Source organism: Pelmatolapia mariae, linkage group LG23 (genome assembly GCF_036321145.2).
Source record: "Pelmatolapia mariae isolate MD_Pm_ZW linkage group LG23, Pm_UMD_F_2, whole genome shotgun sequence".
Taxonomy (NCBI): Eukaryota; Metazoa; Chordata; class Actinopteri; order Cichliformes; family Cichlidae; genus Pelmatolapia; species Pelmatolapia mariae.
The window spans coordinates 16,520,835-16,592,121 of NC_086246.1; the positions used below are offsets into that span (position 1 = coordinate 16,520,835).

The 71,287-nt window shown below is 43.2% G+C and overlaps 4 protein-coding genes across 5 annotated transcripts in view; all 4 read left to right on the forward strand.

The window, feature by feature from the left end:
• Positions 1-2,631: 2,631 nt before the first annotated feature.
• LOC134620721 (A disintegrin and metalloproteinase with thrombospondin motifs 5) lies at positions 2,632-20,661 on the forward strand. The gene is made up of 8 exons (XM_063466993.1): positions 2,632-3,942; positions 11,955-12,087; positions 12,325-12,492; positions 13,010-13,293; positions 14,599-14,782; positions 14,880-15,055; positions 15,136-15,311; positions 16,188-20,661. The coding sequence occupies exons 1-8, from the start codon at positions 2,863-2,865 to the stop codon at positions 16,879-16,881; spliced, it is 2,895 nt and encodes a 964-aa protein (XP_063323063.1). The 5' UTR covers positions 2,632-2,862; the 3' UTR covers positions 16,882-20,661.
• A 3,232-nt stretch (positions 20,662-23,893) lies between these two features.
• On the forward strand, positions 23,894-29,896 carry adamts1 (ADAM metallopeptidase with thrombospondin type 1 motif, 1). Its single transcript, XM_063467004.1, has 8 exons — positions 23,894-24,902; positions 25,745-26,085; positions 26,186-26,318; positions 26,410-26,867; positions 26,962-27,148; positions 27,268-27,446; positions 27,676-27,851; positions 27,946-29,896. The coding sequence occupies exons 1-8, from the start codon at positions 24,278-24,280 to the stop codon at positions 28,688-28,690; spliced, it is 2,844 nt and encodes a 947-aa protein (XP_063323074.1). The 5' UTR covers positions 23,894-24,277; the 3' UTR covers positions 28,691-29,896.
• A 28,079-nt stretch (positions 29,897-57,975) lies between these two features.
• Positions 57,976-68,394, forward strand: cyyr1 (cysteine/tyrosine-rich 1). The gene is made up of 4 exons (XM_063467303.1): positions 57,976-58,295; positions 61,976-62,075; positions 64,054-64,217; positions 67,646-68,394. The coding sequence occupies exons 1-4, from the start codon at positions 58,220-58,222 to the stop codon at positions 67,777-67,779; spliced, it is 474 nt and encodes a 157-aa protein (XP_063323373.1). The 5' UTR covers positions 57,976-58,219; the 3' UTR covers positions 67,780-68,394.
• An 831-nt stretch (positions 68,395-69,225) lies between these two features.
• appa (amyloid beta (A4) precursor protein a) overlaps positions 69,226-71,287 on the forward strand; it is a 35,644-nt gene continuing 33,582 nt past the window's right edge. The window contains exon 1 of one of the 2 annotated variants that reach the window (XM_063467879.1): positions 69,226-69,440. In XM_063467879.1, the coding sequence (XP_063323949.1) occupies positions 69,381-69,440 (60 nt within the window). In that variant the 5' untranslated portion in view covers positions 69,226-69,380. The remainder of the gene's footprint in view (positions 69,441-71,287) is intronic. The other variant, XM_063467880.1, reaches the window with a different exon arrangement.

Below are 71,287 nucleotides of genomic sequence, written 5' to 3' on the forward strand. Positions count from 1 at the left end.
GGGGACCAAAATCTGACTTTTACTATCCTGGTGGGGACTTTCTGCACCGTGGGGACCAAAATCCAGGTCCCCTCGGGGTTGAAAGCAATTTTCACACTCAAAATGCGGTTTTACTGTCAGGGTTACAATTAGGTTATGGTTAGGTTTAGGGTAAGGGTTAGGGTTAGGCAGTCATTTTTAATGGTTAGGGTTAGGGTAAGGGGCTAGGGAAAGCATTATGTCAATGGGATGTCCCCACGAGGATAGCAAACCAGACATGTGTGTGTGTGTGTGTGTGCAGGGAGAACGGGGGAGGGTTTATGTCCATATGGTTGCTTTGGCATACGTCTCTGTTTCACATGATGTGGATTAAAAATGATCCAGTGGGCTGAGTGTGTGAGATTCAAAAGAGGAGAGAGGAAGAGGGAGGCAGGGAGGGAAGAAGAGAGGAGGACGCTGCAAGGATGCGAGCCAAAGCATGTGTCTGTGCGTTGTTTCACTGAATGCTTTGAAAGATGCTGGAGAAAAAGTTCGTTTCTGCTCAGGCTCACTGCCACCAGCTCACAGCTGCAGCACTTTTCCATCACACGTATTTAAAAAATTTAAACATTTTGGACACATTACTTCCCGGGACTAGATATCTGAAACCCTGCCCATGCACTTACAGGAAAAGTCACATCTCCGACACGTTGACTTGCAGATATACTGGAAATAGACAGCTCTCAGCCACACGAGCACTGAGGGTCCGACTTGTATCAAAGATCCTATAGTCATGCACACACTTTTTGCCGCAATACTCTTGACAGCTTGGTGTAAAGTAGAAGCACTTGAAGGGGGAATTGAGATGAAACTTGAGGACAGGGAGGAGAGAAAAGGGGGGGGGGGGGGGGGGGGTTGCATAACAGCTGGGTGATTTGGACTTGAAGTTGAGCTTGATATTGGATCCGCTGAGCAGTGGTGGTGCTGTCTTCAGGTCTGTTGGGACTCTATAGCACAGGCTTTAACACTCAGCAGCAGAGCCGTAACAAAGATATGAGGAGGTCACGAGCCCAAGTCCCCCACCCAGCCACCCCCACTAAACACACGACTTTGCACACTTTGTAACAATTTGTGATTATTCTCTAAATATTTAAGTTAGTCATTTACAAGTTTTAGAAAGTAAAGCGCTCCTCAGTGTGGGATGTTTGGTTCAAATGTGGATCGTACCATGGCAGGATTTGACAGGGGGTGTTCCAGGGTTTATGGTGGCGGCGCACTGTGTTCCCATTTTGGGCCGAGTTTCCGCTGTCCACCCACACGACCCCCACCCCCGTCACACAGCTGCGTGCCAGCCAGCACTGCCCACACCGCTCAGTTGTCCAGAAAGCTTTTGGATTATGGCTCTTTAGGAGGGCTGACATGCTCTCTCACCGTCCGACGCAGCAAAGTTGAAATGTAATATCTGTTCTCAAGTTCTGCACAGAGAAGGAAGAAGAGTAGGAGGGGGGGAGTGTATCCACGAAGAGAGGCCTTCCTCTTAGCACACAGACACACACTGACCTCCCCCTTCGCTGGTGTGTGAAGGTAATAGCTGTTAGGTGAGTCAGCGAATGAGCAGTGTCTTGGAAGACTTTTTTTTTCTTTTTTTTTTTAAAGAAAAGCCACTCTCCTGTTTGGCTGCCCTCTGAGAGCATGTTTGTTTGTGCATGAGTGAGACGTGGTGACTTCAGCCCCAGCAAGAGGCTAAATCCCTCTCAGCACACAAGTATGACATCCCGTTGGCAATACCACACACACACACACACACAAAAACACCAGGCCCCTGAAAAGGTACAATAAATAATCAAGACAGCTCCTGGGGCAGTATCGGGCACAGCCACACACCTGCAGAGTCACACACACACACACACTTTTTTTCCCCTCCCACTACCTTTACATTCTCAGAACCAGTTGGAGCAATACAGCACCTACTGTATGCACGCTCACAGATTTCCCTCCATTGCTTCCGTTTCCTCCTCAAACACACACACACAGCATTAAATGTTCTCACACGGGGAACAGTGAACTCCCAGAGTTCTTATTCAGAAGCAGCCATAAATTATCTATTCAGCTTTAAGTTTTCTGAAAGTCTCCTTTCAAATCCTGCCGGCCTTCAATTATTAAAGTAGTCAAAGTGGTAAAAGTGTTAAAAATAACAGGCTGGCGTTTAATGGAGGGGTGTCGGAGTTCACTTTAGGGGGGGGGGGGGGGGGGGAAGAAGCAACTTGTTTTTTTGTTTTTTGGGTGGCTTTTTTTATGTAAACTGAAAGTTGGTGTTGAAAACTTAAAACTGATGAATGCATAAGTTTTAGATTTTCATTATTTCTTCACAGCCACGAGTGACTTAAAGATAATAACAGCCTCCTCATTCCTTTGCTGAGGCAACAGAAAATCCTCCAGTGACAGCATTGTTACGGTTTCCCTCCTCTCCTCTCCTCCAGCACTTGACTTTACTCTGATTTGAGGAAGAGAGCGAGAGACAGAGAAAAGAGGAGGGGGGGGGGGGTGGAGGAATGATGATTGAGCGCAAAGGGGGCAGGACTTTTTCCTCTCCGGGTCCTATTAAGAGCAAACTTTGTGTTTTTGTTCTCCAAGTTCAGCTCGGTGCTCTCCAGCCTGCGCACAGTTCCTCTCTGCTGCTCTTTTTTTCTTCCCTTTTCTGTTTTTTTCTTTTTCTTGTTTTTTTTTTTCTTCCTTCATGGTTTTATTTGCCTGCTTGTTGGTGAATGCTGTGTGCTTTTGGATGGGAGCTCTGGACATCGAGAGGATGCGCATTTTGGAGGAACAAGCACTCAAAGTTGTCTTCTCCTCTGGTCCAGGTTTGTTTTAGTGGGTTCGTAGATGTTTGTCACGTTGGAATGAACAATGGTGCAGCTCCTGGGTGCTCTGACCGGGAGCATGCTCTGGTTTCGGCTACTGCTGCTGTGCGTCGTGGAGTTGGAACTGGAAGCCGGGCTTGCCACTTTCCAGGGTTTCTATCTTCCACCTGCGAGCGGCTCGCCTCTGACACCTGCCCGGAGGACAGACGGAGTTGTGCGGACTATTGACCGGATTTACCACGGGGGAGGGAGGGTTGGCTACCTGGTGTACCTGGATGAGAGCCGCTTTCAGCTGGACATGGAACGAGACGAGTCGGTGCTGTCTCATCACTTCAGCCCCCAGTATGTGCTCGCCATGATGGGACAGAGCCCCGCGCCTCTGCAGAGGGAGTGCGTGTACCGCGGGACCGTGAACTCCAACCCGGAGTCCCTGGCCGTGTTCAACCTCTGCGGAGGAGGTCTCGAGGGCTTCTTCGCAGTGAAGGACGCGCGCTACACCGTCACCCCCATCGTCAGGGCAAAAGGACACGAGCACGACGTGCGCGCCCTGCAGGACAAGGATGCGGAGAGCGCGCTCCACGTGTTCACGCGCGAAAGTTTCAGCTTCGAGGAGAAGAGCGAGGGCCGCGAGAGCTGCGGGACGCGCGACGGGCGCAGGAAACGCAAACGCCGGCGCAGAGGTCGCGGGAAGGGTAGAAGGGAACGCGAGGGGCTCGCTTTGGAAGCCGAAGATGAGCGCGGGCGGAGATGGTGGAGCCGGCTCGCCACGGCACCCTCCCCGGAGCCGGGCGCACGGCGCAGGAGGTCGGTGTCTCGCGCCAGGTACGTGGAGCTGCTCCTGGTGGCGGACGAGACCATGACTAAGAAGTACGGAAAGGACTTGAACCACTACTTGCTCACGTTGGCCTCCATCGCTTCTAAGCTGTACGGGCACGCCAGCATCGAGAACCCCATCCGGCTGTCGGTGGTCAAAGTGACCGCGGTGACCGACAAGGAGAAGGGATTGGAGGTGACCAAGAACGCGGCGGCGACGCTCAAGAGCTTCTGCAAGTGGCAGAACCAGCAGAACCCGCTGGACGACGACCACCAGCACCACCACGACGCCGCCATCCTCTTCACCAGGCAGGTAAACAGACAGCCCCCTCCCTTATTTATTGATGTTTCTCTTTTTTATTTTACGCGCCTCCACCTGCCGCTTCTCCGCTTGCGAGCTCGCTGAGAAGCAGCTGTTGGAGTGTGACGACACAGTTTGTTTTGATTTCGATGGCGCACGCGGGGGCAGCTGGTTCACTATAACCAAGGAGCTCACACACGTCACATATTCGTCTTTGAATATGAAGAAATGTCACGTTATTCTGTGTTTTAATCGATTTCCCTAAATATAGACCCCGAAGCTCGAAACAGCAACGACAGTTTGCCCGCGTGTCTCTGTGTTCACAACCCTGTAGTGTTTATTTTCCTGCTCCTTGTGTTTTCCTCCCATCTTCTGTTCTGCTGAAACTCGCGTGCGTAAATCGAGCGCAGTGTGTGTGAAAACGGCCATAAAAACTGTATTTCCTGCCCCTGGTGTTTTTCTGGGCAGGCCCTTCTGTCTCCATCCCACCCACAACCATCCTCTCATCCCGTAACCCTCCCAGTCCCCTGACAGCCCCAAAAAGCCTCGCAGTCTGTGTGATCTGCGCGCGCATTCGTCCCAGGGTTGGAGACTTGAAATCAGCTGCAGGGTGCAGAGCAGAACTATTCCTAAAAAAAATTCTAAATTCCCCCTGAAGCAGCATTTAATTAGGTAGCTATCCCAGATTTCACCCCTCCCCCCTTTTTTTCTTCTCTTTCTCTCATCACTCCTGCCTGCACATTTTTTTCCCCAGTTACTTTTCCAGTGTCTGTCAGCTGGAGCCTGGGAGCTGTCAGAAAAACAAACACATCCACCCTGTGAGAAGCCCTGCGCTTTACTGAGACCACACTCATCTATCCCTTCTTTCACCATCCTTTTCTCTCCTCCTACTCCTTCCCTAAATGTCTGGCCTGAAGCCGCAGGGCAGCAACAGCAGATCTGCATGCATTTTTCACCTCTCCGGGTGTGGCTTTGTGGTGGTTTTAGCTGCAGTGTCAGATGGCTTCGCCTTGGATTGCGGTGGGTTTAAGTCATGCAAGGTCTTGTCATGGCTTGGGCTAAAAAAAAAAAATAGCATTGGTATTACTTCGGATCTCCTGCACTTGTGCATAGTTGGCACCAGCATGCATTGGCAAGACAGCCAGTAGTGCATACCTGAGGTCAGCACAGCTGACAGAGTGGCACAGTTTCTGTGCGCCAGCCACCTCGTGGCTCCTCTGCCACTACACCTGCAGGGGTGTGACTGAGAGAGAGCTCAGGCAGGAGGAAGTGGCATCCTTGGGCGCTTGGGTTTGGCAGGCTGGACGGGCACTAATCCAGATACTCAGGCAGACTCGGGACAGACAGGCAGACTCAGAATGGACAGGAATTTTTTATGAAACATGACAGGCCGTGTACTGTGACTTCTTTCCAGCTGTTCTGCTGCTTTGATCTCATTAAAATACCCATGCTCACACTGGCATAACACATCCATCAGAGTGCCAGTGTACTGGTTAAAGTCGCCTTTTCATCTCCAGCATGCTATAGAAGAGAATACAGTCATGCACAGTTTGAAACTTCAGAGTTATATCATGTACATTCAGTCCACATGAATGCACCTCCCAGGACTAATTATCAGACTTCAAGACAACTAAATTTCCCTTTTCAAGGGACGGAAAGGCACATGTATGTTCCTAAAGAGCGAAAGGTCCATATTTCCACAGTTTGTTCTAGAATTTAAAGTGCAATATTAAGAGAGAAACACAAAAGAAAAGCATATATATGTATACATACATATATATATATGTGTGTGTGTGTGTGTGTGTGTGTGTGTGTGTGTGTGTGTGTGTGTGTGTACATATATATTTATTTGACTTTGAACCTTTATGTCACTCCATGTGATGTGAGATAAAGCTTTGAGTCAGTCTGTACTCCCTCCACTGTTCAAGTGACAAACCACTGTATACCTAAAGGTACAATAACATAGTTCCAATATGATCCTCACTATATCACTCAGCACAATATTTTAGTGTCACCTCTCGCGGCTCCTGCATTATTCACAAACCTGTCTCTGGGTTTCTTTCACACCCATCTCACCTTCACTGCTGAACCTGGAGGTCATACAGTGGATTCAGCCTCCCAGTGGTGCCTTTAATCATCCGTAACATACCGAAGTCCTCCGATGAACTTCATAAGGTGGGTTCTTGATTTCTATCTGTCTCACCTCTGCAGGACAAATGAGCCCAGTCGCTGCTAAATGCGGTTAATGTGTGCGGTGAGCATTAGCACAATCAGGTAATGCATGACCTAGCTTTTGGAGGGTCGTGATTTTAACAACCCAAAGAGAAGTTTCTGGCTATTAGAGGCAGAGTTGTTATGGGACAGGTCGACAAGCAGGGCCACACTGCTGCAGAGGTGCTGCAAAGAGTGAAAAGATGCTGACATCATGAAAAATGTCTGCTTCGTGAGAAAAGCACTCATATTTTGCTGTCAATTGTTGCATAAGAGTTGAGCTTAAGAGCAGCAAATTCTACACACAGAATGCAGCTATTAATGTTTCCACTAACTGAGGGGGTGCCAGCAAGAAAATAACTTGATTGGCCTCAAGTACTTCATACCTTGCTGCTTTTTGCCTTGAAAAAGAAGAACTATTTTCTCAGGAACATAACCTGTAGGCCAAATGGAAACGTGACGGGGAAAGACAAGCTCGAATGTGGCTTTGACTGAGCTCAAAGTTCCTTGTAAGCTCCATCTCACCGAATGTCAGAGGTGTCAAATAATAAGAGGACGCTGGTTTTCATGTGAAAATCTTTCATCTGTGTATTCAGAGTGAAACTGTGATGCAGAGCCCGATTATTGCCGTCCAACAAAGTAGAACCAAAGCTCACAGTGACCGCAGAGTCAGGCCGCTCCATTGTTCCCACACGAAAGGGCCAGATCGCACGGGGGCCCCTTTTGTGGTCGGGTCCAATTACTCCAACACCCAGTACCCGCAGTGTGCTGACCCGTGTGGCCGTGTCACCCAGTTCCACACATACCAGCACAAGAATAATACAACGGCTACATTGAACGGGACTTTGGACACTTTTGTGTGTGTTTGGCTGTGTTGTGTACAGTAGACAAAGCAGTACTATAAGGAAAGCATGAGCGCAAAACTGTGGATATACTGGCGTGCATACGTGTTCATGTTGCCATTTGGGGGGTGGGTTTCACTCGCTTCAAACATTTGTATCAATATTGCTCCCACCCTATGACCAACACTTGCCGACAGTGGGAAGGAAAAACTCTCTTTTCACAGGAAGAAACCTCCAGCAGAACCAGGATCAGGGAGGGGCAGTCGTCTGTCACGGCTATTGGGAGGGAGACAAGAAAAAAAAACACTGTGGAAGAGAGCCAGAGATTAATAACAACTAATGATTAAATGGAAAGTGGTGTATAAACAACAACAAGTTAGATAAATGCATATATTAGGGGAAAATACTGTATGATAAATGTCTTAACAGCATTAATCCTCATGTGCCAGTGAAAAAGCTCAATGTAGAGACACATTACACCATCCATTCCCTCCTCACAGTTGTAGTCATTTGCCCTCTGGCAGTATAAACACGTGTATAGTTTGGAGTCCCCCACCCCTTTCCTGTGCACTTGCCTCCACTCCTCTCCAGCGTCCATACATTGAAGTGTACATTTCCCAGCCCTCGCCCCCGTCACAGCCAGTTACTCTATTTGTTTTCAATGCTCTTGATATTTCACATGTGCTTTACTTCGTCTGGCATATGCTGACAACCTGCAGACAGCTTTTAGATTCCTAAAACTTTCGACCCCCTCGCAACCCCCCGCCCCCCATGTCTGTCTGTCGACATTACATAACTAGCCCAGGAGTTTGGTTTGTCCCGTGCCAACACACGAACCTCGCCCTCTTCACCCTCAAGATGCATCGGTGACTTTAAAACACACTCCTGTTTGCAGTCATTTCCTAAAGTTTCCTTTGATTCTGGACTAAAGGCCAATTCATGTGACACAACAAATTAAAAATAACTCCATTTATTCGCTCCACCAAACTATTTATTTTCTCATTAACTGATAAGCAGTTTTTCTTTTGAACTGCACCAAGTGCAACTTAATCCGTCATGTGTGTTTCTTAACTCTTATCTGCCTTGCTGTTGTGTGCCACCTTCAAAAGCAGGGACTATGGCATCCTCATACTGGTTATTTATTTCTTTAAAGTATAGAACTGAAGTGCTTCTGTTCTTTGATTAACTATGGCATTCCCCAAGGATCATTACTGGGACCATTGTTGTTCAGTGTGCACGTGCTGCCACATTGACAAATCCATCTACGCTGACATTTCTAATAGTTCTTCCTAGACTTTAAAAGTAGAGGTTTACTTGTAAGGACTCATTTGGGCGCATTTGAACATTCTTCAGTCAAAAGTTTTCAAGGATGTCTCCATTAATCTCAAGGTAAAGTTTCAGCCTAGGCTGGATCTAAAATCAGGTGAGAAAAATGTAGCAACCGTTGAGACTAGTCTGTTTCTGATGGGATGTAAGGATTTTGGATGCAAAGCCTTGCTAGATAGGTCATGCACATGTTTGGGGTAATTTTAGACATGCTAACAAGCTCATTACAAAATATCTCAACTGCTTAGTTGAAAGTCTTTAATGTGGTTGCAAATCTTTTGTACTTAGCGCAAAGAACCATCAGCTAAGGCCGGGGTGAATGTCAGTTTTCAAAGGTATTTGGTCATATGTTAAAGTGGACACTCCTTCCTTCTTATATTTTATCCTATTTTCAAGAAAATCTAAATACATAAGGACATTTTTGGACTAATCATCACCATTATGACTGTAAAATAGTCTCATTTTGAGCATATCAAAGACTATAAAGAACAAGAGCAACCATTTAAAAGTTTATTATTTACCTCTTGACGAATATGTGTCAGCTTTTGATCAGCGTTACTCACTGGCAGGCGAATCATTCGCAGTCAGTATGGTCAGTGTTTGTAATTAGGATTGCTGGAACTCAACCTGAAGCAGGTTTCACAGAGTGAGCTGAACTCTCTCTGCGAGAGGGACTGCTCTGTGTGTTTGGGTCTAGCCAACTGTTTGTTTAGCCTCGGCTTAGACTGCAAGTGGTCTTGTACCTCACACACACACAGACACATACACACTGACACACTGCTCTGATCGTCTCTTGACCTTTGCAACCAGCTTGCCACCTGTTCTCCTGTTATTTCTGCCAATATTGCCGTAACTCCTTGTCCTCTCAGTTCTTCTCCTTAATTTCCGGCAATCCTCCATCCTTTCCCAGCTGTGAGTGATTCTTGAACTTATTTTTCTTTACCCGCCCTGCTTTTCTTTTTCTCTGCATGTCTGCAGAGACCTTCGAATGAAAGCGAGTTTAGGAAGTCTTGGCAGAGGGAAGAAGTAGAAAATATGTTCAGTTTTGGGGGGAATTTCCTGTATTATTCACGCATCACTATTTATCAAACAGGAGATTCCAATTTTTCACCCGCTTGTTACACGGGGTTATATCAATGAAAGGCATGTACACAAAAAAACAGGAAGCGGAACAAAAACAGCTCTCACATTAATATCTGGGAGGGGATGAATGAATAAATAAATGAAATGGAAAAGGGGCGTAAAGCGCAGCGGGGTGAAAGAGTATGGGAAAAGGGGAGAAGAGAAAGCCAAAATATGAAGGCTAACTTCTCTATAAGTCCTCGGTTTCTGAGCAAAATAAACAAGCTTCCTTTTGTAGTTTTCAGGCCTTTCCACACACAGGCAGAAACTTCAGTTTGGCTCTAGTTAGCCATCCGTGCAGTCAGAATCAGCCTTTGTTTGCTTCCTCTTTCATCCAGCAGCTAATTGGCAAAAGCACATGCGGTCTTCCTGTATCTGTGTGCATTGTGAATTTCCAGTAAAATGCTATATATGTTCCATGTCCTTAATTGTATGCACTTACAGCTATCTGAGTGTGTGTTTCTGTGCGAGCAGGTCCCACCCAGTCAGTCATGTGTGTGAGTGCAGAACACAAGGCAGTTTGTTCCAAACCGATCGGCCCGGAACGGGTAAACACCCTCCCCACAGAGCCTCTCACACACGACCCAGCAGGCCTGTCAGCACCATTTAACATGACAGTTCATCCTCTCCATGGGACATGTGTGTGTCTGCGCGTGTGTGGAAATGCATGAATCTCAGTCTCCATATATGTATGTGCAACTATGTGCCGAACTCATATTTTTTTAAGCATGTCCCGTTGGACTGTACAGGCTCATGTGCAGGCCTGCGTGTACTGATGGGACGGTACGATTTGCCGATTGATTTTAGCACTCAGTGCAACCAGGCGGCGCCGCCTGAGGCATCATCTGCATGGACATGTGTGGGAATCAAAACAAAGATCAATACTGTGTACTCTGGCGAGGCAGACAGACAGATGGCGGAGGAGAGAGTGAGCAGAGAGAGCAAAAAAAGTGCGTGTTAAAATCATTTTAGCTTGAAGAAAGGTGCCAAAGAACAATGACAGGCACATCTTTAATCTGGATCAGTCAGCACACTGGATTTAACAACAGCTTTTGAGAAATTAACATATTGTGTTGTGGTTAAAGACATTAGAAGTAAATTGTGAACAGCTGGGACTTACTGAAACTTTTGTGTATTGTGTTGCAGAGACATCCACCATAATTGGAAGTCACTTTGTACACTTGCACAATAATACCTTGACTATCCCATCTAGAGGTACAACCAGTATAGCTGCCCTCTATCCAAGATGAGAAGAAGAAGTTCTTCTATACAGCCTTTGGTTCAAACAGGTAGCTGGTGACTGAAATGGGAAACGCAACGACACCTGTAGCTCTTGCCATAGACTGTAGATAAAAGATGGGAGTAGCAACTGGTATCTGAGCTTCTCATTTTGAAACCTTCAGCATTTTGCCTCCCGTCATGTTGGTGTAATGACTCACAATATTTGGACAAGAGGACAAAAGACTTCATAAACGGCCTACACCAAACAGCAATCCATATTATTTGTCAAATAATTCCAGTGAAAGCAAAATGGGAAACGCAACAACACCATAAACCAGGCCCAGCTCAGTGGCTAGCGGGCGCGAGGCCTTGCAGGTGACGTTGGCCTGTGTCGGCACACCTGTCAAAGCAGATGAACAAGTTCATAAAAAATAGTTCAACCACGATACAGTTGTAGAGTTGGAAACTATCCACGATGAACAAAATCAAGCTGTAAATATCCTTTTATAGTCTGTATAGTTGGGTATTTTAACATGCCTGTCAATCAGAATTGACTTTCGTTTGCAGGTACTCACAGTTGGCTTCATTCTGTAGCCCCATAGGTAGCGTGTTGGTTTTGCAAAGTGAAGAAGAATGACGTAAAACCAAACAATCATATGACCTCCTATGAGCAAGCACTTTGGCGACAGTGGGAAGGAAAAACTCCCTTTTAACAGGAAGAAACCTCCGGCAGAACCAGGCTCAGGGAGGGGCGGGGCCATCTGCCGCAACCAGTTGGGGTGAGAGAAGGAAGACAAGATAAAAGACATGCCTTCTCTAAAATCTGAGCAATAAACTGTGATTCTGAGATGGGTTTGTTACTGGCAAGAGGAGAGAAGGGTCAACCTTGGGTTTTTTTGTTTTTTTGTAAAAGTGGTCGGAGGACAGCATTCCTAAAATAAGCAGGGACTTTGCTAGACACTGGTGAAGCGCTGATTATGGCGAGTACACGGGGACCAGTAGATTAAAAGGCATTTTTCAACTCGTGGAGCTTCCTCCTACATCACTCGTAACTTCTCCTCCCCCAGCATGAGAGGACTGGTCCCTGCAACAAGCCGACCGTTTAGCTTCTTCAGCAAGTGGATGATTTCTATGCTGGAGCAGACTCGAGATCCAGAGTTTCGAAGTAGCTTTACCTATATTTCATTTAATTGTGATGAACTACAGATTATCTTGGACCTCATATCTTGAGATTGAGCATGAAGTCCATTCTTTATTTGTTATTAGCTTTTGATTTAAATGTGCAGTATTTTCTTTGTCCAGGACCTCTGTGGCCATCACTCCTGTGACACGCTGGGCATGGCAGACGTCGGCACCATCTGCTCTCCAGAGAGGAGCTGCGCTGTCATCGAGGACGACGGGCTTCACGCCGCATTTACCGTCGCCCATGAGATAGGTAGGCATAGATACACACACACAGCAACACAAAGATGTAAACAAGCCAGGGCTTGCACATGCACATCTGTCAGCACTCTGTCTTCCTCTCGCTGATTAATCTCACACCAGTGTTCCCTGATGTCATACCACTGATAACATTAGGTGTGTTTTCTTTTCTCATTCTTGCTGCGTGTGCAAATCTGAGACAAGTCCTTCAGGGGGAAAAACAAAAATGTCCTCTCTCGTTGTGACCCAGGTCACCTGCTTGGTTTGTCCCACGACGACTCCAAGTTCTGCGAAGAGCGCTTCGGAGTGAACAGCGACAAGCGGCTCATGTCCTCCATTCTCACCTCCATCGATGCCTCCAAACCCTGGAGCCGCTGCACCTCAGCAACCATCACCGACTTCTTCGACGACGGCAACGGTGAGCGTGGGAGAAGATGCATGACAGCAATGCTTGTAATTTCTTTCTAAAAGTGAGAACTTTTCCCAGGCTGCCACCTCCAAATTGCATCCATGTGAATTTGACTGGTGATAGCTATCACTGAGAGCTGTTTACTACCAAGCAAAGCAATAATCTCTATTAATAGAGGCTTATTTACAATCCTATTAAGTTCTTTAAAGAGCAGAGTTGCAGTGCAGCCAAAGATCAGGATGAGTCATGCTTTGCATTCCAGTTTGATCAGGCAATTTTATTCATGACGACCATAAAGCACCACAGTTTGCTGACTTTTTGCTCAGCGTTTCCATGGCTTTCGGCGTATTTCATGTACCAACAGCATGATTTAAGGCTTGACGGCATGTGCTGCTGCTCCAGCACTTTTATTGAGTGATAGGTCATAATGGCCTAGTTTATCTGTCAACTGAAAGAAGCATTCGTACACCAGTGCACAAACAGTATGCACGGCACAGATCTTTAAAAACACCTCCTTCCTCCACAGCCGAATGCCTCCTCGACTCGCCCCGCCAGGCCCTCCTCGGCCCCGAGGAGCTCCCGGGGCAGAGCTACGACGCCGTACGCCAGTGTCGCCTGGCCTTCGGCCCTGAGTACACGGTGTGCCCGGGCATGGACGTATGTTCGCGGCTGTGGTGCGCAGTGATTCGCCAGGGACAGATGGTGTGCCTGACCAAGAAGCTGCCGGCGGTGGAGGGAACGCCCTGTGGGAAGGGTCGCATCTGCCTGCAGGGAAAGTGCGTGGACAAGACCCGCAAGAAGCACTACTCGGTAAGAGGGATGGATGGATGGTGTTGGAGTGGAAGGTAAAAGACACAGAGACCGAAGGAATTTGTCAGGAGAGACAAAAGGGAGTCGATAGAAATAGAGTTCTTTTTATAGCTTGCAAGCTGATATTTTAGGATCTCATTTCCACATTGGACAAACTTGTTTGTAGGAGACAAAGAGAAAAAGAATACACTTCATATGTAGAGCACACAGGGGTGCTTTTGAGAGAGCATGGAAGTAGAAAGTCAGTAAAAAAAAATGAAAGCGAGCAAAAGATCAAATTCATTCTGTGGTTTCATTGTGTGGTCTGCTGTATTCAAGACACTGCTGATCTGTGCTATTTGTTCCGTCGGCCTTACTCAAACAGGCCCAAATTGAATTTGGCCTTAATGAGTTAAAGGATCCAATCTGTTCTTGGCAGACTGTCGACCCCGTGTGTGTGTGTGCATCAGGGGAGGAAAAGAGAGGGAATGTCCAAAAAAGAAAGATTGGGAGCAAGGAGAATATTTTCTCCTTTTGTGTTTGTTTGTCACAAGACATTTGACGAGAGCGACTGGATCCTTGGCAGACGGCTGCACGGCTAGATGTGGCTCAAGTTCTGAGTCATTTCATTTTCACTGCTTGTATGACGAGCAGTTTCCTGCTCAGAGCAAGCTTAAACCCACTCTCTGTATTTTAGACTTTGGGATCTTTTAACCTCTCCGTATTTCTTGAAGTATGATTGCAGATTGCATAGCTTTTACTGTGGAAAGAATTGGTTCAAGTGCCATAAAAACTCTGCAGTGGAATTAAATGGAAAGCTATTTCCAAAGAAATAGGGGGATTACAAGATCAAGTTTGTCTCATAAAATGCAAAGAGCTACTTATCCAGTTGTTTTTATCGCCAATGAATCATGTAAGGCTGGTTGGAAAAACACAAAAATAGTCATGTTACCTGAAGAATTTCATTCAGGCTGCTCCTCCGGGGAAGCATGTGAGCTCTGACCGCAGATAGAGCCTCCTCTGCTGCACTAACGAGTGGCTTTTAAAAAGAGTTATTATCACATGACCATAGTCTCCAATCTTTTTCCGTCTCTTTTCCAAAGTGAACGTCGCATTTTCCTTTATCGCAGATCTCTCTCCAAACAGCTTTTCCTATGACACGTGATTTGGCCGACTCCGGCTTCTAGCATGTTTGATAAGCACTAATTGTTCTCTCTCATCTCCTTTTTTTTCCTTCATCTTTTATACCCTCTGATCTTTCCTCTGCTGTCATTTTTGCCTCTTTCATCTTCCCTCTCCTCTCCACTCCTTTCGCTCCTCTGCCAGGCGTCCAATCACGGTAGCTGGAGTTCTTGGGGTCCTTGGGGTCCGTGCTCCAGAACTTGTGGGGGTGGGGTGCAGTTTGCCCAGCGCCTTTGCAACAACCCACCACCACGGAACAACGGGCGCTACTGCACAGGAAAGAGGGCCATCTATCGGTCTTGCAGTGTAACACCGTGCCCAGCATCAAGTGAGCGTGACAGCTTAAGAATGCATAAGCTATTAGTGCACATCTATTAGTACGTAGTCGTTAATTTCAAACCTCTTGTTACTGCACTTTTCTGCAGACAAGAGTTTCCGCCAGGAGCAGTGTGAGGTGCGCAACGGTCCCCAGACAGATCCCAAAGGGGTGAAGACCTTCGTTGAGTGGGTGCCTAAGTACGCAGGAGTTCTGCCTAAAGATGTGTGCAAGCTAACTTGCAGAGCAAAAGGAACTGGATACTATGTGGTGTTCTCTCAAAGGGTGAGTTACTTAGATGACAGTGTATTTAATGAAGGGCGAGATGTACAAGATTGATCACGATAGCGACTTTGTGTTTTCAGGTGGTAGATGGGACAGAGTGCCGTCCGTACAGCAGTTCGGTGTGCGTGAAAGGGAAATGTGTGCGGACAGGATGCGATGGAATCATTGGCTCCAAGCTTCAGTTTGACAAGTGTGGTATATGTGGAGGTGATGGCACAGGATGCATACGTGTGGTGGGAAACTTCACCAAGAAGAGGTAAGGCAAAAGCATTGTATGCATTGTAGCTCCATTGCATACATGCATGAGCAGGACTGTTAGTTTAAAGCTGGTAAGTTTGTACATGGAAGATATCAACAACTATGTCATATTGCTTCTTGTCATGATACGCTCTTGTCAGTATTTACCTAACAGCATCACTACTTTATAACTGCTGATGGTGGCGCTGCAGGTAGAGCAAATCGATGTTAATTTGTAGTGAAGCAGAAACTCACAAAGTCAAATATTAGACATTCAATTGATTATCTAATTCAATGGACGAATTACAACTTCATAATTCTATTCACTAGTACTAACACCACAATACAATAAAAAAATCCTGATTTTTGGATTTTTTTGTATTGTTTTTCTTTAGGTACACAGATATTGTGATCGATAGATGACTGCCTTGCAGGTTATCAGTCTTGCAGAATCACTACATCGTGATACCTTTGGTGTATTGTTATAATATCGTACCGTGAATAACTATGCGATACCCAGGCCTAAATGTTAACTCTGATTATATCTAATTATCAGTTGGCTTAAGACTTTATTTTGTGTTGTGCTATTCCTACTATAGGCCGGCGTACTTGTAACAGTATCTAGCGTGAAAAAAGCTCACAGACTTAGCTACAGTCATAGTACAAACAAAAATTTATCTGCACATGATTATTTCGGCAGATATCCGTTGACTGTTGCTCTTTAACTCCCTCTATTTGCATTTGTTATTAGTGTTGCTAAACAAGCCTAAATTTATTCTGATTCTATAGCATGTGACAGCAGATCTAAACGCTGAAAACGGCTTTTAGTTTTATAAGGACAAGGTCATGTGTTATTTACTGAACTGACCCCTCTACTTTCTCTCATGCCAAACAGTAAGGGCTACACTGACGTAGTGAAGATCCCTGCAGGCTCTACTCATATCAAGGTTCGTCAGCACAAGGCCAAGGACCAGACCCGGTACACTGCCTACCTAGCTCTTCGACGGCCCAATGGAGACTACCTTCTAAATGGCAAGTTCATGATCTCCACCTCTGAGACAATCATCCCACTCAACGGTTCTGTGCTCAACTACAGCGGTTGGAGCCAGAGGGATGAATGGCTTCACAGTATGGGCCCCGGGGCTCTTCAAGAACCCTTGGTGGTTCAGATTCTAGCTACAGATGCCAAAAAGCCTCTGGATGTCCATTATAGCTTTTTCATGTCCCGTCGGACAAATCCACAGCCACGGTCACTTCCTCTCATCCCCAATCCAAAGTTGACTACAACACTGTTAACTACGACAAGAACCACCACCATGTCCACCACCACTACCACTAGCAGTACCACTTTGTCTTCCTACACTCCTCCTCTTCATGTTCCAGGGCCATCCACAGCTCCAGGTCCCTCAACCCTGGCTCCAGGGCCGCAGTGGGTAACAGGGCCGTGGATGACCTGCTCCAGGACTTGTGACACTGGCTGGCAGAGCCGGACAGTGCAGTGTAAGGACCGGGATGGGAAACTGTCTAAAGGATGTGTGCTGGGTGCCCGCCCCTCAGCCTTCAGACACTGTCTGGTGAAGAAATGCTGAGGCGGCAAGAGAAAAGTGTAAATTGATTAAAGTCTCAAGTGCTGGATGTAGAACTACGAACCAATGAATTAAAAATGTCGAACCTTAAACAGGACAGTGAATGTTGTCAGATAGCACCCAGAATAGACTCAAAGAGACTCTGAGGCAGATTGGCATGGATGTACCTGACCATATGGCAGAGGAATTACCTGGAATAACAATAGCTATGCAGAATCGAAGACAGTTTTGATATGATAGTGATGACTGTTTCCCTGCCATGGCTAAGTTGCATGCCACATGGACAAATAACTAACTGTCTTTACTTCAGTCTCCAAATTCTGGAGGCCTAGTGTGTGTTGCCCTGTAATGGCATGCGTGTCGTGTCTTCTTATGATTCCATGTGTTCATCTCACTGTGGGAACTTGGAAATTGTCTTTTGTCCTAAGACAAGAGCCCCAACCAAGGGCCTTCGTTACTCATCTCATCATCAGTCGCACAACTTTCACACCACATGTCATGAACCTAGATTGTCATCTCCTGTACCTTCGACATTTTAGTGTCTCTCACTCTAAATTTCCGGGAAATTTAGGACAGAAGCAACCCTGACCGACAAAAAGGTCTCTTCCATTAAACAGGCTTCCATTCTGTTAAATAGTGGTCCATAGTCTTCCAATCAAAGGTTCTTTGCTTATAAAAATGTGACTGAAATGTCCATATTACTGTAGCTGCAGACAGATCACAGCTACCCATATATTTTGACTTCAGGCATTTGCTTCTTTCTTTGATAGATCCAACTGACAACCAAAATAAGACTGAGACTAAACATAAACAATTTTCCATTGTGAGGAGTAAATTAAGAGTCAAACACAAACAGATAGCTCATGAATACAGTTTCCAGCTGAAGGTACATGGAGAGATTGGCTCGATGACCAAGAACGAACGTGAAAACCCAGACATCCATGATACATTGTGTTAAAGCTCTATATTTAATCAAATGTACCAAGGTCAAGACAACTTTTGAGTGATCACTTCACTCAGAATGAGCATAGGAAGAAAGTTTATCCTAAAGACACCAGTATTGATTCTACTGACTTTTACAACTACCCATTCACTGTAACAGCAGCATAGCATCTTAAAAAAGAAGTTGACTAAGAGGCAAAGTGACCATGACACTCCTTAATATTTATGGAGAGTGATAGTGACTCACAGGTCTGGGACAATGCTTGGTTTTAATGCCTGTGCAGTGTGTAAGTGTGTGCATGTTATGTGCCACTACCCAGTCCTGTGTTTTAAGCACATTGAGTATATACCGTGAACATGTTTTACTACGTCTTGAAACTTCTTCACTCTCAGCTCCACATATGTCAGTCATTATACTGGTGCTGAAAGGGTATTTTTTGTGTTAGTTAATGCCTGTTTGTCTGTTTATCTGTTTAGGAAATTATGCTAATATGACATTGTGTGCCCTGGATACTCGCAACGACAGCAAGAGAAATAGTAATGCAGTCATTATTGTCCTTTTGCAATTCAATTCTTTTTTTCATCACATTTTACTCTTTTGCTCATTTTACATGCTGTCCAAGTCATTTTTTCAGGACTGATGGGTGAAGTTGGCCATCATACAAAAATATATTGATGTCATAAAAAGGTCCTTTGGAACAAGGATGAAATTGTTCAATCTGATTGGTGGTTTTTAAAAGCTAATGTCTGACCTTTCGTCAGTAACCTTTTGCTCTTTGCACAACTCTAAAGACCAGTCGGAGACTATCTGGCAACCACCAGTTGCCAGTGAATAATATGTATTGTGTATGTACAGCTGGTGAGTGGTTGTTGAAGGTTGCTAACAGTTGCTGTGAAATCAATTGCTAAAGCCCCTGTCAACCAGTCGCTGACTTGTTTGCAAACACTTGCAAACTATTTGCCAAGTAGTGAAACTGTGCAATGCAAAGCAAAAACAAAGACTGTTCACCTTCAAAGTCAAATTTGTGTTAGTTGTAGTGGTAAGGCACAACGTTTACTATAAAAGGCAAACGTTCTACCTTTTTGGTTTGTACTGGTGTTTTTCTAAGCTTCACGACAGCTCGGACAGTATATAAATTGACATTTTCCACAAAAACTACAGGCAAGTGCAGCAATTTGCTAGCGCCCAAACAACGACAAGTGCCCTGTACAGTGCCCTCTTTGTGACCAACAGCCAGCAACCTCCAGCATCCACTTGCCAATACATTTGCGCATCTTTCCTCTGTGCCCAGTGGTTGCCAAGTGGCTACTGACCAGTTTATAGGTCTATGTGTCTGAGGTCTTAGCTTGTCTGGTGTTTCCACCAAAAAAATAAGTATAGTTTGTTGACAGATTCTTTTAAATTCAGCAAATGGTAGCATTTTATATGGAATCTAAGGAGCTTGTAAAGAAAAGCGACTGGACTTCTTTAAGTTCTAAAAGATGTTTTATCTCTCATCCGAGAGGCTTCTTCAGTTCTTAGATCAAATGTTGGAGAGTTCCAGGTATTTAAGCCCTAGTGCGAGTAGTACCTTAAGAGGGTCGTCGACCAATTATTGATCATAAGTGGACGTTAAGGCGCCTGGGAATTTTTTTTTAAAATTTTATATGGACTCCAGGTTCAGCTGTCATTAATGTTATTGGAACTATTTTAACTAACTACCGTAGCAATTGTTATATGTTAGCTAGTAAACACTGATTGTACAAAAAGAAGTTGCCATTGAATTGTAAAAAGAAAACAAAGACAAAACACTTGTCTTTTGTGAAATTACACACATAGGCATCTTTTAAACAGAGTAGCGCACAAAACTAGCATGGCTTGCTTTATGCTAATTGTAGATCAAAAATACACTCAAGAAAGATTAAAAATACACACACCAGCATCTCTAAAGTTAAAAAATATGTCATTATACCGTTCTTATTCATGTTTCACATAAACTGGAGTGTAAAGTTATACTCAAATTTGCCTATGTTTGCTGTCTAAATCCTAAGCTAAGCTAACTAGCTGTTCCAAGACGACTAATGCTTAGCACCTGGCAAATAGATATTAAAACGATTCATTTAGGCAAAACCTTGCTAGTTAATACTTAATCTACTGTAAGCTTTTGTTTAATTTAAATAGACCAACTCCTTAAAATCTTCATTTTGGGGTTTTCTTTAGCAACACTATATGAACAGCATTAATAATAATCCCTAGTATAACAAAGTAAAGTTAATTACATATCTAATGGGCTTAAAAAATACCTTCCTGTAATTGTATTAAAGTATCTGGCACCTATTACATTTTCCTGTGTGACCAACCTCACCCATCTGGCATCTGTGCAGGAGAAAACAAAGCATGAGAAGAAGTTGCTGATATGACATGACCGAGGTCACTCTTAAAATGTTTTCTCTTTGCCGCTCAGACATTCACATTTATTTACGCAATGTAGACAATGTTTGTACAATGCATAGATCATTCATATTTGTTAGTATTCAGCCATGTTGTAACAGTAATGTACACATGCAGTCACATTGAAACAATCCATCATTTGCACAGATTTCAGACATAAACTTCGCAGACACAGACTCCACACACAACCTGACTCTGACTCCTCCAGTGGGGAAAACCCCTCTCGCTGAATGACAGAAACACAGCACTGAACTTGTAATTTATTGTTTGTATAACTGGTATGTGTGAATAAAAAAGCAATGAGATGAGTTTTATTTATTATAGTAATTTTGTATCAAATTACTATTTAACTTAGGAATATGACTGTGCAGAATCATTCCTTTGTAAGAATATAGTGTTTTCTTTTCTAGTCACCCACATGAATATATGTATATAAAATCTATATATTTAAAAGTCTTTGTGTCTGTGTCGTTTTTGTCATGGCATCAGTGTATATACCTGATGGTATAGTCAATAACATATTGTCTTCCAATTACAGATTTAGTAAACTAGACTAAAAAATATGCAAATGACAAATACTCTACTATAGATATTTGATCCATTTTAAGCACATACTACTCTGACCTCTGAAGCTGTACTGTTGTAAAGTAATTTAAGTAACCACTTCAGGTGTAAAACAAGAGCCATGATTCAGTTGTAGAAATCACATGGTTTTAGGACATGTCTAAAATCCATTGTTGAATACAGATTGTTAGTGCATCCAACCATGCAAGTTAAGCTTCTACCATGTAAAAAATACATGCAGAAACACTCCCACCATCTCTGGGCCTCAGTTGGTTTAGAAACAACCAAAGTGAATTAAAAATCTGTCCTGTTGATGGACGAGTAAAAACTTGACAGTCTTTCTAGAAATCACTGCGATCCTTCAGGTTTTAGGTGAAAGGGAAGATTTGGCTCGTTACCAGTTTCTAGCTTATTACATTGCACACATAACTTGCACATCTGTGAGGGCACCATTAATGGTGGTTGATATATACAGGGTCTGAAATTATGTATCCCGCTTCCAGATAACGTCTTTTGCAAGGAACACCCTGTTTACCTTGCAATGATGCCCAGAAATAATCTGCATATATTACACCATGGTTCAAAGGTAAAACAGTCAGGGCACCACCCACAATCAAGATCTGAACCCATTAAGTGCATCTGGCCCAAACTAACAGCTCGAATGAAGCATCATTTTACTTTAAAACTAGAGAAACTGGTCTGAGCTTCTGAACACTTACACACAGATCTTAAAGTGGCCCAGAATGATCCATAAATCACTTGAAGTTAATTATGGTATTTGTGAGTTCAATTAATGAGCCATTAGATGTAAAACGTGGGCTAATGCATACTTCTGTGGAATGAGTTAATGTTTTGCATGTTGCAGCATTGCATTGCTTCCTGTATGGTAAACTGGTTAGTTGGCAGTACCATATAGAGAAGATTATAGTGATGCTAGAGCTGGACTGCTACAGAGCAGGCTATCATGTTCATGGTCCAGGTTAGGTTATATTCGGGTAGCAGATTTCTATTTAATATGATGATGCTTAATTCTAACTTTAAATTAGCTTTAGACTAGCTTTATAATGTCCAGGGATTGAAGATCAGCCATATAACTCTCATGAAACTGAAAATCGCATCTCATCTGCTTGTTGAATTCAACTGGCTAAATCCACAAAGAGCAGTGAATATAGAGTAGCAGCCCAGGTCAGCTGTACACAAAGAAAAATCTACTGGAACTAACAGAACAAATTATTATGTGACTTATTTTTAAGTAATTATTTTCCCCAAGCACTGATGCACCACATCGGTAAGGATGCCTCAGTCCCAGTATTTATGAATCATATTCCTGGCATCAAATTCAAAATGAGCATTTATTTTACAATAAACGATTATATCTCTCAGATTCATTATTTTGTTTGTTTTCTTTCAATACTACTTACTCAATAAAATATAGGATTTTGGTGCATTTGTTTATTTTTTCACTTCTGACATAATTTCATGCTACATTGTTAACTTTCCTACACTGCATCTGGCTTAAGTGGACAAATGCCCATCTGGATCACCAGTTAATGTTGTCTCAGGTGAAAAGTTTCACACCTCACGTTTTTCCTTTGCAGAAAGGGAAAAGGTGAAATCATTTATCTCCCGTTTCTATTGAACATTTATCATCTCATAAACTTTCTGCGTTGCATAATCAGCACCCTAAAGCACAGACACCGTTCTCTACGCAGTACTTTCATATTGGTTTATGTGGGAAGGCTGCCCCCCCCGCGTTCGGCAGCTCACCCCATTTCTGATGCAAGAGCACCACCTATCAGCCACGCATATGGTTGCTCTATGGGGTCGTGGAAAATTTCTCCAGCTGCCTGGAGACATTCCTGAACAATTACCTGCCATCTACTGGAAGTAGCCGAAGTTACAGTTATTCTTTTTTTCGAACCTGTTGCTTTTAAGGTGGAATTCCACAATCTGTCCATTCACCCTCATCACTGATGTTTGCTTCTATAAGTCAACAGTAAAAACAAACACAAAAAATAGATACAGAGAGAGAATAAGCAATGTAAGATCCATCAAACTTGGTCCGAAAAAATTAATTCAATAATTTCACACATGTGTCTTTAAAGTCGTAACATTGCTCTAACCTTAAAATATTTAAGGGTAATATCAGTATGCTTGCCTTTAAAAACTGCATAATTATTTTGATGATTTCTTTAAAAAAAAATGTATGCGGGGTATTTTCATTCATTTCTGACGTGTCTTGCAAGCACTGTAGATAACAGGAACCCTGCTTTGCCAGTTACTTTTTAATGAAACTCCAGCGTAAACTCTTCCTGTGTCTAAGAGGAGATCAGCAGTCGGTACGGGCGGGGGAAGGAGCCCGAGGGCTGGGGCTGTGCCTGCCGTGGCTGTAGTGCAGAAACAGCCCAGTGGAGGAACCGCTCCACCTTAAGACCTCGGCGGCCCCTCTCTGCTCCCTCTCCCCGGGGAGCAGAGCGGTGGAACCTGGCCACGGCGCACCACAGCCGGCTTGGCACAGAGAAGGTGAGTACGGCTTCTGGAGCCCAGGCCAGCACGATATTGTTCCCATTCCCCAGCTTCCCTTCTTCAGCTGCAGTGACACTTACAATACTGCTCCACATCAGCCACTACACGCCTTCGCCATGCTGGAAATGGATTAACGTCTAATGAACGTTATATAGCTCTGAGAAAGTAGAACACCGCCTCTATAACAAAGCTTTATCAGGTATACACTAAAAGTGGCCTTAAGACGTTTCCAGTGAAATTCTTCAAAAGTCTATATTATAAGGTGAATGCTAATATAACCCACATACAGCAATGATACCGTGAGGGGCTTTAAGAGTAACTGTTGTGACAGATAAGCACGGGCCAAAGAAGAAAAGTTCCTCGGCCAAGATCTCCCTCTCTCTCCTCCACAATGATTGATTATCATGGCAACGCTCCAGGTCGCTGGTGCGTTTTCGTTGCGCACGGGATTCGGCCCCACTCAGATCAAAGGGCCCTCAGGAAAGGGGTGGTCCCGGGATATGGGGATAAATAGGAGGGACCGGCTCAGTTCTGACAGAAGGCAGAACAGACCAGACGGTCCTGCAGAGCAAAGACTTGCCTCTGACCTGACAGCTAGATTTAGACACGGAGACATCTCAGTTTTGGAGAAAGAGATAGAGAGATAGAGGCGACCTGTTGGATTTTACTGCTACAACACTTATTGTCGTTTAATGAACGGACTTCTTTGCAACAGTTCAAATCTGCACATAACTTTTAAATGAGTTTTGCACTGGATTTGATTTTTTCTTAGTTATTTGTTTAGATTTATATACGTGTGCGTAATATTGGGTTTGGGGGTTTTTGTGAGTTCAAAGACCTTTTTTTAGTTCATGGTGGATTTTTAAAGGATTTACTTCTTCATTGTAAAGACTTAACTCTCAGTTTATCTTTCCACTTGTCGGATTCCACAGTTCCATGATGTCGTTTTTACGCTTTTCCATCAGTTTAATTGCCGCTCTGTGCGTCGGCGCAGCGCACGGTGCTTGGGAGCAGGGCACCGTTGTGCCGGTCAGGTTAGACCCGACGGCCCGGTCGGAGAGCGAAACCGAACCGTGGCGGACTCTTTCCGCGGAGGAGAGCGAGAAGGAGGCGGAAATGAGAGTGTATCGGTTGGACGTATTTGGCATGCAGCTGGTTTTGCGTCTAGAGCCTGACCAGACCTTTTTGGCGCCAGGTTTCGTCTTCCACATCGTGGGGACTCCCGTGTCTGAACCGACACCGAAACCTAATAGCGGAGCCGAGCCGGGTTGCTTCTACTCGGGCACGGTGAACGGGGATGAGCGCTCCGCCGCTGCGCTCAACCTGTGCCATGGACTCAGGGGCGGATTCTACTTCAAGGGCGAAGAGTACTTTATTCAGCCCCTTAACTCCACTGATTTCTTGGGCACTGACGAGGATGTGCATACGATTCGCCGGAGAGGCCGGGCAGCTTCGGCTGAGGAGAGCACCTCCAAGTGCGGGGTCAACGAGGACGAGGAGAGGGTGCCAAAGAATCTGGGGAAAGCGGCCAGTCACGGAGCCCCTAACGCAGACCAGACAGGTAATGCTGTGCGCATTTTACACGCTGTTACTCATTTTTATGACGAACTAAGCTGAAATGCGGAGAGCAGCAACATAAAAGAAGCAAAGGAAACCCAACAAGGTTATTTATGTATTTAAAAAAACGAAAAGTATTCAGCTTTAAATATTAAAAAAGAGAGCAAAGATTAGATTTTATGTTAAACTTGTAAATGTAGCAAAAGTTAATGTGTCAGGGTTGCACAGCGTGCGCGATGCACTCGGCTACCTTTTGACAGCTCTGTCAGCGCACTGCCAGTGAGGAAGGGAGGGGAGGAAAGGTGGGGGTGGTGTGTGTGCGTGTGTGTGTGTGTGTGGGGGGGGGGGGGGTGTAAACTACTTTAAGAGGAAAGAAGAGGAGGAGTGTGGGTGAAGGGGGTTGGGGCCAGTCAGAGCCCGGTAGCGCTGAGGCGTGTAAACTCGCCTCCTGGTACAACTCTCACCGGCAGACACTCTTCCCCCTACCCCACCCCCAGAAAGGATTTTCTCCCTTCGCTCTTTCTCTCTCTGGCATAATTTTCCACCAGAGAAGGTCAGTTTAAGAATGCGTGGACCCCGAGGAGGAGGAGCTGTTGGTGGTGTGACGCTGAGTCATGGCAGCCAGGCTGCTCCAGGCACATCCGGAGCTCTCCTGGGAGCCTCTATCCCTCTGAGAAGAAAAAAAAAATAACGGGTCTCTGTAGCTGCTATTTAGGACACTGCTGCTGAGTTCTGCTGTGTGCAAGTTGCCCCAGATAAACTGAATGACTTCAATTATAAGAAATGCTAGAGGGCAGTTAAACTTAGGACTAACATAATAACTGCTCATAAAACCTCTGCTCTCAGCTCACCACAGGGCCAGGCGTTTTGTTTCCACCCCTCGTTACCTGGAGATCATGCTGGTGGCTGACCAGTCTATGGCCGAGTTCCACGGCACGGGGCTCAAACCTTACCTCCTGACCATCATGGCAGTGGCGTCCCGCCTTTACCGCCACCCTAGTATCCACAACTCAATCAGCCTGGCGGTGGTGAAGCTGCTGGTGGTGTACGAGGAGGAGCGAGGTCCTCAGGTGTCATCCAACGCTGCCATGACTCTCCGCAACTTCTGCAAGTGGCAGCGACAGCACAATCCTCCAAGCGACCGCCACCCGGAGCACTACGACACGGCCGTGCTCTTCACCAGGACGGTAAGTCAGAGTGTTTGTTTTATGGTAGAGCATATAATAGAACAGGTGTGGAGAAATGGGGAGTATTCACAATCTTGCTCTCCACTTTCTGCTTTGTTAGGACCTTTGCGGTGCCCACTCGTGTGACACTTTGGGCATGGCGGATGTTGGCACGGTGTGTGACCCGGACAGGAGCTGCTCGATTATTGAGGACGATGGACTCCAAGCAGCATTTACAGTGGCACACGAACTGGGTAAGTAAAAAAAAAAAGTTTGGCCATGATGTAAAATCTTTTTAATCACATGCAACACTTATTAAATAACTTATTTCATCTCCTCCTTCAGGCCACGTGTTTAACATGCCTCATGATGATGCCCAGCTGTGTTCTGGCGTCAACGGTGCCCACTGGGGTTCCCACATGATGGCCTCCACCCTGTCTAACTTGGACCAGCAGCAGCCTTGGTCTGCTTGCTCCGCCCTCATGGTCACCACCTTCCTGGACAACGGCCATGGTCAGTGTCTGCTGGATAAACCTGTTAAGCCCCAGCCACTGCCCCAGCCCCTGCCCGGGGCAGTCTATGATGCTGACCATCAGTGTCGCCTGACCTTTGGTGAAGACTCCCAGCACTGCCCTGACCTGAGCAGCACTTGTGCAGCTCTGTGGTGCACTGTGACTACATCCAATGGTTTGCTCGTGTGCCAAACCAAGAACTTCCCATGGGCTGATGGGACACCCTGCGGGCATGACAGCTACTGCTTGGCTGGGCACTGTCTCACTAAGAGCCAGGCCGCTAAACACCAGGTATGACCTAGACCTGATTTAAGCACGTTTTTTCTACATGCTGTTAGTCTGCTGGACCAATCAAGCTATAATTTTTAAATTGCCCTGATTTCAGACTCCTGTTAATGGTGGATGGGGTCCCTGGGGTCCCTGGGGCGACTGCTCTCGGACCTGTGGCGGAGGAGTGCAGTATTCCTTCCGTTCCTGTGATAACCCTGTGCCTAAGAATGGGGGGAAATACTGCGAGGGAAAGAGGATCCAGTACCGCTCATGCAACACAGAAGTGTGCCCAGACACCAATGGTAAGAAATTTTGTCGATTAAATAGAAATAATTCACTTCCCACTCATTACCTGGGTGTGAATGCTGGGCTGCGGTTATAGACTAGCACTAAAGCTGACTTATCCTTGTCTCTTTGTCAGGCCTGTCTTTCCGTGAGGAGCAGTGCTTGGCCCACAATGACATGTCAGCTCAAGTGTCACTGGGTTCAGGCGAGGGCGTCGAGTGGGTGCCCAAGTACGCTGGAGTTTCACCTAAAGACCGCTGCAAGCTGGTGTGCAGGGCCAAGGGGACCGGATACTTCTTTGTCCTCAAGTCTAAGGTGAGAGTTTCTAAAGGCTACAAAAAAACAATATTTATAGTGCACAAGTTTGTTATTACCCTCAACAGTCCTCTTAGTCATGCAGACATCCAAGTGAAAGGATTAGTCATTGCACTTTTTTTCCCCACCCTCTGGATTTCAGTCTCAGCATAGAAAAGTCACCTTTTACCTTTTAAATCTTACAAAGCAAAACTTTAATGTCCCATTTGTGCTTCTCTGCTGACCCCAGGTGGCTGACGGCACACCATGCAGCCCTGATTCCACCTCAGTCTGCGTCCAGGGCCAGTGTGTGAAGGCTGGATGTGATCGTATCATTGGCTCCAACCGGCGCTTCGATAAGTGTGGCGTGTGTGGCGGAGATGGTTCGACCTGCAAGAAGGTGTCAGGCTCTATGGAGCGTGCCAGGTAGACATCTGACCTTAAAATATTTATCACTCTTGTATCAATTTTTTTTAATATATATGTTGCTAAATTTATCCTCCACCTGTGTCTGTTTCAGGCCTGGTTACCAGGATGTTGTAACTATCCCTGCTGGTGCCACACACCTCGACATCAAGCAGCGTGCTCCAGCCAGTAGTCGTCACGATAACAGCTACTTGGCAGTGCGGCGCCAGGATGGAACCTATTTACTTAATGGTGATTACAAGCTGATGACCATGGAGACTGACATTCCCCTCCCAGGGGCACTCTTGCGCTACAGCGGCTCCTCAGCCACTCTGGAGCGCATCAGGAGCTTCGCCCCGCTCCCTGAGGCCCTCACAATCCAGGTGCTTTCTGTAGGGGAATCCCCGAGGCCCAGGGTTAAGTACAGCTACTTTGCCCCTCGTCCCAATCATGCTGCTTCATCCTCCAACAACAACAACATTGGAGGCCGTCGGAAGTCTATCAATGCCATCCAAGAGGTGGGAGGAGCCGAGTGGACTCTGAGGGAGTGGGGTCCCTGTTCCCAGACCTGCGGAGGTGTGCAACAGAGAGAGGTCGTGTGTCTGGACTCCCAGGGACATCCCTCTGGAGACTGCCCAGAGGAGCTTCGCCCTTTGGCCTCACGGTCCTGCGCCCTCCATTCCTGCCCCTCCTGGCTTCTTGGAGAATGGTCACCGTGCTCTAAGACCTGCGGCCGAGGTTTTCGTAAACGTGCATTGCGCTGCATCGACCACGACGGGCGCACGCTAACCAACGACAGCTGTGACCCCAAAGACCGTCCGCGACCCCTGCTGGAGCTGTGCGATCAGAGTGCCTGCTAAGGACTCTGGATTTCAGTCTCAGCATAGAGACTGAAATCTAACCTTCTGTTACACCAGCACTCGGAAAGACAGCAGATTAAAAACTCTGATCTTTTCTGCCCACAGAGGCTAATGAATGTTTACATCCAGAGTGAGAGTGCTGCAGAATTCAGTGTGTCCACAATTGTCACTGTAACTATCAATATTTAGCCATTCCCTCCATCACTCCGGGGGTTAAATGTTGAACAGTAGGACTGAACATAGCTTGCTGCCTGTCTGTCCTCCTTGTAAAGCAGTGGCACATTTCATTTGCGTCCCATTGAGGGGAAGAACGCATGGACATTCCTGATTTCCCTAAAAGAGGATGCTGCTTATCATGCCAATGTCACACCTGTGTGTGTTTGTGTGTGTGTCAGACAGTGTGCGTGTGTCATAATTTTAATGCATGTATATAATGTTTGTCCAAGCTGGGCTGGACAGATAAATAATGGTTGGAATGGGGGAGGAGCTTAATCGCACAGTATATAAAGAGACAAAAGGAAGAGAATAGCTCATAATCTAACTGCTCACCCCATCAGGTATGGAAAATAAGATGGCTCATTGTCATGTCCAAACTTCAGTCTGCATTTATTTATCATAAACCTGAAGCACTTCATCTTCTTTTCTATTCTTTTGTTTTAGCCAGCGGCACATTGTAACACCCAGTTTCTCTGAATGCCTCAGTACAGTGTTTTTTAGCCATATCTTGCCCTCATCTACACAGCCTTCCAAGAGGGAATTCCTCAAAGACCAAAGAGGTGTGTGTGTGTGTGTGAACATGCGTGTGCGTGGAGACCTAAAGAGGGACGTGTCTCTTACTACTACTTCATAAGTAAGTCTCTCCTGCCTTCTATGAAGGCACCATGTTTTGTTTTTCTTCCTTTTGTATAGAATATCCAAACTTTATTTATTTTTGTACAGCCTGTTAAATATAACCATGTGGCTTTTTAAAAAAATATTATTTTTTATTTGTTATTGAGGTCAAAGAAGGAAGTAGAATATATAGAGTATTTATACAGTGTTTTATATATATAAATGGTCCTAGGTTCATGAATAAAACATCACATTAACTTGTGCAATTTATGCGTCCCGAGTTGTTTGTCTGACTCAAAGTTATGCATTATTAGCAGAGCCCAACGTTTATCAGCTGATATTAGCTATTTGCTGAGATCTCAGTACTGGAATTTATGATGGAGTAAAGAATAAACAAGAGAAACATCCTTTAGCCATTTTGTACGTGTTGATATTGTTTTAATCTGACAATCGACTATTGTGCCGGCAACTTCCCAACCAGCTCATACAAGTAGAGTCAGGCACAGCATAAGCAAGTAATTCACAACTACATTACTTTTAAACTGCATAGCCGTATTATCTCAATAAGGACTTTAAAATAACTAAACTTAACAAATGTTAGGGAAATTCCTCTATGTTTCGTATGTCTGAAAGAAAAAATATCAGCTAATATATATCAACTGCTTAAATCAATAAATATTGGTTGGTATCAGTATTGGTCTTAAAATCAGGCTCTAACAAATTATAAAAGCAGGCTGTAGCTGCCAGCTGTTTGCTAGGCTCCATCTCCACTAATTTGACAGGACCTCTCAATTGTGTTTATGGTGTCTGTGGCCCTATGAGCATTTTTAATGCATTTTGTATGACAAACAACATTCCTCAGTGTGGGAAAGTCCGTCCAAGACATCTGTGCGACAGTTGTGGTCAGTGAAAGCATGTTACCTCGCTAATCCAGACTATTAGGGTCAACTGATGCACTCCAATACACACATGCACCTTAAAAAATATCTAACTTTAAAATTAGACTTCACAGAGCCGATGTTGCTACATTCATCTGTTACATACAGCCTATGGTTCCAGTGAGCTCTGGGGGCGCAGTTTGACAACTTCTTCGTTATTATTTATTGATGGTTGGCAAACAGCAAAATGAAATTTGACGACTTACGCAAAATGTGATTTTTGTGTGTCTTTGTGTGTGATTCAGAGTTCATCCACTAGATGGGACTACATCAACTTTTCTCCTCCACTATGACTGCAGTCTGTACACCACTATATTCCATAACTAACCATTTAGAGGTCTGTGTCTCAGAAACGTTTGAGTTGCAAGAGGAAAGAGGGAAGGGAAGGGCTTTAGTCATTTGGGTGAACTGGCCCCTTTAAATAATGGTGTAACTGGACTGAAGAGAAGACTGCAAAACAACCAGTTCATTAGCTGTTATCAGCCCAAATCTGTTGTTTGAGCTGCTCACAAAACCTTTTTATATGCTCAGTATTATCAGAATCAGAGTACTTTATTATTCTGTGAGGAAATTATATAATCACAGTTGCTCCCCAAGCTTCTAAAAAGCAGGGTGAAATATTTTTTCTCTGAAAATTTAAGTCAATGCCAGAGAAGCTTAAAATAATTATAGGAAAAAGTGAATTCAACAACAACTGCAGGAATGAAATCTTAATAGTAAGACAGCAGGAATAAATAACAAACAAGAGAAATATATACAAAACAAGAAAAAGGCACACATTAGAGAACAGGTCACATGACATGATATCATTTTCTCTACATTTTCTACTCATAGTTTTAACTGAATAACAAATAACATGTATTTTAAAGTCACAGACAATGAAAACTAACAGAAATCAGGGTGTAAAATTTACTTTTTTAAATTGATGTTAACTTGAAGTGCTGAATTAGTTATGTTGTAAGTTCAATTCACTTCAATCTGTATAGTGCCAAATAGAATGAAATGATGGCTTTCTCAAGGTGTTTCACTCTGTAAGGTAAGGTAAACAACCTTACAGTATTAAAAAGTAAACCCCAACAGACAAACCCCTTTGAGCCAAGCACTAGGCCACAGTGGGGAGGAAGAAACCTCTGGCAGAACCAGGCTCAATGAGTGGCGGCCATTTATTTTTTTTAAAACAAAAAAATAAACTGAACTGTTGCAACTGCTGGAGCGCCCCTGGCTGTTTTTCTGTACAAATTTCTAAAGAAAATTGTATTTTTCTTACTTACAGCTGTCTTATAGCCCATTATGTTTAAATATGTTTCTTTGCTGAGAATTTCCTGTCCTTGTCAGTTTATTTTTTCTGCAAAAAAATTAAATAGTTTACATAGTGACTTGTCCAGCACTGTTTTTTAAAATTATTAGCAGTTTATTTTTATTAGTAGTAGTAGGGCTGGGCGATATGGCCTAAAATTCATATCGCGATATAATTTGAAGCATGTGCGATAACGATATATATCACGATATATTCTTTTCTTCTGTATAACGTATTTTCTACACTATAAGGCACACTTAAAATCCTTTAATTTTCTCAAAAATCGAGAGTGTGCCTTATGTATGAATTCTGGTTGTGCTCACTGACCTTGAACCGATTTTGGCGTGTAGAAATCTGTTAAAAAATGTTTTAGTACAACTTTGGTAAGCCTGCTGATGGACTGCTTGATGGATTGTCAGAGCATTACGGCTGCCGTAGTGAGGAGTAATCTGGGTCCAAAACTCCGTCCCTTCAGGTCCCAAAGTCAAACGAACACTGAGAGTTAAAAACAGTCTAAATTCTTTCATCTTTAATTAAATCATCAGCGTTGCTGCTTTATCGGGTGTAACAATTAAGTTTAACATCCATGCATCCATGAAAACAGAATTTATTAAATTTAACGGAGTTAGAAGTTAACAGGAAGTTAGCTCGCTAGTTTACACCTAAACATTTCATACCATGTTCTGACAGAGATTTTTGAAACTAATTAAAACGTACAGCTCTGCTACCACTTCCAACATAAATGAAGACAGAAAACTAAACAGCAGTGGCGTTTGCAGGGTTACCGAAGTTAGACTACCTGGTATATAATGTTGTGCTACGTGATTGCTAGCGACACAGCTATGTTAGCATAACATTAGCACAGTGAAGCTGGAGGATGAACGGCAACTTTTTTTCCACTCAATAAAAGTTAACGTGAGGGATTCTGGTGGTTAGGGACACATGCAATCGCATAGCAGGATGCTATACACGGGCCAAACTTCAGTCAGGAGAACATAATTTACTGATGATAATGGTTGTAGCCGCTGTGATACTTTCTACCAAAACAGGCGCAGCTTGATGACATCATCAACATGCGCTATCGCGATAGAGCGATATAGTCAAAATCTCTATCGTTGGCCAAATCTATATCGTTTCTATCGTATATCGTTTATATCGCCCACCCCTAAGTAGTAGTATTATTATTAGCAGCAGCAGTTCAAACTTTACAGTTACAGCCTTAATTATGAAATTCTTCTTCTGTGATAATTACATTTACAGACGTCAGGGGCATGACATTTTTTGTAGGCTGTGAACTAAATCCCAACGCCATGGCCTCTTGCATTCCCAGTGCTTAAAGGCTTCACAGCTGTTATACGTAGTTACAGTAGTAATTATTCATTTTTTTTCCATGTTCGGTACATTTACAGACATCAGGGGTTTTTTGTAGGCTACGTGCCAGCATAAATACTCAAGTATGTTTCTGTCGCCATCACGTTTTAATTAGCAGCAAACTAGCTAAGCGCAGGGATGCGCGGGCCCTTTGCGCGGTCTAGTGAATGATGCCCGGGAAAAAAAGGGGTCAAAGTATTAGCGCAATCTTTGGAGGGGGGTTTTTGTTTTGTTTTTTAAAATAAATCTAAATCGGATGAATTATAATTACCATGTTAATTCAAAGTTTCAATAAACGCCCTTTTTAAAAGAAAAGTACCTGGTCTTGCTCGCGTTTCAAATGCCTGTTGCTGGACTGACTCCTAAAGGTGGTACAAAAGAGTGAAACAGAGGCAGAGCGCTGCAAAGAGTAAAAAAACTAGCTTCACTGACATGTGGTGGATCGGCTGTAGAACAACGGCGCTCGGATGGAAGAGCGCAGTCTAGCGGAAAGGAAGATGAAAAGGCGCTGCTTAAGGATGCTGGCACAGAACCGGACAATTCTTTGGATTATTCTTTAGGAGAGGGTAACAAACTATCTTATCACTTAATGCTTTAAAAACAAACGGACGTCTTTCAGAGGCACGTTAAGTTTAGTGGAAAACGAAAGTGAAACTTACCGCATGTTGTAAAACAGTATTTGATGCAGTTAGTGTGGAGTTTTTGGCACTTTATGAAGCTGGTTTACACTATCACTATTAAAAATGCCAAAGAGAAGACAAATAGGGCATGCAACTTGAGCCAATAAACCCTGCAACTTGTAAGATAGCAGATGAAAGAGAGGTGGGAAGGACATGTAAGTTAACAGAGAAGGCTTTGGAAGAAAAGTTACAAAGATATTGCCTCAAGAAGATGAACATTATGAACGATAACAGGCAAAATAAAGGAGATGAAGATAATGATGAGTGATGCTCAGAATCTTCAAAATGTGAAAGAAAGGATGGAAATTACTTTGCGTTGGCTCTGAATTAGTTTCACAGTCACAATAACCAAGTTATGAGCCTTTTGTCTGAGGAAGAAAAAATATGTGACCAGGACAATTTGTTTGATCCCAAAATGGTATCAATAAGAGAGTTTATGAAAACAACAAAGAAGTGGATCGCAGATGATCATAAGCATATGATGCCAAATGAAGCTGTGCAGCAGGAGCACGCCACAGATGAATTACAGGAAGCTGTGAAACCAAATGACAGCGCATCACAGGTTAGAGTTAGAAATGATGCAGATCATAGCTCATGTGGGTCTCAAGTGAGCAATCTTGAGACCCACATTACTACCACATTAGTAGAGTTTCCTCCACTCGTGCTAAACAGGAAGCAGGACACGCAGCCATTCTGGAACGTACCGCAGCGTTGAAGAAAAAGCAACAACTTGAGTTTGAGTTGGCCAGGATTAGGCAACATCTTGAGCTTGAAACAGCAAGAGTCAAAGCTGAAAAGGAAGAGTTAAATGGTAAATGGTAAATGGCCTGTATTTATATAGCGCTTTACTAGTCCCTATGGACCACAAAGCGCTTTACACATCCAGTCATCCACCCATTCACACACACATTCACACACTGTTAGTTAGAGCTGGAGACTGCATTAGCTGAAAGCCAAGCAAAGTTAAAGGTCCTTAAAGAATATGAAAGATCTGAAGATGGTCTGAGAAGTTATGTATCAATACAAAGATCGCAAGGTCGAGGAGTTAAAAAGTAAAGAGTTGGCATGATGCTCCCACAATAAGCTGATGTTATCACTGAGTTACTTGTGAAACAGCAGCAGCTGGCTCAGTTGCCAACAAAGGACATTCCTGTTTTTAGAGGTGATGCACTAGCGTATAAGGCCTTCATAAGAGCCTTCGAGCATGCAGTAGAGCAAAAGACTGATAACGATCAAGATAAGTTGTATTTCTTGGAACAATTCACTGCTGGCGAACCACAGGAGCTAATTCACAGTTGTGTACACATGACTCCTAGCAAAGGTTACTGTGAGGCCAAACAGTTGCTACATAAGCACTATGGAGATGAGCTAAGGATCGCAAATGCATTCATTTAGAAAGCACTCAAATGGCCCCAAGTGAAAAATGATGACAGCAAAGCATTAAATGCTTATGCTATGCTTTTGACTGGATGTCACTTCCGGCGCCCCCCGTGTGCGGCAGCCTGTTACAGCAGCTCTGCTCATTCCGAGTTTCTTTCTTTCTTATCTTTTCTTCTCGTAATTTTTCTATAACTAACGTATTAGTAATTAGACTCTGCAACCATGTTCTACCGTTTTGTGCTAGTTCTGGTTGTTTTTCTTAGTTTTTTTCTACTTTTTTCACCCGTGTGTGGGGACCCAGAGCAGGGATCCTTTGTTTACAGTAAGGATCAGCTGTTAGCGCTGCGTCCCACAGCAGTACTGCCGGCGGACAGACCCGACATTCCCAGCGAGCTGAGGAGGAAAAGACGGGGGTGTCGTGCTGGGAAGGAGCGCCGTCGCCCGAGAAGGAGCCGTTATCGACCATCTCTTCCTTCTGTAATTATTGGAAATGTACGGTCTTTGCACAATAAATTGGATGAGCTCACGTCGCTAACCTGGTCACAGAGGGAGTACCGGCAATGTAGCATCATGATGCTAACGGAGTCGTGGCTAACACCGCTAACTCCGGACACGAGTGTGACACTACCGGGATTCCAGCTGCTTCAAGCGGACAGGACAAGAGACAGCGGTAAGAGGAAAGGAGGGGGACTGGCAGTGTTTGTGAATGACAGATGGTGTAACCCTGGGCACATCACTGTAAAAGAACAACTCTGCAGCAGAGACATTGAGCTGTTAGCCGTTAGCATGCGTCCGTACTACCTGCCCCGGCAATTCTCGCATGTTATCGCGATAACAGCGTAAGTCCCCCCCTCGGCCAACGCGGATGCAGCCTGTGACACTCTCCACTCAGTGGTCAGCAGACTGCAAACACAATCTCCGAGAGCCCTCCTCATAATATCAGGGGACTTTAATCATGCCTCACTGGACTCCACACTGCCCACCTTCACCCAGTATGTGACCTGCCCAACCAGAGACAATAAAACACTGGACTTACTGTATGCCAATGCTGAAGAGGCATACAGTTCATCACCTCTCCCTCCCCTGGGCAGATCTGATCACAACCTGGTGCACCTTGTCCCTGTGTATGAGCCCTTAGTGCGCAGGGAGCCACCAGCCACCCGCACAGTACAGAGATGGTCGCAGGAGAGCGAGGAGGCTCTTAAGGATTGTTTTGAGTCGACTGTGTGGGAGGTGATCTGTGACGACCACGGAGAGGACATCGACAGCCTTACTACATGCATTACTGACTATATTAATTTCTGTGTGGATAACACCGTACCTACCAGGACTGTGCGGTGTTTCTCCAACAACAAACCTTGGATTACCCCGGAAATTAAAGCTGTCCTCAAGCAGAAGAGGAGGGCCTTCAAATCCAAAGACAAAGAGGAGTTGAAAAGGGTGCAGAGAGAGTTGAGGGGACTGATAAGGAATGGGAAGGATAGCTACAGGCAGAAGATGGAGAACCAGCTTCAGCAAAATAACGTTGGTGAAGTCTGGAGAGGCCTCAGAACCATCTCGGGCCACAAACATCAGAACTCTCTGCCTGGGAGGGATGTGAGGTGGGCAAATGAACTGAATCATTTCTTCAACAGATTTGATTCAGCCATGAGGCAGTCTCCAACATCGGCTGCAGACTCAACCACCCCCACTGTTGCTGTTCCACCTCTGACACCTCAGACACTTCACACCTCCTCTATTCACCCTGCTCACTCCTCCCCACCCCCAACAACAGCATCCAATACACAATCAACACAAGGCTCCAGACTGTCTCTCTCAACCACCCAGGTTAGGAGGGAACTGAGGAGGATTAATGGCAAGAAGGCAGCGGGTTCAGATGGCATCAGCTCGAGGGTCGTCAGGTCCTGCGCGGACCAACTGTGTGGTGTGATGGAGCACCTCTTCAACCTGAGCCTGAGGCTGGGAAGAGTCCCACAGCTCTGGAAAACCTCCTGTGTTGTACCAGTGCCAAAGACTTCACGCCCCAAGGACCTCAACAGCTACAGGCCGGTGGCTCTGACATCCCACCTGATGAAGACCCTGGAGCGGCTGGTCCTGGCTCAGCTTCGGCGCCTTGTGAGCTCATCACTGGACCCACTTCAGTTTGCCTACCAGCCTGGCATTGGAGCGGATGATGCCGTCATTCACCTCCTACATCGCTCCCTCGCTCACCTGGAGACCGCTGGAAGCACTGTGAGCATCATGTTCTTTGATTTCTCCAGTGCCTTCAACACTATTCTTCCCTCGGTTCTGAAGGACAAGCTGGAGAACTCTGGAGTGGACCATCACCTCACTACCTGGATTTTGGACTACCTCACCGACCGACCACAGTATGTGAGGACTCAGGGCTGTGTGTCGGACAGGGTCGTCTGCAGTACGGGGGCCCCACAGGGAACGGTTCTGGCTCCGTTCCTCTTCACCATCTACACTGCAGACTTCTCCCACAACTCCACCCAGTGCTTCCTGCAGAAGTTCTCTGATGACTCTGCTATAGTCGGCCTCATCACTGATGGGGACGACAAGGAGTACAGAGGACTGACTCAGGACTTTGTGGACTGGTGCCAGCTGAACTACCTCCAGATCAATGCCAGTAAAACAAAGGAGCTGGTGGTAGACTTCCGCAGGCACAAACATCCTCCACTGCAACCACTGAACATCCAAGGTATGGACATTGAGACTGTGGACAGCTACAGGTACCTTGGTGTTCATCTGAACAACAAACTGGACTGGACTCATAACTCAGACGCCCTCTACAGGAAAGGGCAGAGCAGGCTGTACCTGCTGCGGAGACTCAGGTCGTTTGGAGTGGAGGGCCCACTCCTGAAGACCTTCTATGACTCTGTGGTGGCCTCAGCCATCTTTTATGGTGTGGTCTGCTGGGGTGGCAGCATCTCTGCTGGGGACAGGAAGAGACTGAACAGGCTGATCCGAAGGGCCAGCTCTGTTCTAGGATGCCCTCTGGACCCAGTGGAGGTGGTGAGTGACAGGAGAATGGTGGCTAAGCTGTCATCCCTGCTGGACAACATCTCCCACCCCATGCATGAGACTGTGACAGCACTGAGCAGCTCCTTCAGTGGGAGACTGCGGCACCCACGGTGTGGGACGGAGAGATTTCGCAGGTCTTTCCTCCCCACTGCTGTCAGACTCCACAACAAAGACTTTAACTGATCATACACACACATCCACAAATGTGCAATAACACAAATGTGCAATAATCTTTCTGGCACCATTGTATTTTTCACTCTGTTGTATATAGCATTTGTATTCTATTTTTATCCTATTGTATATTTTATTCTATTTTATTCTACTGTATATAGTATTCTATTTTTATTCTATTCTGTACAGTTGTGTACTGTATTTATTCTTATTTTATTTTATTCTAATTGTCCTTCATAACTTTTGCACTGTCCACTTCCTGCTGTGACAAAACAAATTTCCCACGTGTGGGACTAATAAAGGTCATCTTATCTTATCTTATCTTATGTCGCAACATCATGGAGGATGTTGAATTTTTGGAAGAGATGGATAATCCTACCAATCTACGTACAGTGATATCCAAGCTGCCCTACAAAACCCAAGAACGTTGGCATGTTGAAGCATTTGAATTCCAAGAGAAAAGGGGTAAAAGAGCAAGATTTGCTGACTTGATGAACTTCATAGACCGCCAAGCTAAAATAGCTATGGATCCACTCTTTGGTAATATCCCAGACAACCGTGTAACGACAAGTGGAAAGAGTGACCAAAGGGAAAGGTATCCAGCAAAGAAAGAGTTTCGGGGAAGCAATTTTGCCACCAACATTCCACTGAGAACAAAAGACCACAAGAAACAAACATTAAAACAGAAAACTCAATCAAAACAGTGAGTGCTTTTGAGAAGCCATGTTTGTACTGTCAGCAGCCTCACACTCTTGTTTCTTGTGGCAAGATTAAGAATCAACCACACAAAGAACGAGTAGACTTCTTGAAGTCAAAAGGACTCTGTTTTGGATGTTTGGTTTCTGGGCGTCTCAGCAAGTTCTGCAAACGAAGAATCGAATGTAAAGAATGTTCACTAAAGCACCCAGACACTCTACACATGGTGAAAAAAGAACGTTCTGTGGAACCAGAAAAGAAGGATGTTACTGATGGTAATGAGGCACCTTGTGCTCAAGCTCCTATCATTCAAGAGACCTGTGGGCTTACAGGGACTGGAGAAGAGGGATGTGTGCTCTCTATAGTACCAGTTAAGATCAAATCTAAAATGAGTGATAAATACATAGAGACATACGCCTTTTTAGACCCGGAAAGCACGGCAACATTCTGCACTGAAGATCTGCAAAGGAAACTGAATGTTAAAGGAAAGCCTACACGGATACTCCTAAGTACCATGAGTCAAGAAAACCCAGGAGAACAGAAACTCATGAACAGTTTTCTTATATCAGACCTGGAAGTGTGTGGGTTGGAAGATTCCAAGTTCATTGACTTACCCAAGGGGTTTACTCACACTAGTATACCTGTGAGTAGTGGAGACATACCCAAACAGTCAGACATTTAGAAATGGTCGTATCTACATGAAGTGAGGCTACCAGAGATAGAGGCTAATGTAGAGCTGCTTATATGAGTTAACTGTGCAAAAGCAATGGAGCCATGGCGTGTCATTAATGGACAAAATGGAGGTCCTTATGCAGTGAAGACTACCATTGGTTGGGTTGTGAATGGACCCATAAGAAAAGAACTAAACGGCACAGAAGACAAAGAACCACATTTCTCAGTAAGCAGAATCTCCTTGGTGGAAGTTGAGAAGCTTCTAGTCTAACAGTACAATATAGATTTTTCAGAACGTAATTATGATGACAAAGAGGAAATGTCACAAGAAGACAAAACAGTTTCTAAGATCAGTAAAAAAGACAACGACCTTCGAAAATGGACACTATAGCATTGGATTGCCGCTCAGGAATGAGAATATCCAAATGCCAAACAACCGTTGTGTTGCAGAACAGCGAATAGCATGTTTGCTCAGGAAGTTTAAGAAGAATCTTCAATTTTTTGAAGAGTACAAGGCTTTCGTGGAAAACATCATCACCAAGGGCTATGCAGTTCATGTGCAAGACCACCAGTTGAGCCATGATGACAACAGAGTGTTCTATATACCACACCATGGGGTGTATCACCCGGAGAAGAGAAAGTTGCGAGTCATGTTTGACTGTACAGCTTCATACCAGGATATGTCTCTAAACAAGGAGTTACTGCAGGGACCAGATCTGACTAACACGCTGGTGGGTGTTCTTTTAAAATTCCATGAAGAACCAGTAGCGCTGATGGCAGACATTGAATCAATGTTTTACCAAGTCAACATACCAGAAGAGATGCTGATCTTCATTTTCTTTGGTGGCCAAATGGCAAGCTGGATGAGCCCATGAAGGAATATAGGATGATGGTGCATCTCTTTGGAGCTACTTCCTCACCAAGTGTCACCTCATATGCGCTAAGAAAAACGGCAGAAGATCACATGGAAGAAGCGTCTCCAGAAGCTGTTCAGACAGTCCTGTGCAACTTCTACATAGATGACTGTCTGAAAAGTGTAGCTACAGAAGAAGCTGCAGTGAAATTAGTCAGTGATCTTCGTGCTTTGTGTACCAGTGGAGGGTTTACATTAACAAAGTGGACAGGTAACAGTAGGAAAGTGTTGATGTCAATTCCTGAAGAACACAGAGCAAGTGAAGTGAAAGATCTGCATCTTAGGCATGACACTTTGCCAGTTGAGAGAACACAGTGGGACACAGAAACAGATACCTTACACCATAAAGCTGCAAGACAAGCCAATAACCAGAAGAGGCATTTTGTCAGTCATTAATTCCATATATGACCCTCTTGGCTTTTTAGCACCAGTCATCTTGAATGCGAAACTTTTGTTGAAAGATCTCTGTAAAGAGCAGCATGGTTGGGACAAGGAGATCAGTGAAAAGCATGCAAAATTTTGGAGAAAATGGCAAGAAGACGTTGTACTCCTCTCTAACTTCCATTTGAGTAGATGCCTAATGCCTACAGATTTGGATGCACTGTTGTTGTGCAGTTGCACCATTTTTCCGATGCTTCAGATTATGCATATGGAACTGTCTCCATCAACCTGTTGATGGAAAATAGACGAGGCAAGAGACATTGCGCTTTTCTCATTGGGAAATCAAGAGTTTCTCCACTCAAGCAAATCACAATCCCCATGCTTGAGCTGACTGCAGCAGTGATTTCAGTGAGGATGGACAGATTACTGCGACAAGAGCTTCATGTTCCTCTGCAACAGTCAGTCTTCTGGACAGACAGTACAACTGTGCTTAGATACGTTGCCAGTGAAACAAAACCTTTGTTCCAAATAGAGTTTCGCTGATTTGAGAAGCAACCAAGCCATCACAATGGAAGTATGTGACATCGCCAGAAAATCCTGCAGATCAAGCAAGCAGAGGCTTAATGGCAAAGGATCTGTTGGAAGGAGGTTCATGAATTCACGGGCCGAACTATCTTCTAGATGAAAATGAATGGCCAGAACAGCCAGTGAGAAAGAAAGAAAACCTTCAGAATGATCCAGAAGTCAAGACTTCAGCAAGTGTTAATATACACTTAAAGTTGAAGAAGGCATGGAACCAATGAACTGTGTGATTGACTACTATTCAGACTGGAATAAACTGAAAAGATCAGTGGCCTGGATGATGAAGCTAAGGGAGGTGCTGTGGATGTTAAAAGAAGAAAGCAAACATTTCTCAAAAATAATCCAGAAAAATGAAAATGATCCTGAAAAGCAAAAATTTAAGTTGCAGGTGCACATGGAGAAATTTAAATCTGCAATGGAAAGAAAGGCACTTGCTTTGGAGGATCTTGAGGCTGCCAAATCAAAAATTGTTCGCTTCACCCTACAGAAAGGAGGACATCTCAGTTGTGGCAGTCAGTTGTACAAATTAGACCCAGATCTTCGTGATGGGATGCTGAGAGTTGGTGGCAGACTCAATACATCGGGCTTGCCAGAAAATGCTAAACAACCAACAAAATCTCTGAACTCATCTTGAGGGACATCCATCAAAGAACTGGTCACTGCGGTCACAATTACGTGCTGGCGCAGCTGCGATGCAGATATTGGATTCCACAAGCCAATTTGGCAGTTAGAAAGATAATCAACAAATGTCAAACTTGCCGTAGGATTTCTGGAAAGGTTGGTGAGCAGAAGATGGAAGACTTACCTGAAGACCGTCTTCTACCAGACAAACCTCCGTTCACGAACACTGGTGTCGACTACTTTGGCCCATTTGATGTCGGGGGCCGGGGTACTGTCAAAAGATTTGATGTCATATTTACCTGCCTCACTCTCCGAGCTGTGCATATTGGAGTTGCAGACAGTCTTGACACAGATTCCTTAATCAATGCGATTCGACGTTTCATCTGCAGAAGCGGTCAAGTCACCATCATGAGGTCAGATAATGTCACAAACTTTGTGGCAGCTGAAAGGGAGTTGAGGGAAGCCATTCAACGACTGGATAATGACAAAATAGAAAGAGTCATAAAACCAAAAGGTATAAAGTGGATTTTTAACAGCCCAGCTGCTTCACATAAAGGTGGGGTCTGGGAGAAACAAATTCAAACAGTGCGGCGAATTCTCACCGCTCTTTTTTCTTTTGCGCCTGTACCGTTTGGTTCTTTAGCCGTCAGAATTGTTGTCTGAAGGCCAACAAAGATACCCAACGGTCCATTTGATCGACCTTTGTTGTTATTATTATTTATTTTATTTTATTTTTATTTTCAGTTGTTACAGACGGGACAGACATGGCTGGGGGATAGGAAAGGGAGAAAGAAAAATGAAGGAAAAGAGATACAGAGGGGAAGAGGGAGAGTGAGAAAGGGCACTTAAAAAGAAAAAAAAAAATCTCCCGGATCACCTGTTGAGAGAAAAAAAAGAGAAAACAAGCACAAAAAGAGAGCAGCGTAATAAACACAACACCATCGCATTAATCTAGCCAAGTGTAAATAACAGTAAATACTAATATTGAATGTTGTTGTGCAGCACGCAGGACCGACAGCGCACAATGTGCTTTGAGGTAGCAGCCAAGAAAGGTGTGGTTTATGTCTATGAACAGTGAACACCCGTGTGTACACCAGTGTGCACACCTGTGTGGATGAGCACGCTTGTATTCAAAAGGTTTCTCTATGTAACGATCTGCTAGAGCAGTGGTTACAAAACTTTTTTCGCTAGGCCCCACCTTTGTTTTACAAAAAAATCTTCGCGCCCCACCCCCTCCAACCACACACACCCATATTTTGTTTGAAACTCCTGTGCAGTTTATTTCACACCTGAAACATTTAGTAAACTGCAATAAATTACAGGCAGCAATAAAATAAACTACTAACTCTTTTACGCTACGTCCACACCTACACGGGTATTTTTGAAAATGCAGCTTTTTCTATGCGTTTGGACCTTTCGTCCACTCGTAAACAGCGTTTCGAATCACAGAAAAAGGAGATTTTTTACAACTCAGTTTTTGCATTTACGTGTGCACGAGGAATACGGAGTTCGTAACGCAACAAAAAAGGTATGTGCCTTTTTTTCATGCTGTGCGCCACATTATTGTTTACATGAGAAGAATTTCTACAGTGGCGGAAAGAGAAAATACTGTTACTGTTACTATCTGCAGTTTTTACACCCTTACATATACACACGCAGTTAGTGTCCCTCCATTTAGAAAGGCAGAGGTGTCACGGTGTAATTATTTTACGTATAGTTGCTTTTTTCTTTCCTGTATAAAGAGCTAACATCTCCAAAATGTCAGGAGTAGTTAGTCAAGAAGTTAGAAGTGTTTGTGAACTAAAAATCAAGAATGTGGGATACTGTTTGTCCGTGATTTGGACAGCCCAGCGCATGCTCTCGACGCAGGGGAAACTAATTCTGTCGGGTGACCTACCTTGGCACTTGTGCAGGTGATACCAAAGCCAAGACATGCTTTATTAGATTTTCTAGTATTTGGCTTGGAAGGAAGTTGGTTTGGAAACATATTCAGCGATGCTTCATCTTCTGCTTTGCATTTGTGTGTGTCCATTATGCTAGCTGTGTCCAAGCATTCTTTTTTTTTTTTTTTAATTCATACTGCGCCCCCTCCCGCAATGGCCCCCCTAGGGGGAGCACCCCCCCACTTTGCGAACCTCTATGCTATGACATGATACTGATATTGCTAGGTTGAACACATGTTAAAGGAGAGAGTGTGAGTGGATAAGAAAAGAGTGTAGTGGATTCTTATCTGGAGTGCAGTCAGTATAACCACGGAGGGGTGCCGGGGTCACGGTAGAGCTGTCCGTCCACGTAGAGCCGGTCCACGGCGATGACAGCGCGGGGGAATCTTTCTGGATAAAATTATGTCGGACTGGGAACAGGACCTTGCGACGTTCCAGGATCTCTTTGGGGAACTGGTCGTTCATGCTGAAATCCATTCCTTTCAGCTCCCTGCCACGACTCTTCAACTGTTCCTTTTGTTTGAAGTGGCCGAATTTGGCCACAATTGCGCGTCATCTCCCGGTCGCTGACCTCACGGCCCCCATACGATGCACTCTTTCAAAGACGATGTTCTTCACGGTGTCTTCCGGCAGCTTCGGGTGGGTTTTAATGAAGCTTTTCACCATTGTTTCCGCATCCTCTCCGGCCGATTCTGGAATACCAGAAAACACAAGGTTATCACTCATGCTATGGGCTTGTAGATCGATAACAGTCTCTTTTATTTTTTTATTTTCTATGTTTAGCTGGGTCACATTTTCGGTGAGAGATTTGACCGACTCCCATAGCGTGGCGTTTTCAGCAGCAAGTGTTTCCACCTGCTGCTGGCTGAACTCCAGGGATTTTCTCAGAGATTTAAATTCCCGGTGTAAAATCTTCACCAGGGACAGCCTCGCATCGAAACTGGACAGTCGCTTGTCGATTTAATCCAGGATGTCTGCAAAGTCTTTGCCGGAAGGCGATGTTGTGCCCGGGGAGTCTGCTGGGCGACATCTTTTCGATGACGGCGTCTCAATTTTGGCCGGGGAAGATGCACTCTGGGCCTTCTTCATCACTATGTCCTGGAAACACCGATCGATGAAATCTTGGAGTGCGTCTAAACTCTACCCGTTGTCCTTCAGGGTGTTAGAGATGATAAGACAGATGTTGTTAGTTACATGAAAATTGATTAGTATATTTGGTATACTTGAAGCTTAAAGAAACTTAAATTCTACGCTACCATTCGCTTTTTTGTCCCGCCAAATCTCCGGCATCTGACGTCACCTACAACATGGGTTGCTTACCATCAGGGTGTACACCTCACCCCTGGCGTCGTTGCCCACCTCTCAATTTTAAATACACGTATACATTGAGGGCTATCAGGAGGGGCTATGCGCTTACCTGCTGCTCTCTGGCAGGGAGCTCCATGCCCTCCTGGGTTTTAAATGCACCTTAGAACACACATGCATCAACACTACATATGAGTGGGTAGAGGGAGGTTTGGAGTCTTCACACACCCCCGTTCTCTGTTGCCTGTTGGGGCGGGGGGGCTGGGAGGAGGAGTTGGCCAACCGATTGGGGTCTGGAATGTGGGGCCTCCCTGCTGCTGCGGAGTCGGGGTGGTCTGCTTCTCTCCACCCCAGGGAAAAGGGTAACACTACCTGGGTCTGGGTGCAGTTTCCCCCTCCAGGGGCAAGGGTACCTAGACCTGGGGTATAGAGTACACTTGGGGAGTGTGATTGTGTGTACAGCGTCTCTTTATGTCTGTCTCCACGTTGGGTGAGTGCTGAGTAATTGCATATGAGAGCATGAGGGTGGGAATGGATGTTTGTATTTGAGTGTGCCTGTTTGTTTGTGTCTATATGTCAGGTTGGGTATCAGACGCCACCTCTCTAGGGACATCTCAGGCCCTCCAAGGTATGGAGGCCTATCTCCCCCTACCACTCCCCCTGCCAGTGGCAGACGCCCTCAGACATCGGTGCATTGGTGGTTCTTTGTGTCCGGGGATGGGCGTCCAGGTACACACCGGCTCACTCCTGGTGGCTGCTTGTCGGGGCCTGGAGCCTGGGGCTCGATCGGGCTCCTTCGGGGGTGGGGTGCCCTCGGCCTCTCGGCCTGGGGCTCGGTCACTCTGGCACAGCTGGCTGCCAGCGGAGCTCACAGGCACGTCACTGCAACCCCCCCTGGCTTCTGCTCCGCGACTGCTGAGCAACCCCTCATCTGGGGCTCTCCTCAGCTCTTTCCGGGATAGTGGCGCGGCTGCCCCTCTGTTGGTCTTCCTTGGTCTCCTTTGCTCTTGGGGCCTCTGGATGTCTGGAGCCTTGATCTCCTCCATACCTGCTTCATGCCCTGGAGGACGGGCCCTGGCTCCCCACACCCTCTAGCAGATCATTACATGAAGGAACCTTTTAAATACAAGCGCGCTCATGCTCACAGGTGTACACATGGGTGCTCACACACACAAACTACACCCTTTTTGGCTGTTACCTCAAAGCACACTGTGCGTTGTCGATCTTACGTGCTGCACAATAATATTTAATATTTAGTATTTACTGTTATATTCACATAGATCATCACGATGATGTTGTTTATTATATTGCTCTCTTTTTCTTTGCTTGTTTTCTCTTTTTTTCTTTCTCAACAGGTGATCCAGGTGATTGATATATGTATTTTTTGTCTGTTTGTTTTGTTGGTTTTTGTAAAAAAAAAACAAAAAAAAAAAACATGGGTCGTTTACCTTTTCCCATCACTTCCGTCACTTACCTGCCTCCTCTGTTTTTTTTCCTTTTTTTTACCTTTGAGAAAGTTCCACTTAATTTTTTTAGGAAAAAGCAAATTTATAATTAAAATAACAAACTCTTCAAACAATATATTTTTTAACTTTGAAATAGACGTGTTTGTAATAATGTGATCAGGCTAAAAATGTGCACCTGTGAGGGCTTCCGGCACACTGTAATTCCGTAGTTGGTGAGTTGGACAAGCTAGAAGGAACACAGTTTTTTGACCGAGTCTACCATGTTAATTCAAAGTTTCAATAAACACCTTTTTTTAAAAGAAAAGTACCTGGTCTTGCTTGCGTTTCAAATGCCTGTTGCTGGACTGACTCCTAAAGGTGGTACAAAAGAGTGAAACAGAGGCAGAGTGCTGCCGTTACAGTTATGTCTATATCAAACCTAATATATGCAGAGATATTTGTGACTTTCTTAAAAATTCAGATCCTTTTCCAGCACAGAGACATGGCCAAGGAAAGGAAAGACTTCACTGAGTGAAAAAAAGGATGAAGATACAAGCTGGTGATGATCCAGTGCAGCTGGTCTCAGAAAATGAAGAAAAAGCCTGATCACCTTCTCCACAAAAACAAGGTGAGTTTAATGTTGTGATTGATTTAGTTTTTCAAGTTATGTATGTTACTTGATTTATAAACTGTTTATGTTGCAACAGAATGCTGTTATGTGTATGCAACTCTGTGTATTATAATCCTTTGTAGGGCTGTGCGATATAACCAAAATCTCGTACCGCGATATAACACATTTCTCATCCCGATAACGATATATATCGCAAAATAGTGCATTTTCTGTAAATTCTGTGAATCTCGGGCAAGTCGACTTGCGTGAAGTGTTTCCAGCTGGGCGTCATGTACCTGGACTCGAGTGTTTGGACCGATGCATGAAACTATATATTTTTTAGATATAACTTGTAACAGCCTCCATTTTCTTTATGAGTATTTATTACATGGCGTGCTGCGGGGAAAAGCCTGTTCAAACGTTTGAGTCTAAGGTTTATTTTGAGCACCTGACGACTCTTTTTTGCTTCTCATCTGTAAACTCTCTCCATACTCTTTCACATGATTCTTGTGTAGGTGGTAGAAGAGGTTTGTCATGTTTGAGTCTGTGGTGGGGACCGGTTTGCATCACAATTTGCATAGTACAGTTTTCTGGTCCGTGTGAGACTATTCATAACCAAACCATGTCCATGCTACAGAGGTAGCCCCTTGTTTAGGAATTAGGTCCTCAATTTGTTTTGACTGGTCCTTCTGTTTGGAGCTACCTGGTTCTGCCTCATCTTCACTGGCCATGCTCATATTCTCCTGTGCCTGCATCCACGTGGTGATTTGTTTGATGCATATTCTGAAATTTGATGTTTGAGAATATTGTATATGTTCATCATTTATTTAGCTTATTTTGAAAAGTCTCAATAGGATCTTTAGCTTTATTGTGAAAGGTTTATGTGGAAAATAAACAAGCGGTGGTTTTGCTGTCGTCGCTTGTCCGTCTGTAGTGTGGTGATTTTAAATATAAGAGAACGAGAGAACTTTAAGAAATTACTATAGCCACTACAGTGACCATCAAAATGATGAAAAAATATTGCTGTAAACAGTTTATTTTGTGACACCATGAAACAAACAATAGTGTATAATATGAAACGATAGAGGTTTTAATATCGTCATCTGATATATTTCATCATATTGCACAGTCCTAATCCTTTGTATTTTTCTTCATTTTTTTTACCTTAAACATACGCAACAGCAACAAAAAACAAATTTTTAAAAATATCTTTTTGTTTCTCTGTTTTTCCTCAAAATAAATTGTGACTAGTCTCAATGGCTGAGATGGAGTTCCTGTATGAACTGAACAACTGAAAATCCAAGGAAAAGCTGATTGTATTTTATTTAAAGCTCAATTGGAACTTGATGGACTAACATGCTGCATTCAGGACTTTATCACACTGGTATATGAAGAGTGGTAACAAGAGAAATTGTGCACACACAACGTGTCACTTTATGCTTGCTCTTCCCCTAGCCTGGTATCACTTTGTAGTCACTTGTCTTATTATCGTCTTATTTGTTGCGATTTAGGGGCTGTGCACACAAGCAGAGGTTTTTGCTTGGGAAGTTACCTTGACCTCATTTTCAGAGGCTTCTCTAACATTTAATTGTTGTGAAATATGTGAGACTTTCCTCTACTTTAACAGCTAAGAGCATTTGAACATAGCAGAGAAAAAGGTGTGCACTGAGGATTTTGAACTATGATGTTTAAGTGTTGTCACTGCTGAGGATTTGTGGACACAGATCCTTATTCACTTAGCCTCTGTTTACAGTTTAAGTCTTCATCCAAACAAGCACTTCTAATTGTACTTTGCTCCTCACTGTGTTTGAAAAGCAAGAGCTGACAAAACAAATCCAGTAAATGCACTTTTATCTTTAAGTTTAGTATAGTAATCTGTCTTAATCTATTTTGTGTTTTATTTATTATATGAAGAAAAGTCCTGTCAGCCCTGTGCTGAGAGGGCTGTGGTTATCCATCCGTCCTGTTCTAATAAACCCAAATTTCAGGAACACCTTCTTTAGATCTGTTCAGTTTTATTCATGTGGCACCACTTAAACAGTCAGCAAGTCTTGACTCAAATTATGTTATATTGTAAGGTAAAGACCCCAAAGAGTTAATCTAGGACAAATGTTCACACAAATGTGAATTACATTCATTTCATTGATGAAGTAAATGCAATTAAGTAATCAACTGTGAGCGGCTATAACTGACTACATGTGTATACTGTATTATGACACGGATGTAACTGTTTGGCTGAGGCAAAACAACCACAAGGCAGTGATTCTAACTTAAAGGTACTCTGAATATTATTAAATGTGAACATATCATTAAATGTTACATTTTTTTGTTTGTCAGGTGTCCTGTTTGAAGAAAATACTTTGGAGCCACTTGAATGAATGTATATAAACACATTTACATGAGGGAAAATTTCAAGGAAATAAAAATGCTCAAATTTGAAAGTTTGTGAGTTATTTTGTTCATGTATCAGCTGTTTAGTCACTTTATGATGAGATGGGTGCTGTCATTATACTTTAGTATAGTTTTTAAGTTGAGGAGAATAAAAGAATATTTAACTTTAATTGTACCAATGTTACTAAGCACAGATTAATTTAAAAACGTTTAATTTACGAATTTTTGAGCACATGGTGTACTAGGTTGCAATTGTATAGAAATGTACGTTTAAGGATATAAAGAAGTACATTTAAAGAATTACAGTAAAAGAAAGTGCCTGTAAGTGGTAATATTAACAGAGCTTACAATTTTACTATTAACGTAAAATATCAGTTAATGATACAGGAAATATACTGTGAAGAAACAGAATTTTACGTTTTATAGCTGAAGGAAATGCCTGTAAATAGTACAGAGAATATACTGTAAATCTACAGAATTTTCCGTTTTATCATTTACGGAAAAGTCCTTCAACTTCTGTAATAAAAAACTGAAAATGTACTGGCAGAAAATTACCAGGACATTTTTTTGTTTTTCTATGGAATTCTTTTTTACAGTGTAGCTGTCTAGCTTGTCTTTGACTTGGACGTACTTCTGCCTTGAAGACACAAAACTCAGTCTATGTTGGCGTTCTGTACATGACCACAGACAACATGGTGGTATGCACTGAGTGACTTGTGTGCCTGAAATTTCTCTCTGGTGTATACACTGGGTTGCTCCACCAAATACAGGTATATATCTGCCCACTGGATATTTTGCCATCTACTAATGTCTTCCACTCAATCTGTAATATCACAAGGAAGTCATTTACTGGTCATCAAAGTTTATTTGCTCAGGTTTTCACCGTTTTTGGGGGGATAATCGGTTGATTATCTATCTACCTGTTACATTCCACTATCATTCAGTTTCCAAATTACACATGCAGCCATACCTACGTCATCAAATGTTAGTAAAACAATTTGCGTCTTACATTAAATATCCTCCTCCCTCCTTTTGCGCCTTGAGAAAGGACCTCCCCAAAATACAACATTTGTAACAGTAGTGATGGGAAAATGAAGCTTGTATTGAGAAACGGTTCATTACTCGAAGCTTTTCAACACTGTCATCTTTGGTGACATCTGGTAGGCAAAAATATGAAGAGCAGCTTGAATCTACAACTTACAAGGAACTGCTTTGTTATGACTGCCCATTCTACAGAGCTGAATTGACAGCTTCTTTTTGATATCATGTGACAGCTCTGTGTGATATTTGGTTGATATGGGGCTTTGAACATGTTTTTGGGGGGATGAAAAAATTCCATTATGTCTATTTTTTATAATAAATCATTTTGATTAGTGAACCTTCCTTGTTTAAACATCTGCAATGGGGTGTTCCCTTTTGTTTGTGACTTCCTAATGTTTTATATTAATAAAATATATACACTATATGTAACAATGTACAACACGATCATATAATAGGTTGGAAGTATGCTTGTGCTGTGAGGTACCTGCATCCACGTGGTTATGTAAGTAACCAGTGGACAGGTACAGTTTTCTTGCGTCCACATTTTGGCAAATCCAACACTGAACCAGTTTCACGAAACTTAGCAAGCAGTTTGCTAACTGTAGCATGGGAGATGGGTGGTCTCGTAGGGTGTCATGCATTGAAATCTGTTGCAATGACCCGGTTACTGCGTTCACCAGATATCAACACAATTTCGATCCGCTCCTCACGTGTTAACCTCTTCGACATGTCAATGGCTGTGAACAAAGAGAAACTTGTAAATAACTCATGAAAGAATAAAGTTACGTTGAAACCAAGCACACCATTGTTTTTCTTGTGACATTACCAATAAGTTTGATGTGTCACATGGCCCTCTTCCTATTGAAAAAACAAAAGTTGGATCCAAGATGGCCGACTTCTAAATGGCCACCATGGTCACCACCCATCTTGAGGAGTTTGCCCCCTCACGTATACTAATGTGCCACAAACAGGACTTTAATATCACCAACCATTCCCATTTTATTACGGTGTATCCATATAAATGGCCCACCCTGTACTATAACTTCTACAATTAAAACTATAGTGTATTTCTTATGTACATTTTAGAGTTGGGAGCAGAATTGCTGATGAACTGGTTTTTATTTTGGAATAGGCAGAGCATCCTCTCTTCCTGGCTCCATGTTTCTAATCGTGTCGCACCCTGGTTCGCTATCTCTCGCACTAAATCATCACTAAAACACAGCACAAATCCTGCCAATGATTCAATTTGTTTTTTTTGTTTTTTTTTTAATTTTAAAACTGCAGCAAAACCACCATAAGTCCTTGGTGAAAAAGGTGAAAAATAGGGCTTTAGGATTAAGGGTGTAACTATTGCACCTATTGTAACTATTAAATATTGCGTACTTGTGCTTTAGATGGAGAAGTTGTACAGCGAGATATACACAGGCAGGAATGATTTCCAGTGTCATTCAGCGGTGTATTTGGGTAATCTCAGTCTATCGCTGTACGTGCTCCTGGGACTGGCCACTGTGTCATGGAGTGGGTGGGGTGTATTCTCCAGCATTGCCATTAACTTGCCGGTTCAGGTTATTGTTTAGTTTCTTATCTCTGTTCGCCTGTGTTTTTGTTTTGTGGTAGTTATCAGCCTAAATAAACGGTTCTTTAGTTTTGTCTCCCGTGCGCTCTGCTTTTGGGTGCCCTCCTCAAACACACCAGCCATTCCAGCCATGACAACCTCTTAATTTCAAATTAATTAAACCAATTAAACCATATCCAAAATTTATTTATTTTGTACAGCCTGTATAATTATTTGACTTTATAAAATGTTATTTTTACATTTTGTTATTAAAGTCAAAGAAGGAAGTGGAACACAAAGAGTATTTCTGCTGTGTTTTATATCTATTTGACCCTTAGTGACCTAAACAATCAGTGGCTTCTAACTGTAACCATCACATCTAAATGACAGTTGTACAGGGGGTTGGTAAAGACTCAGAGTTATCCATTATTAGTAGAGCCCAGCTTATATCAGTCAATGTTAGCTATTTGCCAATATATCAGAACTGCCATTTATTATGAAAAGAAAATTTAAGAAGCAAAGGAGAAGCAGCAGAAATACCCTTCAACCATGTTGTGAGTATTGATGTTGGATAATTCATCTATCATCTATTGTGTTGACAACTTCCCAGCCAGTTGATCCAAGTAGAGTCGGGCAGAGCATAAGCGAGTAATCCACAACCTGATTATATTTAAAACTGTGTTTCCATATTATAAGGACTCGCATATATCTAGACTTAACAAACATTAGGGAAATTGTTTTATGTTTCATGTGTCAGAAAGAAAAAATATCGGTTAATATATTGGATTTTAAAAATCATGAAATATTGGTATCGGTATCTGTCTTGAAAAAATGAGCTTTAGTTATTAGAGTTGCAGGCGCATTTTATAGTTAAAACATTTGGCAACACCTAGGCCTGGTTGGATTTCTCTCTCTCACACACACACACACACACACATCAGTAGGTGAATTATCTAGATTGGAAAAGTAAGTTGCAGTACGAGAGTGAAAAGAACTCCTTGTTTGTGAGTAAGGTAAGGATGGGTCTGACATTATTATGTTATTATTCCCATATATATCTGTTCAATTTCATACTTAGATGTAATATAACAAATGTTGTGCTGAGTACATTGACGTCACTCTGAATAAGCCGAGCTGTTGAGCACCTACCTTACTTCCTCCTCTAAAATTGGTCTAATCAAAGCGAGGCGCTACTTCAGATCCGGCTTAAAAGCAATCATTGTCATGTCGAGCTACTGTGCAGAAAGTGGAAAATACACTGTCTTTACGTCCGGTACGGTCCGGTATAACAGGAAATAACTTTTAGGAAGCCACTGACGTCTTTTTTGCCTCGATGAAAAGTTTGATTGTCAACTCGTCTCTCCTGAACTAGAAGCTGGAGCACATGTGGCACTTCCTGTTTGGCCCCGAGGAAGATGATTTCCCGCCCTGTCGGCTTCAGTGCAGCACAAAGGAAATGATTATCCCCTAATTATAGATGGTTGAGAAGAAGATTGGCTGTCTCTGTAATCTTGATAATAGCATAATGTGTCACCAGCCCAAACAACTGGTCACAGTGATAACACTTTATGTTTTGGCTTTTTTTTTTCTCTCAAATTACAGCTGATAGAAAATCACACAGTTATGGGGGATATGTCACCTTCAGTGTGAATGTCTAAAATGAAACCGATGCCTACTTTCTTCTTCTTCTTCTTCTTCTTCTTCTTTTTTACCTGCTTGTTTTTACATGTCTTGCCGTCACATCATTACAGCTTAAAAGAAACATCTGGAAGGCATTATGAATCATCGCTGCTCAATGTGGGTGGCATTTCCGAGAACTAAATTACCTTCATCCTCTTGCCACCCTTGGTTGCTTGTAAAAGTTTGTTTAAATTATGGCAAATTTGATCCAGTTTTCCCAACTGCAGAAGAAATTGCATTCATATTTTGAGGATCTAAACCCATTATGGCCAAAAGAGGACTTCAGCAGGCCTGTGCAGTAAGTGCAATATGAGTGTGCAAGCACAGATATGAAAATGTTCATAGTCCTCTAGATAAATTCATTCATACCAATAAACTCTACAGTTTAAGTCAAATTGTTACAGATTACTTCTGAAATCAGGACTGGAGTTTGCACATTTTTTCTTTGGCATGTAGTGATATGTTTCCATCCACACCTTTTTTTTGTGACTTAATATATCAGCTATAAAAATGTCTGGAGTCTCTTGAATATATAATATGAAACTATTTTATTTCTACTCTCTACATCCACTAACCAAAAAAAGCATGCTTGGGGGTGGGGGTATATTAGTGTTCACATCCTGTCATTCCACTGCTAGCATCTGGCCACATGTCTCTTCGCACTGGTGCAAAGCGATGTGGATGGTGCGTAGTTTGGTTGAAAGGAAAACTGGATCTGAGGTTTTCATATGTATTTTTAACACATACAACTAGTGCCATTTAGCTCCATTGTATTCAAGTGTAGGGCGGCACGGTAGACCATCACCTCAAACTGGTACACCGGTTTCTGTGGTAAACTGGTCACCTGGCCAGGGTGTACCCCACTTTTTGTCCTAAGACATCAAAGATAACACTCTACTCCCCAAAGTCTTCGACCTTGAACTGGATAAGCAAGGGTGGATGGGTGGTTGGTTGGATGGATGGATGGATGCATGCATGTATGTATGTGCCAATACAGCCAATATCTCCAAAAAATGGGGAACTCATATCCAAACATTTTAGATCAGGGGTGTCAAATGCAAGATTTGGCCCAGCGCTCCAATCTGGCCCACGGAGGAGCTCTTGAAAACTTGATTTGGGACTTCTATTTTTTTTTTCTACTGATAAAGACCTCCCCAATGGCCATTCATAGTACATCAAGGTGAGTTCAGGATTTCGTTAGAAAGCTGAGACGTGCAGTTGAAGTTGCACTTCTTTTTCTTATCTTAAGATTTCTTAAGTAGGTTTCACTGGTCCGACCCACTTAAGATCAAACCGGGCTGTACGTGGCCAACAATGTAAAATGAGTTTGACATCCCTGATCTATATATAGCACTACATATACCAAAGGAAAATGCTCTTTTTTCGGGGGGGTGCTTACCGTCCCTTTAAATAATCAGCTTTGATGTGGTGAAGTCAGCAGAAAAGGACAACTGTTGTGTCTGACCAAATTTCCCAGCACAGTGGGGGGTGCATGGGGGTGGTGGACTTACCCTTTTGGCTAAAGGTGCAATAATGTCCCTCCCCTCCCCTACATATACTGCCTTTATTCTGTCATGTGATCAGATATATATAATCCCTTAAATAAATAATAAATAATGGTTTCCGCTGTCATGGCTATAATTTTTCCTGCATACAATACTCAGAAGGCAGAGGCCTTGAAACACAGACCAGATTTAATCAGAATCAGAATCAGAAAGACTTTATTTATCCCCAAGGGGCAATTAACATACAACAGAGGTAGATAGAAGATAAGGACAATAAGAACAGGCAATAAGAGTGAGATAATAAATACACAGAATATCCACTATATACAGTTTTAAAATTACACAGTTTTAAAATTAATGACTCTCTGTACCTATTATGCGCCCCCTACCCCTGAGTTTGAGGGGCTGTGCAACTTTTTGTGTTCCCCTGTCCCTGACACTGATCTAAGCGTGTGTGATTCGTGTTGTTTCGCTTGCTGGAAAAAAATCCCCTGAGTGTTGTCAGGCAGGTGTGAAGCGGTGTATCGTGCCGCCGTGGGTCATTATCCTCTTTCATCTCAATAGAGGTCGTGATGTGACGGCAGCACGAGAAGCTGCGGCCTGAGATGAGTGGAGGACAAGCGTGTGCGCGAGCACGTCGAAACACGTGCACTTTTCTCTCTCCGCGCCAGGCTGACGGTCACAATGAAGATAAAACAGGAGCCCAGACAGTGCCTTCAAAGTAAAAGCACCAGTGGCTGTAAAATTCATTGTATACCAATATTGCTAACTACATCTCATTCCTACTCAACTCTTACCACAGCGTGAACACCTGAGTTGCTATAGTTACCAGACATTTGAACCATAAACTACTAAAATTCAGTAGTGATGATTTGTATGGATACGTGCTATAGAGTCAAAACAAGTCTTAAAGTGCGTAGGTTGACAGTATAGGCCTACATTTTATTAGTGGCACATGACTAGCACAGGGTTGGACCATGTTTTGTCTTTAGAACTGCCTTATTGTTCATGAATCAAATCTCCAGTCTCCAAATCTCAAATGTGCCCGATTGAGTTGATACTTGGTGACTGCGGGGGTCATTTGAGTGCAGTGAACTCATTGGTCTCTTTTAGACCATTCTCTGTAAACCCTAGAGAGGGTTGCGGAAAATCCCACCAGATCAGCAGTTTTTTAAAATATCATACCAAGCATGCAAATACCAACAACCCTGTCATGTTCAAAGTCACCTTTCTCAGTTTGAGCTTCAGGAGGTCATCTTTGCAAAGTGAAAATTGCAGAAAATGTTGTTAATTATGGCAATATTTTCAATAAAATGCATGGCTATTCCTGGTTTGGTGATGCTAGCCTTAGACAGGAGTCAAAATTAACTGAAAATGAAAGTAATTATTAGAGGCATGTGAAATGATCCAAACATTGATAGTATTGATACCAATGCTGGTACTAGTATTGGATCGATACTAGCGTGATAGGATCGATACTTTGTTTCTATCCTCTCAGTTCAGTATGAAGCGCACTGAATTGTGTTAAAATAATAATTTTTTTGTTGGAACAGCCATCTTTTATTTATAGCCTATAGCACATTTAAATAACAGAGCTGACCCAAAGTCCTTCAGGGACAAGCGCATTTTAATTCCAGCTCTTCAAAAAACTACATTTCAAAATACAAAAAAGCTGAAAGTTGTGTTTTATTGTTATAACTAATTATCGTGGAAAATAATCATCTCATAAATCATGACACACTGCTCTCCCCTACGTAAGCTGCCTTTATAAGTTAAAACTATGGGTATCGGTATTGATATCTGGAATACCGGCCTTGTATTGAACTGGTAACTAATTATAGAGCTAGAAAAAAAGCTTGTATCATGAAGACAGAAAATAGGCCTAATAATGTTGTTTCACTCAAAAACAACAACAAAACTCAAAGGCTTTGTGCCTTTATTCTGAAATCTTTAATTTTTTTTATATGACAGCACACTACCACTTTCTGCTGTCTGGCAGAAGTGAGATAAAAGGGTGTCTTCCACTTGGGCCTATGGTTTTAGCTTGATTTTTTATATATATAGTTCGGGTGAAAAAAAATCAAAATAAATAAACAAATAAAAATAAAAACCATCCATTAATTTTATTTTGAAAGTCTCGACCAGAAGCTTTTATATATAGCCCGTATCCCTCTGTAATTTGAGAGAAGGGGGGACGGCAGGGGGGAGGGCAGGACAATAAAAAAACCTTGGCGATCAGTCGGAGGTGTGAGAATGAGACCCAGCAGGGCAGGAAAAGACGCTCACACGTGGAGGAGCAAACCGAGCGCTTAAACAAGTAGCCTACCCAACTAACTGCTGTCTGTTTCGGGGGGAATGAAGGATAAGGAAATGCTACTGGGAGAGCCGTATAGGTGAGGAGACTAGGCAGTGTAAATGAGCGCTTTTTGTTATATTTTGTGACTGAGAAAGTAAGACCAGAGAGGGGGGGAAAGTGGGCACCCGGTGAGTGAAGATTATGGAAAACCTCTGGAGGAGGAGGACGCAGGCGGTGAGATGGAAGTGGAACTCGCTGCTGCTCTGTTTATTCACCGGTGAGTTTCTGTTTTAATCGTTTAAAACACTTTCATCTCCCAGTCACCTTTAAGGTGGCTGTAGTGGCTCTTCCAGCCGTACAAATAAGCCGCTGGACAAGCGCAATGAAACGTTTGGAAAGGAAGGAAATTGTGTTTAATATATAAGCACATTTGGGGGGAGGATTTTTTGTGTGTTTTGTTTTTGTTTTTTTGTAGAGATTTTCAAAATCCGAGAACAGTCAGGACCTGAAAGCTGCTAGAAACTTTTCATCTTGAGTTAAAGTGAGCCTTACAGGGCTGCTATGGTTGGGGGCAGGGGAGAGGACTGGCTGGAGGGGTTGGTGTATGTATTTGAGAGAAGGAACAAGAAAGAAAAGGGGTGGGGGGGTGAAGGACATGGTCCCATTGTCTCCCAGCGTGTGGAGAGACAGGAGCCAGGACCTCAAGAGGGACCACCCAGACTGAGCACACCAGAGGTCTGCAAAAAAACCAAAAATGGGACCTCCTATTGATTTGACATGGAAGTATTTGATTCAGGGAGGTAGTGTGTAATTAAAAGGATGTGTCACCACTGCAAAGACAGCATCTATTAAACTAAGATAAATAAATAAATAAAGGCTTAACTGATTTGGAAATCCACACTTTCGCTCCACACGCCCCTGCCACCCCACCCTGCCCAATTTTCATATTACGTTTTTTATGACATACCTCCATCTGTAGTAATGTAACGCCATCCCTCTCTCATCTACTTTCTCTGCCTCCGTTTGAACCCATGTGTGGAAATATGTGCGCATATTCCCCTTGGGCAAACACAGTCTGAGTGTGAGTGATTGCTGAGAGAAAGCAGAGCCGGGTGTACACACATGCTTGTTTTTTCTTCCTTTCTTTTCCTTTTTTTTCTCTGCAGCGTCCTTCATCTGAATCGCGTCCCCGGCGCGCTCTTGGTTGTGAAAGGCTCCCGACCTTCTGCGCGAAAAAGCTGCAAATATCGCAGAGAGCCTTCGGGATGAAAAGGGCTGGTGTCGTGGCAGCAGGTTGAGACGAGTATACAGAGAGGCACAGCTGTGTGCACAATGCTTTTTAGCTGAGCCCTGGGGTGGGGAGATGGGTGGGGGGTTAATAAAGCACATTAGTCAAACACACACACTAAAAGAGATCCTGCCAGTGTCACTCACTCAAATAGGTGTTAAATTCTCGTTGTGGATCATGAATTGCGTCAGCGCAGAAGGAGAAAAGCTCTGAAACCATCTTAATTTGATCCATCATGCATACACAAGCACTTGTACTGTATCTTATTCTAATGGTCTCCCACTCAAGGGGTAATTAATTCAGCTGGTGGATTGCTGAGGCTCACGATCATGTGCTAATTTGAGAGCCACAGTCATGAGTGCTCTTAAGAGCTTGGGGAGGGGGAAAAAAAGGGTGACTGGACCTCCCATCCAAGAGGCTTCCTCAGTTCTAAAAACAAAAAAGGTGGAGAGACCTGCGTATTTAAACCCTAGTGGAGGTTGTCCCCTTTGGACACCCACTATTGATCATCACATCACAAGACTGCCATGAGCTGGATGACTGAGAACCTAAACAGCTCTTGAGGACTCTTAAAGTTTGCCTGAACTCCAGCAGTGTGGCTTTTCTCAAAGCTGAGGGGCTCGTAGGAAATAGGTACTTAAGGGAATAGCTAAAAAAATAATTTTAGAGGTTGAGACATCTTCGGTCAACTCCCCAAAACACTGGAGTCTAGGCTGCCTATAATAAGACCAATCTTTATGCTTCATTTGTACCAAATGCATTTTTCTAGCAATTTGCAGTCTCTGAGTCAGAGCCTGATGGTCCGCAGAGATTTCAGTTTTCTTCTTGATTTTTCATCAGTTTTGGTAAAGGCTCGGTTTTATCTCCCGGAGCCTGAATACAGTGGAAAAACAACTGAGGTGGGAAAAAAAAGGTTTGCAAGTGAATTAAGTGTGTAAAAGATCTACTTTTATCCAGTTGAAGTCATGGCAGCCTTGACAGAAGGAGCTGCTATGCTAGGGGCGTGCTATTATTACTGATAAACTGCATTGTTTGGTGTTTATTCTCAAATCTCTTGTTCAAGTGCAGAGCCAGTTCTGCATGAGTTCCTTTTAAAAACCATCCCTTATTTGATCACTTCTGAGAACTGAGCCTTGTGTCCCTAGTGGTTGCCTAGTGCCGCATTGCCTGGGTGTTGCATACCTGTACACAGGCTACACAATAGAACACAGCATTAGAAGAAGTTTGTGTAATTTTGGTGGGAAGAAACCGAGAGCAGACTGAATATGGATCTGTGAAATCAGCTGTGAGCTCTCAAACACAAACTCACAACAGCGGTTTCATCTTTTTTTTTTAATGTTGCACAATATAGGTGATTAATACAAAATATTGCCTCACACAGTTTTGGGACAACAACTTTGTGGCAGTGCCGGTTCCAGATTAGGCACCAGATTACACCCAGAGTCAGTGGAAAAGAGGCGATGGTGTCCACCGTGTCCAAAACCCTCGCCAAGATTTAATGCCAGATACTCTCCATGACGCAGCTCTTCCCATTTATCCAGGCTTGGGACTGGTGATGTACCAAAAAGGATTGCCTGTATTTAAACAGTTGTAAATGACTTGTTGCCTTATAATATGTCAAACATAGCTGTCATGAAGGATATCAAGTCATTTTAAGCTAGGCAAAAGATTCTTGTCATCAGGTAGAAGCTGCAGAAAGCACTGGATTGATTTTAATGTAGGTACAGTAACGCAGCGTCATAAAAACACTTACAAAATAGGTCATTTCTTTATTTCACATATAGTTTATTAACCAGTGGCTAGGTTATATTCAAGCCCATGGAATAAACTTTAAAAACCTTAACCTTAAGACAGGGAAGGTTCTGGTATCCTAACACGATCTAAATTTAATATTACCGGTACGTCATCATATGAAAAGTGTTATGTTTTTTTGCTGTGTCACAGATTTGTCTGTCATCCTACATCAGCCTACAGTGTTTGATTCAGCCGGTGGGACACGTGGGCTGTTTTGCCACCTCGGTCCAGCCTGCGTGTGGGAAAATAAACCGTGCACATGTAGTTTTCAACGGTGAAACCCTGAACAGCACGTGGCCTTCCTGTTTTATGCCATCAGGAGGTTCTTCTTTCATAGGCAATTGTGACATTTTTCTTTGTAATTGAAGACTGAATTAAAATGTTTTTTGTCCCCGCTGGCTGATATTAAGAAACATTATTGTGATGGAGGCAAGCAGGGATGGCTGAGTGCACTGAAACAAAACCCTAATGTGTGTTTCTCTTTTTCTTTTTCCCTGAATGCTCCGCAGGTGCATTTAACGCAGGCAGTGCCTTTAAATCTGTCTTGAAATATAAATAGAAGCTGCCAGTTGGAGGTTGTGTGCTTAGGGGTTAGTTCATAAAAGGTTTCATTATAGTGTTGAAGTTTTTTTTTTTTCTCTTTTTCATGATGGGAAAGGATCAAAAAGTGTTGGCAAGACCTGAATGAAGAAGTTTTTGAAGTGTACACTGGCAGCTTAACACCTTAACACTTTTTATTTCCACTATTTCATCGAAGGGACTATCTCTCAGGCTTCACCTTTTTGTCCACTCGCACTTCTTTGGCTCCACAAACCTATAAAATCCTGCATTTGCAGTCTGTAATCAGTGTGTGGTTGCTTTTGTGTGTGTTACAGGTGGCAGCGAGGCCCAGTGTGAGGGCTGCGTAGAGTACTGCTGCGATGGGTCGCCGCCTTTCTGCTGTTCCTACTACGCCTATGTGGGAGACGTCCTCTCGTAAGTAGAGGTGGGGGATTAATCCAAATATCGATAGTATCAATACCAACGCTACTAATGGTATTGGTACTGGATCGATACTAGCGCAGCAGGATCGATACTTTGTGCTTACTTGGTATTGGATCGATACCACAATTTACAGTATCGAGTCACCCCACATACACCGGAAGCAATACAGAGATATCAAAGACAGTGTTTTTGTTGGAGTTCCCTCAAGTTTTAAGGTCCTGATTTCTGTAAAGGCAAAAATATCTAGCAGTGGTGTTAAGACTGCCATCACCCTTTCCCTTTTTTGTGTCTAAATATAGCTGATAACAAAATGCAGGTGTAGCCGCTGGCAAATCTGTTTGTCAGACACTTTCATCAGGATAAATTAAGGACTGACTCAAGGTCCCAGTGTAGCTGTCCGGCCTTTAACAGCCTTGGTTGCCAGGAAGCCGCAATTATCTCCCATCAGTTCACGGTCACATTACATGTATTGTGTCGGATCCTACTGGAAATAAGAGAACGCATTATCCGATGTCTGTGTTTACTGTTTTGTTGTTTTAGTTTTTCTTTTCTTTTTCTACCACCATTAAACTAAGAGTGGAAGGAAGAGCTTGACGTGCTTAGGTAGTTTGGTGCTAAAAGCGTAAAAAGGAGGTCAATGATCTGCTCAGAGTCAGTAAATGCTGGCTAAGAAAGCCCTCAGGATTTGAATCTCTGACTGGAATCTACACCTCCTTCTCAGCCTGCGTTTAAAGTGTGGAGGTTATTTAAAGGAGAGAGAACTCATTCAGGTCGGAGCTATTCAGAAGACATTCAGTCGATCTGCACAGCACAGCTGCTTTAGCGCATACAAGGGGACCTGGGGGCTTTTCCTATATTTTTATGGCCGGTTTTAAATCATGTCACTGCATGTGCAAATAGTCCCTGCAAGTCAAGGGCTCGGGCTTCAGACTGGTCTAAAAAAGATAATAATAATTGGCAGTTTTAAAAAAATATTTGGCTCCATGTGATGTCAGTGAGAGCAGATATCCCTAATATGGTCAGCCCAGTTCAGATCTTTTGTTTATGAGGGGCAGCCGATCAGAAGTACATTGGCTTAAAGTGAGGGTTTAACATGTCCCCTTTAGCTCTGCAATAGACTGGTGGCCTGCTCAGGCTGCACCCAAGCTCTCATTAGGCTCCAGCCCCCCTACAACCCTTAAGACAATGGAGGATGGATGTAGGTCTCCTTTAACATATCTTTCAGACCTTTAAAGTCTTAGCATGCCTTTTGTCCTGTCTTTCTCCCCTCACCTCCAACTCGTCACGACAGATGGCTGTCCATCCCAGTGCCTAGCTCTGTTGCAGGTTCCTGTTAAAATTGAGTTTTTCTTTCCTGCTGTCACCAAGTGCTTGCACACAGGGGGTCGTCTGATTTTTTTTTTTTTTTTTTTGTGGTTATTCTAGTTTTTTTTATCTTCCAAGATAAAGCGCCTTGAGGCAACTGTTGTTCTTATTTGGTGCTATATAAATAAAACTGAATTGAAATTGAATTGATGGTAATTGTAAAAAAGTAACTGTATCCTTAATTTTTTTTTTCCTCCATCTTATGTGTATATTTGTACTAATTCTATCTGATAACCTTTTAAGGCTTGATTATATTCAGAATTTGCAAAGCAGCCTTGGCTGACATGTTGACTCATGCTGACCACGAAGATGTAACAAACCTGTCAGCGATGAGTCCTTTTTCTATTTTCCAGTGCCAGTTCACAAGATCTTCCGCAGTCACATGGTCACAGGCACACGCATATCACACACAGCTGAGTTACATCAGACGCTGCAGTTTATCTCCATGGCAGCACCTTAGAAATATTGGGTAGCATGTCTATTGGAGACAGCTGCCTCCTTTCTCACGTGTGTGTGTGTGTGTGTGTGTGTGTGTGTGTGTGTGTGTGTGTGTGTGTGTGTGTGTGTGTGTGTGTGTGTGTGTGTGTGTGTGTATTTTTTCCAGGGGCACTGCCATCTCTGGTATTGTATTTGGTGTGGTGTTTTTGATGGGGGCCGTGGCAGCCTTATTCCTGTGCGTGTGCATGTGCATGAAGAATGGGCGTGGTGCACGGGTCGGCGTGTTCAGCACCTCCTATAACATCAGCACTGTGACCCAGGGCTATCCAGGTGGGACAATATACACAACCACACAACTTGATGTGTCCTATACCATTATTACTACATTATTTTTATATATATATATATATATATATATATATATATATATATATATATATATATATATATATATATATATATATAAAAATTTTTAAATACATCAAGTTAATTGGATTTTAACTGCATACAAGGGGCAAGAGAATTAGATATTTACCCTTTAAGACAGAAAGATTTATCAATAGGTCAATATTGTCATCTATCATCATTTTCATCAAATAGCAAAAAGTAAAGGAGAGAGGAGAAACACCTTTCAACTATGTCACAAGTGTTGCCCTCAGGCATGCTCTCCACCAGAGGGCAATATTTGTGTATACCGGGAAAACAAACAGGCATTTGCTTAGGTAAATTTCAATTTGTGTCTGCACCTTCAGACTTGATATGAAGGATCATAATATTGTTTTATCAACGGAGAAGAAGTCCTCTTCACCAAAGAAGTGAAAACATGAAGGAAAGGGACATGTTATTAAAATGTCATCTTCTTCCTTCTCGCCTAAAGCCGCATCTCCAGAACTGAAATCAGTGCTCTAACACACAGAAACGTGCATAAACATGCTTATTTATTACAGATATTGTCACAATTACTTACCGTCAGCAGATTAGACATGTGACCCTCCCTTCTCTGGACAGCTGACCACGAGCCAGTGTTGTGCCACTGCGGTACAATTTCTGATAGGGGTAATTACTTTGGCAAAACACCAGCTAATAACAGCTAAAAGTGCAAGATTTACTGACAAAAAAGTTTAGGTTATCCTCAACAACTCACTTAGGCATCACTGTCATCTTCACAAGTGAACTTCACTGACTCAGCGACCTGTATTGAGCTCCTTTCACAAAGTTTCAAAGCCTCATCCGGAGTAGATGTGGACGCTTTACACTGGCATATTGACAGCTGAGATAAACAATGGACTGATGGTCCACCCACACAGCACGAGACTCCGGAGCAGATCCAGTCTGAGTCAGGCTGAGGCTTTTGTTGTCTTAGTACACCCAATACAGATGAACAGTGGTCAGACTTTTCGAGGTGTCTCTGGGGTAAAACCGTAAAAAAGTGCAAAATATTTAATTGATCGAATCTGTTTTGAAGTCATTGCTAAGTGTTGGTATTATTTAAATATGTTATTATATAATTTGTACAAACAGTATTATAAACATGCTGGCTGTCTGTGGCCATTATGGGGATCTAAAGTTAATGTGTTTGTAGTATAGCGGCCACCATAACTAGTGTTATCTGCCTGTATTGGTAGGGATAAGAAAACAGAGCTTAGTTGACTACAAGCTACTGACATCTAGTGGTGAGATTTTACACACTCTAGCATTAAATCATTAAATATTGATATCGGTCTTAAAAATCCTTTATCGATCAGGCTCTACTATTGTTGAACACTGATAGCTGTAACTATTATTTTTTTTAAACTAAAATCATTAATTAATGTTAATGATGGGGTTGGGGTTTCAAGCTAGTTAGTTGTGATCCTATTATGCTACATGTGCTGTAGACAGTGCTGAAAGCATATTGGAGTTGGAGCATTTCTTCTGGACAAACTATGGCCTTTTTTACACCAAAATGGTACCCCTGGTCCCGTTCTGAGTTTGCTCCATATCAGAGCTGGTCCGCTTTTCAGTGTGATTAGCACGCAGCATTTGCACCCAAAATTGGGATATTTCCCATAAGAACAACATTAGGACACATCTTGTGGGCTGCATCTGCCGGTTCTAGATTGGGCACCGGAACAATACTATATGCTGGAGCACATGGGCACTTTTAGTGTTATAACTGTTAAAGGGCAATATTGAACAATAATAAAAGCGGTACAACCAAATTAATCAAACATTTTGAGGATATTTATTAGTTAATGCTGCTCAATTGTTTGTAACAAATCTGTCATATATGAATATATTATTAGTATTAGAACTTTATTTATACTATAGTTTATCAGGAAGCAGTCTAAGTAATTCATTTGGGTCTACATGATGACTTGCGCACAAATGAGGCTGCTACACTGATTTCGGTATGGTGAAACCTTATCTACTGGCCTCAGGCGACACCTGAAAATAAAATTGAAAAAGAAAAATGAAGGGGCATATTATGTTACAAGCTCCACCGGGACCACAAACAAATTTACCATGGCCACTATTTAATCATTATAGACAAATAAGTACTTTTCTTTAAATAGCTTTCATTACCTGCTAGATTCTATGCTTGTTTTTTCTCACTGCTCTCAGAGCTCCACATCTGATACACTCTGTTGAGTGAGAAATGGCAACAATGTTTCCACCTTGTTCTCACAAGGTACATTGTCTGCGCATCATAGTCTGTGTTCTATGACAGCGGTCCCCAACCCCCGGGCCTCGGACCGGTACCGGTCCGTGAGTCGTTTGGTACCGGGCCGCGAGAGTTGAGGCTCATGTGTGAAATGTATGGTTTTCAGGGTTTTTATCAGTTTTCAGCGTTATTTTGTTATCATTAACTCGGTTTTCCTGGGTCTTTTCACGTGTGTTATGAATAAATCTTCCTTTTTTCGGTACCGGTACTAGTTTTATTTTGTTGTATTTATCCGCGACTCCTTAAAGGCCGGTCCGTGAAAATTTTGTCGGGCATAAACCGGTCCGTGGTGCAAAAAAGGTTGGGGACCGCTGTTCTTATGATACTCTCCAGCCTAAGGAATGCTACTCTTTGTTTTGTTTTTGTTTTTTTCCTTCTGGGGCTCATTACTTATTTATCATGTTTCATTCTTCTCTGCGTATCACCTTGATGTTACACTGGCCGAGAGCTCACCGCGCTGCCCTGCAGCTCTGATCATGTTTCATGAATACAGCACAGTGCAATGTCAGTGCATGTACTGTATAATGAACGTACGCTTGTTTCTCCACTGGGTGTGAGGAGTAGTTGCTGCTATTACTTGCTTACTCCAATCCCATAAGTGAGTCACTTTCGATTGATATTCATTTTTTATTTATTTTCCCTATCAGCACTAGTCATTTTAAAATAAAGTCCTTACTCACCACTATGTGACTGTTTGCAAGCTCTAACCTCTTAACCCCTTTTCTGTTACATCTGCAGCTTTGTTGTTCTTGTGAATAATGCAAGTTCCCTCAGTGAAATTGATAGACGGGGTCAACTAAAGTGCCTTTTTACAGTATTTCCATTTCTTCCTTCATTCAGCATGGGCACCAAAGAATGTGGTTTCTCTATGTAACCACTAGAGGGTGCAACTGTCGTGTGAAACCTGCAGTAAAATTGGGGCAGGCATCATGAGCTTCAGTGGGCCTCATTCATATTGAATATGGAAGAAATGTGAAGCCTGCAATTATTACAGAATAACGGAGTTGTTTTTTTTGACCAGCCTGCTTACTGTCAATTTTGTTCTCACACACAGGTCCACCGCCTCCATACACTTACGACTGTGAGATGTACCCTCCATCCCTTCATCCCCCGCCCTACACCCCAACACAGCCTAGGTCAGCTAACTACTCCCCGCCGCCTCCTTACCCTGGATACACCCGAAAGTGAATCCCTGCTGCACTAAACATGCTGCCACGGCCCAGATTCGCAGACACAGAGACGGCTGTGCAAATCCGAACTCCGAAGCAGCGAGCTGGTGTTGCAATTTGGGTGTGACCACCAAAAATTTCCACACTGAAACACAAACCTAACTGGCAGGCCAGAGCACTCGGTTCAGCTTTCCTGTATTTCTGCTGCTCTGTAGTTGAGGACGTGGCGGGGAAGTAATCATTTGACAAATGTGGGTCAAGCTGGCCAAAGAGCCTCAACTCATCTGATGATAGACTTAACAGTTAGCAGCCCTGCTGGCCTGCAGCTGGTACTTTTTTGCCCGCTAATAACCGATATCCCTTATCCGTCCCCCACACCTGTGCACATTAAAAGCATTCAAATGATCATTTTGTCAGCACAGAGGGGAGAAAGCTCGTATCACTTGAGGCAAAGAGTCTTTCCTGGACACAGTGTAGACTTACAGAAAGTTATCAAGCCCTCATGGGTTTTTCTTGTTTGTTTGTTTTAAATCTTGAGTTATGTCAGTGTCTGAAGTGTACATTGATGATTAAGTCTGTTTTTAAATGCAGGTCTGGACCTGTCACATAAAGACTTGAATATAATTCATAATAATGCCCGTCTTAATGGCGTGGATGGCTTGTAAGGATTAATGAACTGTTTTGGTTTGGTTTTTTTGCTTTTTGGTTGTTGTTTTTTTATTGTCTTACTTGAAAAAACATGTTATGAACTGTGGTCACACTGAAACAGAAACATGTCTTTCTGTTGTGTTTTATGAAATTGTTGAACTGACACAGTAACAGATTCATGGTGGAATTACAGCTGAAGGCTGATTTAAAGATTTTAATCTAGAGTGACCTCAGCCATAGCACAATGAGGTCGCTTTCCCAGGCTGACTGTGAATGATGGAAAGCATTTAAACCATGTAATAAATATAGTGAGGTAAATAAAGTGCTTTTACTGTTTCCAATAACTGTTGTAAATAAAATGTGTTTAAAGTGTTAACTCCAGCATTCCTTTACACTATGATTAATAATACAACTTGTTTTATTGGGTTTTTTCTGTTTAATATATTTTCCTAATAACAAAAACTCATAACAGGAATACAAATATCATTCACAATATAATCCAGTGATTCATAATAGCAGCATTACAGTTGCTCAATATAGTGAAGTAAGCTAGAAACAAGGCTAACATTAAAATAAACAGAATAATAATAATCATGACTAATACTGGGAGATTTATTTTTCTCAGTTAGAAGAAACGTAATGCTTGGGGACTTTTTTGTTTTGTTTTTTGCTCTAAAATAAAAAAAGGGAACATGCGCGCGCAAGTAAGCTATGTGCGCGTGTAAGCTCAACGAGAGATTTAAACAAACGTGTGCGCGCCGGGAAGATAGCGCGTGAGTGTGTGCGTGTTAATCCCACTCTGCCGTGGTCAGGTGATCCGGCGCTGAGCAGCTGTACAGCCTCGGTATCGCTCACCATCAGACAACGGGAGACACCGGCGCTGAGCAGACTCGTTTTCTCGCCTGACGCAAAGCTTTAGAAAACGGTGCGGTATAACGCTAGCCTGTAGGAGCGTTGTTTTAGCGAAAAGGCATGGGGGACCGAGTAGCTTTACTGCTGCTGGTTTTAGCGGCTTCGGCTCTGGCTGTCGAGGTAAGAGAAAAGCTTCATTTTTTTCCCTATGTGCGAGAATTTGTAGCATTTATCCCCCTCCACCATATTGTTGATGTCGGCTGAGTCAAGCGAGCTAGAGGTAGCTAAAAGGAGACCGGAAGTTGAACTGTTGTTCCTTCAAAGGTAAAGCTTAGACTAGATTTGTTTAATATTTTTTTAAAAAAAGAAGGAATTGAATCTTTGTAGGTAAATGTATTGTGTCTACCGATCCATCAACAACAAGCTGTTATTTCTGTCCTATAAAACTGCTCCTAACACTGTGTGTTTGAATATAAATGCGCAGTTTGTTTTGTGTTGAAGGCTGTAACCGGAAGTGTAATGTAAAAACAATCAAGCTAACTTGAATGCTAAACATGAATTCTTTTGGATTCCTAAATCAGAGTCGACGTTAATATTTAGTACAATTTCGCGTGTCCACTGGGCTATTTCATTACTATGCTTCACTGTCTGTTGTTAACAAGTACAATTTGAAACAAATGATGTATTCACGTAGTTTAATTTAAATACCCTCGCTTTAAGTGTAATTTAATTTCATTTACTGAGTCTTTGTGACAAAGGAGACAAGCTTCGAAACCTTTGACTTAAACCTGTAGCCTATGTGTTTCCCTTTCCCCCTCACTTTGCGTTAAAACTGAGAAACTGCTCGTTTTGCTGTGATTTAAAACGTTACAAACCGGTCAGGTTTGCCAGCGAACCATTTCCAGCCAGTGACACTGCGCAGATGGTTACGGAATCTGTTCCTGTCCAGTGGTCATCTGCGCTAATTCAATCTCGTTATACTAATCACGGTGAATAAACTTAAAAGCGTATTGTCTCATTTTCTATATCCCCGGGGCTAATTTATTGGCAGTGGGTGTGTTTTTTGTTTGTTTGTTTTTTTGTAAGTGTAAGTAAAAACGTTATTCTCTCACGTTAATAATAATAATAATAATAATAAAGGCTTGGGATGACGGGGCTTTAAATACAATAAAAATGTAAAAAGAAAATAGCGAATATGCGAGTTTCTGCGGGAAAACAAAACGCCACAAACGCCCTCCACGTATTAGATGGGCGAGAATAGAGAAGTAAGATGGCGGCGGTGCACTGCAGCATTTATCGAGGGGAAACTGGGAAGCCAACAGGAGCTTTGACTGGCATTGTTGCCTTTCATTGCTCTTTTTTTTAAGCCATATAGGAGAGTTTAACATGCGAGCAGTAACACTGGTTATGTATTATCACGGAGCTCTACATAGTCGCTGCTTATGGATTTTTTTTAAACAGGGTCTTTGCCAGGAACAGCGCTTTGTGACTGTCCACTGCGAAAATGCCTATTTTTACACGCCGTCTACTCAATCCTGTGCTGATGCCTGTCTGATTTCAGACATGTTCAGTGGCCTACGCGTTACAAAAAAAAAAAATCATCATTGTCGTCATCATTGTCTATTATGGCTCTGTCATGACAGAATTACTCATTTCCTTGTCTCAAATAAATAAATAAATCAAAATCCCCTCCCTAACAATGACATTTTCAGTTATTTTAATCGGTAATTGTCATGAGAATAAGAATGTGTTAAAATCTTGCTTTTTATGATTTGCGCTGTGGCTTTGTTGTGAGAGAAATGACACATTCCCTTAGCCACACCACACCACATTGAATGTCCAATTGTGGAAGAGGAGGGATTGTTGGTTTTTAATAATCGGAGCTCTTAAACATGATAAATCGACTAATGGTGCCAGCAAACTGTTAGCCTGGGTCCTTCTATGCATTAAGGATCAGTGTTTGAGGTGAAATTAGGCAGCTGATCTTTGTTGTTTCCTGTAAGCATACGCTGCAATCAGTGGACTTG

What these genes read in the sequence shown, in the direction of transcription:
- adamts1 (XM_063467004.1), top strand. Translation starts at nt 24,278, where the DNA reads ATGATGTCGTTTTTACGCTTTTCCATCAGTTTAATTGCCGCTCTGTGC. An exon ending in AGTGTGCCCAGACACCAATG is followed by an intron (nt 27,149 to 27,267) that starts GTAAGAAATTTT and finishes TCTCTTTGTCAG; the next exon opens with GCCTGTCTTTCCGTGAGGAG. An exon ending in GGCTCTATGGAGCGTGCCAG is followed by an intron (nt 27,852 to 27,945) that starts GTAGACATCTGA and finishes TGTCTGTTTCAG; the next exon opens with GCCTGGTTACCAGGATGTTG.
- cyyr1 (XM_063467303.1), top strand. Translation starts at nt 58,220, where the DNA reads ATGGAAAACCTCTGGAGGAGGAGGACGCAGGCGGTGAGATGGAAGTGG. An exon ending in GCTGCTCTGTTTATTCACCG is followed by an intron (nt 58,296 to 61,975) that starts GTGAGTTTCTGT and finishes TGTGTGTTACAG; the next exon opens with GTGGCAGCGAGGCCCAGTGT. An exon ending in TATGTGGGAGACGTCCTCTC is followed by an intron (nt 62,076 to 64,053) that starts GTAAGTAGAGGT and finishes TATTTTTTCCAG; the next exon opens with GGGCACTGCCATCTCTGGTA.
- LOC134620721 (XM_063466993.1), top strand. Translation starts at nt 2,863, where the DNA reads ATGGTGCAGCTCCTGGGTGCTCTGACCGGGAGCATGCTCTGGTTTCGG. An exon ending in CCATCCTCTTCACCAGGCAG is followed by an intron (nt 3,943 to 11,954) that starts GTAAACAGACAG and finishes TTCTTTGTCCAG; the next exon opens with GACCTCTGTGGCCATCACTC. An exon ending in TACCGTCGCCCATGAGATAG is followed by an intron (nt 12,088 to 12,324) that starts GTAGGCATAGAT and finishes GTTGTGACCCAG; the next exon opens with GTCACCTGCTTGGTTTGTCC.